The sequence below is a fragment of the Nicotiana tomentosiformis genome, chromosome 10, assembly GCF_000390325.3.
Source record: "Nicotiana tomentosiformis chromosome 10, ASM39032v3, whole genome shotgun sequence".
NCBI lineage: Eukaryota > Viridiplantae > Streptophyta > Magnoliopsida > Solanales > Solanaceae > Nicotiana > Nicotiana tomentosiformis.
This window is the reverse complement of record NC_090821.1, coordinates 13,771,373-13,843,461: the sequence shown is the minus strand read 5'-3', so window position 1 is coordinate 13,843,461 and position 72,089 is coordinate 13,771,373. Positions and strand designations below refer to the sequence as shown.

Genomic DNA, 72,089 nt, shown 5'->3' with positions numbered 1-72,089 from the left:
TCTACCTGAATTCCCTCTGCTGATACAACGTGCCCCAAGAAAGCGATTGAATCCAACCAAAACTCGCACTTTGAAAATTTAGCATACAACTGGCTGGCTCTTAGAGTCTGAAGTACAATCCTGAGATGTTGCTCATGCTCCTCTCGACTGCGGGAGTAGATCAAGATATCATCAATAAACACGATTACAAAGGAGCCCAAATAAGGCTTGAACACTCGGTTCATCAAATCCATGAATGTTGTTGGGGCATTTGTCAACCCAAAGGACATCACCAGAAACTCATAATGCCCGTAAGGAGTCAGAAAAGTTGTCTTAGGGACATCGGATGCCCTAATCCTCAACTGATGGTAGCCAGATCTCAAATCAATCTTCGAAAATACCTTGGCACCCTGAAGCTGATCAAATAAATCATCAATCCTCGACAATGGATACTTGTTCTTGATAGTGACTTTGTTCAACTACCAATAATCTATGCACATCCTCATCGATCCATCCTTCTTCTTCACGAACAACACAGGTGCACCCCAGGGCGAGACACTAGGTCTAATGAAGCCTTTGTCAAGCAAATCTTGCAACTGTTCTTTCAATTCTTTCAACTCTGGCGGGGCCATACGGTATGGTGGAATAGAGATGGGCTGAGTGCCCGGAGCCAAATCAATACAGAAATCAATATCCCTGTCGGGTGGCATCCCCGGCAGGTCTGCAGAAAAGGCCTCTAGAAACTCACGAACGACGGGTACTGAATCCATAGAAGGAACCTCCGCACTAGAATCGCGGACATAAGCCAAATAAGCTAGACACCCCTTCTCGACCACACGCCGAGCCCTCATATAAGAGATAACACTAATTGTAGAATGTCCAGGAGTCCCTCTCCACTCTAATCGAGGCAACCCCGACAAGGCTAAGGTCACCATCTTGGCTTGACAATCCAATATAGCGTGATAAGGTGACAGCCAATCCATACCCAAGATAACATCAAAAATGACAATATCGAGAAGTAGAAGATCTACACTTGTCTCAAGACTTCCAATGGTGACTACACATAAACGATAAACACGATCTACAATAATAGCATCTCCTACGGGTGTGGACACATACACAGAAGCACTCAAAGAATCACGAGGAACAACCAAATATGAAGCAAAATAGGATGACACGTAGGAATAAGTAGAACCCGAATCAAATAAAACTGAAGCATCTCTACTGCAAACTAAAACAGTACCTGTGATAACAGCTTCAGATGACTCAGCCTCAGACCTGGCTGGAAAAGCATAACATCGAGACTGGGTCCCACCACTATAAACTACATCTCTAGGACAGGCCCTAGCTAGCTGGCCTCCACCTCTAATGGCCTGACCTCCACCTCTAACAGTCTGGCCTTTACCTCTGGCTACCTGACCCCTGCCTCTGGCTGGCTGAGCAGGCGGTGCAGCAATTGGTGCCGGAATCATGGCATGAGAACCCTAATGATGTGAGTTGCCTGATGCCCGAGAGCAAAATCTAGCAATGTGCCTCGGATCACTACAAATATAACATGACCTCGGTTGTTGTGACTGCTGACCCTAAAACTAACCCTCTCGACCTGAGTAACCACCCTGAAAACTCTGGAGCAGAGGTGCACTAATAGAAGCTGGTGGTGCACTGTAGGCTAGCTGGTCGGAATAAGGCATATGAGGGTCACGACCACCTGAGGCACTGTGGGATGCCTGGAGTGCTGAATGAAACGGCCTGGAAGGATGGCCTCTACCAAAAGTACCCCTGCCTCCAGATGAGGCACCGCTGAACCGCCCGGAATAACGTGGTCTCTTGTCAGACCCCTGATGTCCCTGAGCAAGAACCATTTCAACTCGCCTAGCGACATTTGCAGCCGCCTGAAAAGAAATCTCACTCTCAGTCTCCTTAGCCATCTACAATCTGATAGGCCGAGCAAGTCTGTCAATAAACCTCCTCGCCCTCTCTCTCTCGATAGGAAGCAGAATAAGAGCATGACGGGACAAATCCACAAAACGGGTTTCATACTGAGTAATAGTCATACTGCGCTGCTGGAGACGCTCGAACTGACGACTGTGCTCCTCTCTCAGTGTGATAGGGAGAAACTTCTCTAGAAAGAGCTGAGAGAACTAGTCCCAAGTAAGAGCAGGCGACCCCGCTGGTCTGGTCAACAAATAATCTCTCCACCATTTCTTGGCAGAACCAGTCATCTGAAATGTAGCAAAATCGATCCCATTGGTCTCCACTATACCCTTGTTCCGTAGCACCTCATGACAGCTGTCAAGATACTCCTGGGGATCCTCTAAAGGAGCACCACTAAAGTGAACTTAAAAAACCTTGGTAAACTTGTCCAACCTCCACAAAGCCTTAGAAGACATAACTCACCCATCACCGGTCTGTGCCACAATAACCGGCTGAACTACTCTAACTAGATGAGCGGCTGGAGTCTGATACTAAGGAGTCATCTGCTTCGGAGTGTGAGTAACAAGAGTCTGGGCTCCTCCTCCAGCCTGAGAGACGGTTGGTTCCATGGCAAATGCGCCAGTCTGGGCCACACTCTCCATAAGGCCCACCAAACGGACCAAAGCGTCCTGAAGCACTGGGGTGGCGATGAACCCCTCCGCAACCTGCGCTAGTCCGACAGGCACAGCCTAGGCTGGAACCTCCTCATCAAACTCTACCTGAGGCTCCACCACTGGTGCCGCTGCTCGGGATTTGGGCTGAGCCATGCCCCTGCCTCGACCTCTGCCCTTCGTAGGAGCTGCCACTGGAAGCTCTGGCTGCTTCTCGGCTAAAGACGCGGTACATGTTCTCACCATCTGCGAGAGAATAAGAGTAGAAGAGTTCAATTAGCATTGTGAGAACAAAATCGCACGACAGAGAAGAATATAAGTGAAATTTGTTCCTAAACTTCATAGCCTCTGGAAGTTAAGCACAGACATCTCCGTACCGATCCTCCAGATCCTCCAGACCTAGGCAACCTAGTGCTCTAATACCAATATGTCACAACCCGAAATTTCCACCGCCGGGACCGTGATGGCGCCTAACATTCCACTTGCTAAGCAAGCTGACGTTAGAGAGTTATTAAGCCAATTCTTATTCAATTCAGTAAATAACAACAAATAAGCTAAATACAATACAGCGAGTGCGGAATAATATAAAAACTTCATTAATTACTACCACCCGGATTTGGAGTCACAACTCACGAGCTACTATGATTTACTACAAACAGAGTCTAAAAAGGAAATATACACTGTTCTAGAGTAAAGAAATAGTAAATGATAAAACTAGGAAGAGACTTTAGGGTTTATGGATGCCAGCAGATCTACCTTGGGTCTCCTGACAGCAAATCCAAGCTGCTAAGCCTCACGATCAGCTAGGACTGGTACCAAAATCTGCACAAGAAGTGTAGAGTGCAGTATCAGTACAACCGACCCCATGTAATGGTAAGTGTCGAGCCTAACCTTGACGAAGTAGTGACGAGACTATGACAAGACACCCCCATAAATAAACCTATGCAGATAACTGTATATGTACAAGACAATAACAGTAACAGCTAAACATGTACTATTGGGCGGGGAGATATGCTGAGGGAAATACGAGATAGAGAACTGCAGCAGAATGGTAACTTGAACAGTCAATGCACTATGAATCAATAAGAACCAGTAAACACAGTAAAGAAAAAATGCACGACATTACCCTTCGTGCTTTTACTCTCAATCTCACCATCAGATCAATAGAAATGGCACGGCATCACCCTTCGTACATTAACTCTCATAACATGGCACGACATCACCCTTCGTGCATTAACACTCACAATGTGGCACGACATCATCCTTCGTGCATTAACACTCATAATAAGGCACGGCATCACCCTTCTGCATTAACACTCACAATATGGAACGGCATCACCCTTCGTGCATTAACACTCGCAATATGGCACGGCATCACCCTTCGTGCATTAACACTCTCCCTTACCATAAAGAAATGAACAAATAACAACAGGGAGATAGAATAACAAGTTCAAGCCTTACTTCAATATTTGGTTCCACAATATCAACCTCAACTTCGGAATCAATACTCAATTATGACCAGAAGGCCCATAAACATAATAAGAACGATCAATTTAACAATACTAGTCTAAACATGGATAACATGAACAAAGGAAGCTATAATTTCAAGAAACCAAGCCCTGCACGCATGCTTTAACCCGACTACAATGCATAAGTCACCTCACATATACGTTGTTCCCCAATATTTAAACATGTAGCAAATAGACAAACAAGTCCTATTCCCTCAAGTCAAGGTTAGACATAACACTTACCTCGCTCCAAAGGCCACTCAATGCTCAATTATTGCTTTTTCTCTTGAATTCACCTCCAAACCACTCGTATCTATCCATAAACGACTCAATAATATCAAATATTGCTAAAGAAATCAATTACAATGCATAAATTTAGATTACCCAAACTTTTCCCCAAAAAGTCAAAAATTGACCCCCGGGCCCTCTTGGTCAAAACCCGAGGTTCGGACTAAAATCCATTCACCCATTCACTTCCGAGCCTGATTATATAATTTATTTCGAAATCCAACCTCAATTCGAGGTCTAAATTCCAATCATACAAAAATTCCTAATTCTACCCAATCCCCCAATTTCCACCATGAAAATCCTAGATTTTAGGTTGAAAACTCATGAAATGTAATGGGTAATTGAAAGAAAGTAGGTTAGAATCACTTATCAACAAAGTGGGGAAGAAAAGCTTTTAGGAAAATTGCCTCTAGGTCTTCTAGTTTTGAAATTTTAGAAAGAATGGCAAAATCCCGTAATTGGGATTGATTTAAGGTCTGGGCGTCAGGCCTTCTTCGCGTTCGCGAAGGGCCTGCCGCGTTCGCAATATGCACCAGCCCAAAAGACTTTCGCGTTCGCGAGTTCCTCTTCGCGTTTGCGAAGGCTGTCCCCCCCTGGCCTCTGCATTCGCGAGCCAGTGCTCGCGTTCACGTAGAAGAACGAGTGCCCCCTCCCCCGGGTCCCTCAAGCTTCGCGCTCGCGAGAAGCTGGTCGCGTTCGCGAAGGGTAAGGCCACCATTGCTTCGCGTTCGCGATGAAGAAAATCTTCCCCAGTCCAGTTCACTCTTCGCGTTCGCGAGAGTACCTTCACGAACGCGAAGAAGAACACACCAGATATCAACTGAGGAAAAACATCAGATTTTTCTAAGTTCAAATCACTCCGTAGCCTATCCGAAACTTACCCGAGCCCTCTGGGCTCCAAACCAAACATACACACAAATCCTACAACATCATACGAACTAGCTCGCGCGATCAAAACACCAAAATAACGCTTTGAACTATAAATCGGACACCAAATCAAATGAAATTTTCAAGAAAATTTTAAAACCTCTATTTTCACAACCGAACGTCCGAATCACGTCACATCAACTCTGTTTCTCACCAAATTCGACAAATAAGTCATAAATATTATAGTGGACCTGTACCGGTCTCCGAAATCAAAATACAGACCCGGTATCAACAAAACCAAACATCAGTCAATTCTTAAAATCATTAAACTTTCAAACTTTTTAATTTTTCATCAAAATTCCATATCTCGAGCTAGGGACCTCGGAATTCGATTCCGGACATACGCTCAGGTCCCAAATTACGATACGGACCTACTCGGACCGTCAAAACACAGATTCGGGTCCTTTTACTCAAAACATTGATCAAAGTCAACTCAAATGATTTTCAAAAAAACTTTTCATATTTTTCATAGTTTTTAACATAAAAGCTTTCCGAAAACACGCCCGGACTGCGCACGCAACTTGAGGAGGATAAAAATGAGATTTTTAAGGCTTCAAATCACAGAATTAGGTTTTAAAACATAAGATGACCTATCGGGACACATTTATGCACCAAAAAAATCCTTTACCGCAAATCGAATTAATTCAAAATAGATCGAATAGAACTGAATTAATTTAAAATAGAAAGAACCCACCAAATGTATACTCTAATTCAACCTCCTTGACTACTAATATGCGTTAAATACAATGGCTTCCGTAACTATCAAATCTTGGATCTGTTTATGAATGAGATATACTAAGAAGGAAAATAAATTTAGCATATTTATATATATCCGCAAGAAATTATGTGTTATACAATGAGACATACGCAGAAGAAAAATTAATTTTGATATACAAAAAAGGAGGGGAAAAAAAAAAGACACACACAAAAAGAAGAAGAAAATAAAAGTATGATATACATTTTGGTATAGATATTATTTTGATATGTTATATACTATGATATACAAACAATATGTATTATACACTTGGATATATACAAAGGAAAATAACATTTTGATATATATTTTAATATACACAAAGAAGGAAAATGAAGCTTTGATATATATTTTCATATTCATATTGTTGTTATGATATACATTTATTGGCTATCGGTACCAATATCTATAACTAGGGTTTGTAATTATGTAACGTTGTCACACCTTGCCAAAATTTCTATTTTTGGCTTTTCAAATTTTGAATTTCTCTTTTGTTTCTTTTTTTTCCAAAAAATCTTACGGTGTGCCTTAATTGTATATTGTCATTTAACTTGTACCTATTTTTTTTTTAACTAGCCTTAGATATACTCTAAGAATGTTCATACGTGCGTTATTACACATTAGCCACTCCACTCTTAGTGGCCCAAAATCTTTAATCTTTAAATCTTTATTTAAGTATCTGATTATAACTTATGTAATATGAGTTATAACTAAGAAATTCATGACATAAGATGTAATTATATTATTGTTATTAATGGATAGATAAATCGATTTTTCTTCACGTCATTCCTTTGATCTTACACAACTTTGATTACGTTCTTGTATAACTTTTTATATTTAATCTATTTGACGTGTTAATTTTATTTTTAAAACTAAAAAAATTCATGGAACGTACACCTTATGTCTTGGGGTTCCCATTCTGTTGCATGATACGTAAAACATGTAGTTGGACAGCTTTGCCTTTTAAAAGACTAATTCGCATCCCGTTTGGACAATATTTGCTTGAAGTTCAATAAACGGGTATATGAAAGTTAAGTTTTATCACTAAAAATTATTATTTCACCTTTGGAGCTCTGGTGTGACAAAGGTATCTGCAAGCTCATCAAATGAACTAATTGACTTTTGGGTAAAAGAAAGTACTAGGGTAACGCTCCTTTTGTGAGCGTTTTTTCGAACTTTTTGACGAGTACTAATTCATTTCCCACTTTGTTAAGTCATTTCTTTTGACCCTGGTAGTGTAAGCTATGACACTACAAAACAATTGCTAAATTGTGGCCATTTATTAACGGGGTCATAAGAAACCCCGAGTATACATTTATTTTGTGGTGTTTGTGTCAACCCCACAAAATAATTCTTTTTGTGGCGGTTTAAGTGTGGGGTGTAAAAGGTCCCATTATAGATTCAATTTGTGACGTTTGTTTCACCCTCCCCAAAATTATTCTTGTTGTGACGGTTTTTTGTGATGGTTTTTCGTAACCTCCACAATAGTGTTAAATAAAGTTACGATGCGGTACAAGCAATAGTATAACGCTTTAAGTTTTAGACATTTAAAAATTATAGTTTTATATTTTTTTTATCAAAATACATATTTTAGCTCACTAGACGTAAATAATTAAGAAAATTTATTAGTACTACAATTTAAAATATTACTCCTTCATGAGTAAATACAAAATTACTTTTAATAGCAAAATAATAGAAGTTGATAATTTTGAGAGATATAGAACTAAGACATGAAGACGAATAGTAAGTGAAGATACAAATTTTGCCGATTTATTTTTTGAAAAAATATTAATTGATATTCATCTTCACGATGTTCTCACTTAGTACATATATAATTCCATGGCTCATTATTTGAGTTATTCTCAATCTCATACTCCTATAAATGAGTAGAAGTTTAATCCTTACTTAGTTAAAGAATCCTAAGCATCAATAGCGCTATTTTGGAAATTCGACACGTGATTTGTGTAGGAACTATTGGGCGAGTCCCAAACATTGAGCATTGAGTGTTAAACGTGTTTTGGACGCACAATCGGATGCTTGGAGCGTAAGCCTCCAAAAACAGAATGTGATGACCCGATAGGTAATTTTGAGATTTAGCCTCTATTCCCATGTTTCGAGACCTCGGTTAGACCGTTTAGCGTTTCTCAAAATACGTGCACAGTCCATGTCCTAATCTGGAATGTCTTTATGAGAAAAATTGAAGAAAATATGAATTTTTGCCTTTAAAATGACTTGAGTTGACTACGGTCAATATTTTATGTAAACGAACCTGGATCAGCAATTGACGGTCCCGGTAGGTTCATATCGTGATTTGGGACTTGAGCGTATGCCCGAAATTTAATTTGAAAGTCCCTAACTTGTTTTGACTCATTTTGCCAAAAACTAGCATATTTGAAGTTGAAAAATTACTAAGTTTGACCATAAGTTGACTTTTTAGCTAACGGATTCGTATTTTGATGTTAAAATTTGAAATAGTTCTGTATTGCTATTTGAAACTTATCTGCAAAATTTGATTCAATTCGGAATTGATTTAACATGATTCGGACGCTTAAACGTGATTCTAGTGTTCTTGAGTTTCACTTTGAAAGTTCATTCGTTTTTTATAGAGTTAGATGTTATTTTGGTGATTTAATTGCGCGAGCAAGTTCGTATAATATTATTACACTTATGTGCATGTTTGGTTTGGAGCCCGAGGGGCTCGGGTGAGTTTCGGATAGGCTATTGATTGATATTGGACTTTGGAGATAGTTGATGCCTTATTTGTTGCTGGTGTGGTCTGCAGATCTCGCATTTGTGAGGTCTGGCTCGCAATTGCGAGCCTCGTTGCGAACAAGTGTTCGCATTTGCGAGCATGGGCTTTTTTGGGGAGTTCGCATTTGCGAACGAGTAGTTGATGATTTTGCGAAGACAGAGTCGCATTTGCGACTCAGTGTGTTCCTGGTAACCTTCACATTTGCGAAGGATTGGTCCACATTTGCGAAGGTTGTGTTTTCGCATTTGCGAACCAAATGTCGCATTTGCGGCCTCTGTGAGTCTGAGATAATGTTCGCTTTTGTGACCCCTTTCTCGCTTTTGCGATGTTCGCAATTGCGAATAAAACATCGCAATTGCGACATCTGCAGCTGAATAAAAGAGGGAAAAAACAAGGCTTAGCTTATTTCTCACAATCTCTCAACCCTGAACACCCTAGAGGCGATTTTTCAAAAGACTTTTCTTTCTAAATTCATTGGTAAGTGACTTTAATCCATTTCTTTTCAATTACCCATTACATTTCATGAGATTTCAACATCAAATTTAGGATTTCCATGTTAGAAATTATGAATTTGGGTAGAATTGAGAATTTTTGTAAAATTAAGATTTAGACCTCGAATTGAGATCGAATTTCGAAACAAATCATTTAACCGGGCTCAAGGGTGAAAGGATAATCGGGTTTTGGTCCGAATCTCGATTTTGACCAAGCGGGCTCTGGGGTTGACTTTTGTCGACTTTTTCAAAAATGATCTAAATTGAACCTCTTTCTTTTATGGGTAGTTTCTAATACTTATTTTGAATTATTTGGTCAATAATTTGCTAGATTTGGTTGGTTTGGAGTCTTGTTCAAAAGGAAAAGCCGTGATTGATTGATTGCTTGAGTTGCGGAGTGAGGTAAGTCTTGAGTCTAACCTTGATTTGAGGAAATTAGGAATCCTTGAACTACATATTGTGTGAATTATGTTTGAAACGGCGTATATGCAAGGTGATGAGTGTATATGCATCATTACATTACTTGTTTCCTTGTCTTTGTTGCTTCACAGTATACCTTGTTTCATGCCTTAATTGCTACATGCTTATTTGACTTCTATGTCATATTTGCTACTTGCCATTTAGTATTCCTTATATTAAATTGTCCATTCCTTCCATAATTCCATGCTTGTTTGCTACTTGTCTCTACTTTCTTTTCTTGCATATCTAAACCGTCTTATGCCTTGCTTGTCTTATAGTTTCGTATCATTTGTTGCCTTCAATGATGTAGTTTTATTTGTATGAGTTGTTCATTGGTAGATACCGTTGAGTTGGTACAGTTGAGACATCCAAGTTATTCAAGATTCTTTGATTATCATGTCATTCTCCATTACTTTGTACAATTACTCTCTTGATGTAGAGCTTTTTGTAAATTTTGGTTGCTGAAACGCTATTGTTGAATGAAATTATTTGGGGGAGTGGGTTGCACACCGCAACGGAGATTTGAAATGTAATGAATTGAAATGGCAGGATAAGGACGGATTATGATATTGACAGATGATGATATAGTAGGATCGGGTTGCGCGCCACAACGGATTGTATAACGTTATATTTGGTTGTGACTGTTGGATTTGCCTCGGTATTTGAGATAAGTTTATATGACTTGATATTCTAGGCTCTCTGGTAGTTAGACTTTGAGTTCACTATTATGAATTAACTGCTTTATTTCCATTCTTGTTTACTTTGCTGTTATTTTTATTATTGTGTACAGGTTATTATAAGTGACTCGCCTTAGCCTCGTCACTACTTCGTTGAGGTTAGACTCGGAACTTACAGAGTACATGGGGTTGGTTGTACTCATACTATACTTTGCACTACTTATGCAGATACATGAGTTGGTCTAGCGGTGCTCAGTAGACTTGCTTGGGTCCATCTATCAGTGGATACTTGAGGTATAGCTGCACGACGTCCGCAACCCTGAAGTCCCTTTCTACTTCATTTTAGCTGTTTATTTTGATTCAGACAGTTATGTTTATTTCAGACCATTATCTGTAGTATTCTAGACGCTCATGTATTCGTGACACCAATTCCGGGATTTATATTTGGATATCGTCACTTATTAGCTTATTGTCTTATTTCAAACTATCAAGTTTAATTATTATCATTTAGTTTGAAAATTGTTTAAAATGGTTAATAGACATAGCTAATGTTGGATTGCCTAGCAAGTGAAATGCTAGGCGCCAAAATGGCCCCGAGGGTGGGAATTCCGGATCGTGACACTGAACTCCACATATAAGCCTATGTAATGATCCGACCGGTCATTTTAAGAAATAACGTCCCGTTCGGTGGCTTAAGGTCTCGAGTAGCTTCGTGTTATGTATTATGACTTGCGTATGTGGTCGAGTTCAGTTTTTGGATGATTCGGGATTGATTTGGAAAGATGATTCGTGTCTTAGAAGCTTAAGCGGTAAGAGTTGGCCAAATTTTGATTTTTATGTAGACGACTCTAGAATGGTGTTTTAATGATTCCAATAGTTTAGTATGATGATTTTGGATGCCCGAATTTGGATCTGGAGGTCCGTAGGTTGATTTGATGCATTTTAGCGAAAATTGGAAAGTTGAAGGTTTGGAAGGTTGATAGGCTTGACCGAGAGTTGAATCTTTGAATATCAGGCTTGGATTGCGATTCCGAGAGTTGGAATAGCTCTGTTATGTCATTTGGGACTTACATGCAATATTTGAGGTTATTCCGGGTTGATTTGATATGATTCAGCATGAGTTGTAGAAGTTAAAAGTTCATAAGTTCATTAAGTTCGATTTGTGGTGCGATTCATAATTTTGATGTGATTTGATGCCTCGAGCAGGTCCGCGTTATGTTACGAAATTTGTTGGTATGTTCAGACGGGGTCCCGAGGGGCTCGGGTGAGTTTCAGGGTGGTTTCGGACAATTTTTATGTCATTTTTAATTGCTAATTTTTGGCCACAAGGGTATGCATCGCGATCGCGAGCTTTGGGTCGTGTTTGCGAAGAGCAAATTTGCTGTTTGGGCACTATGAAACGCGATCGCGAAAGCATTTTCGCGATCGTGTAGAGGAAATTCTGCTGTCACTGACCGACTTTGGAAGCTTATATCTTAGAATCTATAAAGAAATTTAGAGATTATCCAAAAATAAAAGTTGTATCTCTTTAAGTCTAGTTTTTAGAAAATCAAACTGTTTGACATTTGGAATTTTGTACAAAATCTTATGGCTATTACACAACAGACTGTCTGATAAGATTTTGGGAAGGGTAATGGGAATTCATTCATCGTGATCGTGAGGAAATGGCCGCTATCTCCAAGGGTAAAATTTGTGTTGGAAATTTTTTGAATCGTGATCGCGAGGTTGGTGAACGTGATCGTGAAAGGTACCTCTCGAGCAGTGTTTAAAGTACTCTATTTCGAAGGTCTTGGTCATTTTATCATATTTTGAGCTATGGAGCTCGAATTTGGGCGATTTTGGGGATTTTTCACACTTTGGATTGGGGTAAGCATTCTTTATCCGGATTTAATTATATTTAGTGATTCTATGTTTGTTTTAACATTAAATTAGTAATTTGAATGGGAGAAAATGAGAATTTTTGTATAAACTTTCAAAAAGGTAAAATGAGGATTTTTGAAGGCTGATTTGATGTCAGAATTGGATAATTTTGATATGGTTGGACTCGTATCGGAATGGGTTTTTGGATTTTATAAATTTTGTCGAGTTCGAAGGTGCAAGCCCGGGGTTGACTTTTTAGTTTTCATTGAAGATCAAAGCTTTATTATCCAAAATTGTTTTCAATTATTTGTATTTATGATATTAAATTATTTTGGCTAGAGTTGAGCCGTACGGAGGTTGTTTCATACGAGAAGATCATTTTAGAGTATCAATTTAGCTTCTTCGAGGTGAGTATCTTGCCTAACTTTGTGTGGGAGAACCATTTGTTCCTTGTTGAGTTACTTTCCCGTTCATTTTGTTGTTATTGAGATTCTATACACATTGTGTTAAGCCATGGGCTATTTGTTGTGAAAATATTGATATTGTTGGATATTTGGAAAGGTTATGGCCTATGGGAACTTGTGATACGATTTGATATGTCGTGTTGTTGTGATATTAGCACATGTGCATTGTTGTGTGGTTTGGTTGTTATTATGCTGAGTATAAGGATGGAATTTCACCGTTGTTGTTATGCAGGGCATAAGGATGACATCTCATTGTTATTAAATGTACAGAATGATACGGGTGGCTATTGTATTATTGTTTGGGCGGAGCGATAAGGGTGGTTATCAGAGAGATAAGGGTGGCAATGCCAGGGATGATGTGTGATGGCTTGGGGACATTGTGTTGGTGATTTTCGTGTTATGGTGTAATTTTCCGTGTGTATGTTATACACCTTACGTGATTTGTTGTGTTGATTTGATGAGCTACTTGATGTCTTTGATATTACTTATTGACTTGGGCTACAGTAGTACACTCGCACAAGCATACATCGTAGCATGCCACTTATACTAGCTCAGGAGTATGAAACTTGACATTTATTAATCATGCTCATGTGTTTTTGTATTATCAGCTTCATGTTGATATTGAGTATGTGACCACGCCGAGTGGATTGTGATTATGAGCCTGTGACCATGCCGGGCAAATTATGATTGTGAACTTGTGACCACGCCGGGCGGATTATGAGCATGTGACCACGCCGGGCGGATTGTGAATGTGAGCCCATGATCATGCTGGTCAGATTGAGATATTGGCACGTGAGTTGTCCGTGCAGTTGTGATTTGAAATGTGGGCACAAGGTGCCGTGAGCATAAGATAGTGGGTTGATACCCGTGACTTGTGATTATGAGATGAGGTATCACAGAGTAATTTCGTTGTGAAATTTGTGTTAGAAAGGCTTGATTAATCGGTTGTCCTTTTGTGTTTCTTATTTGGTTTTAACGGTACTTCACGGTGTTCTTAATGCTTTACTATTTATATCACTTGTTGATTCTTGTTGCCATATATTGATTTCTACTTTCATTATTAGCTTTATACTTCTATACTGCACAGGTTGTTTTGTCTAGTGAGTTTCTCTGCTTGTACCTCATCACTACTCCACCGAGGTTAGTCCTGATACTTAAAACCTCTTGATATTTACCGGGTACCGACCGTAGTATACTCATACTACACTTCTGCACGTTTTTGTGCAGATCCAGGTATTGGAGATAACAGACTAGGGCAGAGTTAGCATATTGGTCACGAGGATTCAAGGTAGAGCTGCTTAGTCATCGTAGTCCCTTGGAGTTCTTTCCTTTCATTGTACTATCAGCTTGTTATTTGAACAATATTGTATTTGGATTTTTGAGATATTTCCATGTACTTAGCTAGAGTTCGTGACTATGTATTACCAAATCTTGGGAGGTTGTTATGATTATTGGCGTGTAGGCGTATTATGCTTTTGTTGCGGTATTCATATTAGACTCTGTTTCAAATTATCATTGTTAAAAATTTGCCTAATCGTTGTTAGTAATCGACTTACCTAGTCTTAGAGACTAGGTGCCATCGCGATGCATGTGGTGACTTTTTGGGTTGTGACAAGTTGGTATCAGAGCTCTAGGTTCATAGGTTTTACGAGTCACAAGCAAGTTTAGTAGAGTCTTGCGGATCGATACAGAGACGCTTGTACTTATCTTCGAGAGGCTACAAAACTATTAGGAAAATTTCACTTCTTTCATTCATGTCGTGTGGATTTGATAATTTCGAAGTTTGATCCTTTGAATCTATATTCTCTTACATATGGTGAGGACACGTGCTATCGGGTCAGCTGAGCAGACACCCACGCCCCCTACTAGAGCCGCTAGAGGCCGGGGCCGAGGTAGAAGTCGTAGAAGAGAACGCGTCACAGCTAGAGCTCCTGTCAGAGCAGCAATTGAGGAGCTGCCAATAGCTCCGGTTAGGGGACAGGCACCAGAGGCGCCTGTTGTTATCTCTGGACGTCAGGAGACTTTAGCACAGTTCCTGAGCATGTTTGGTACATTGGCTCAGGTGAGATTGATCTCCGTTGCACCAACTACTTTTCATATTGGGGGAGGAGCTCAGACTCCCACCGCCCATACTCCAAAGTAGCAGGCTCACATTGGTCAGGTTCCGTTTGTGGTGCCGGTACAGCCAGTTATTCCTGTTCACCCTGAGGTCAGGCCAGGGGATTCAATTGAGGAGCAGAAGTGGATTGAGAAGTTCAAGAAGTATAGTCCACCTACTTTTAGTGGAACAGCTACCGAGGATACATAGGGATATTTAGAGAAGTGTTACTGTATTCTCCGCACCATAGGTATTGTGGAGGTGAGCGAAGTTGCTTCTACTACATTTTAGCTATCGGGAGCAGTGTATCAGTGGTGGCAGGTTTATGAGGAAGGTAGACCGGCTGATGCAGCACCACCCACTTGGGCTCAGTTTTAAGAGATGTTTTTTAGGGAGTTTGTTCCCCAGACCCTCCGAGATGTGTGGCGTATAGAGTTTGAGCGGCTACGTCAGGACATCATGACGATGTCAGAGTATGCCATCAGGTTCAATGAGTTATCCCGTCATGCACCTACTTTGGTCCCTACAGTCATAGAGCTAGTCCGCAGATTCATTGAGGGGTTCAGTTATGATCTTAGATTTAGCATGGCTCGGGAGTTGTAGACTGATACTCCATTTCAGTAGGTGGTGGGGATTGCCAGGATGTTAAAGCATATTCGAGGTGAAGAGAGGGAGGATAAGGAGACCAAGAGGTCTCGAGCTTTTGGAGGGTTCAGTGGATTCTACTCTTCATCTATGAACCATCATAGCAGAGGCTCGGGCAGTCAGCCAGTCCAGTACGCACTTCAGACTACTTGTGGTGCTCAAGTTAGTTCTTTTAGTGCACCACCGGCACGGGGTTCCTACGATAGTTATTCCAGTTATTCGACAAAGACTCAGTACGAGCAGACACACCCGCAGAGGAGTTTTTATGAGTGTAGTGATACTAGGCACATAATGAGAGATTGTCCCAGACTCGGGAGGGGCGGATTTCATCAGAGCACTCAGGCTACGGGATCTATTCCAGTTGCTACTCCATTTGCACAGCCAGTTAGGGGAGGAGGACTAGCGGGTAGAGGGCGCCCTAGAGAGGGAGGCCCAGCCTGTTGATATGCTTTCTATGGTAGGAATGAGGTCGATGCACCAGATGGTGTCGTTACAGGTATGTTTTCAATTTGTTATAGAGAAGCATCATTCTTGTTTTGATTTGGTTCTACGTATCAGGGTGAGTCCTCGTATCTTGCTTCACATATGGGTGAGGTTTGTGATTTTGTACTCTACTTATGTGTTTACCCCTATTGGGAGATTCTATAGTGGTAGCCGGCGTCTATCGTTTTGTTTTGTGCACTATTGAGAGCTATGAGACTAGAAGTGACTTTCTGTTACTCATTACAGTAGGTTTTTATGTGATTTCTGGATGGTTTGGTTATGATTTGTGATTTAGATGCTCTACCGGTATGGGGAGTTCATTACATGTTGTGATTTTGTTTAGTGAAATTGAATTAGTGGAAGGGTTCGGTTGGTATGATGTGTATTTTACTTGTGATTCAGAACTGAGGATAGGATCCTCGTATTTTCATGTGGTTTGATATGTTTGAACCGGACTATGTGTCGCGATGGGGTTATATTAGGATGAGATCCTTGTTGTTAGTTCATATGTTTTGATTCTCCCTTGTAGAATTGATTCGTAGTATGGTACTGCCGGTGTTCTGATATTTACACTGCTAGTTAAAGGCATCAACATTTCTCCAATCTGATTGTTTCACGCATGTTGCTAGGCTATGAAATTCTTCATTGTTTCTTCTAATCCGAGCTACTCTCCACCCCTACTAGAGCATCTTAGGGGGAAAATATCCCCGTGTAGGCATGGTGTATTCCCGTGGCTCGGATTATACAGAGTTCCTCCCCTTGGTAGTGTTTGATTCACTTGCTGAGGAAGATCGATTGGCTGGTTGTTGATCCCAGACATGATATTTTTATAAAATTAATTAACAAGTGAGAACCAAAGGAGTTGTAAAAAGATCAACGGCGCTTTGAAATGAGGAACGCACAATGTATACGGTAAAAACCAGTTAGTCCTTCATACGAACTGGTGTAAATGATAATATATTGGATCGGAGAAGCATCTTCATAGTATCAAGTTAAGGTCCGAAGTCAGGTCCCCAAGCTACAAGCCCGAGTGATCGATCAATGTCGAGCTCGATGTCATTATCAAGCTCGAATCCAAGTCAAACTATGATGCAAAGTGAAGTTATCGAGCTTATGAGGCAGAGACCGACCAACACTGACCCCGAATCAATACAAGGATCCGAGTCAGAATTGAGCTCGAGTCAAGACCGAGAGCTCGAGTCAATATTGAGCTCATAGACAAGAGTCGTTGCAATCCCACTAGAGGAGAGAATCCTGGCAGGAATTATGGAAAAGTTGATTTATCATGGGTCTCCCACTATATATTTTTAATTATATCTAAAAGTAAGATCCCTCTACTATAAAGGAGATGGTTATTATTTCTGTAAGGACCAAGCTTTTGCTTACATTGTAACTAAAATACCATACACTCCTATATTGAAGGGTTATTCTTTTGGGCTTCATAGATTGATTCATCTTGCTTAGTCCTTAAATCATCTTCTTTCCAACCTTGTGTATTTTTCATTCTTTACAATCCGTATTTGATACTTTCAATTTATCCTTACGATTTGTATTAAGTTATACCACATATCCTTAGAACTACGTATAAATTCAACTCTATCTGTTTTTCAGGTAAACAATTTGGCCCCCACCGTGGGGCTAAGGATAACAGTGGTTATTTGATACGAATCTATAAAAACACGCCATTTTGCGCTTGTTTCCGGAAGTGTCTTTGATTTCGGATTAGAAACGACTAAACTATCAATTAAATGGCCTTACCTATCGATAACGAAGCTGGTCTTCAAGATGAGAACAACAACTTGACACCCAGTACTGAAAGTCCGCTTGTCAACATCGTTAGAGCTCGAATCGAAGTGCCGATGGACATTAATTCGCATGTGGCCATTGAGGCGAACCTACATTCTGAACCTGAAAATAGCATACATGGTGGCACTCGATCTGCAGCTCGAAATACCTATAACGTCGAGGAAAATAGCTTCAGCTTGCGTATGATTTTTAAAATGTTGCAAGCTCAACAGGCAGCGATAGCTCAGTTACAGAGTCAAACCCAGATACAGAGAAGGCCGGAGCCCAGTCAACCCCGAGAAATCGCCCATACAACGGAACCAACTATAGTGAAATCAAATGAGCAGGAGTCGGGGACTAATCCCGAAATTGCTAAGATGTTTGAAGAACTGACCAAACGAATAGAATCGGGAGAAAGGAGAATCGAAGCAAACGACAAAAAGGTGGAAACATAAAACTCCAGGTTTGATTAAATCCCGGGAGCACCACAAATATTGAAGGGCTTAGATTCCAAAACATTCATATAAAATCCTTTCCCCCTAAATATAACGGAACTACCGACCCCAATGAACATATCACCTCATACACATGTGCCATCAAAGGGAACGATCTAGAGGATGATGAGACCGAATCCGTATTATTGAAGAAATTCGGTGAAACCCTGTCAAAGGGAGAAATGATATAGTATCATAATTTGCCATCTAATTCTATCGATTCTTTTGCTATGCTTGCAGATTCCTTCGTAAAAGCACACGCCGGGGCCATAAAAGTCGAGACCAGGGAGTCGGACCTGTTCAAGGTAAGACAAAAGGATAACGCAATGCTAAGGGAGTTCGTATCTCGTTTTCAAAGGGAACGAATGGATCTTCCACCAGTCACATACGATTGGGCTGTTCAGGCTTTCACTCAAGGTTTGAACGAATGAAGTTTGACGGCTTCACGGTGTAGAAGCATAACCTGATCGATTACCCAGCTATCACTTGGGTCGACGTACACAATCGGTACCAATCAAAAATTAGAGTCGAAGATAATCAGTTGGGGTCTGAACCCGCTGCTCAAAGGAATATCAATTGAGAACAAGGTCTGATCAAGGACCGATACCGACCGTATAATGGAAACCACAGAATCAATGAATCGAGACGTAACTCGGGACAAAGCAACAAAAGAAGTGATCGAGGTCAAGGGTCTCGGGGGCTGATGAACATAAGTGGGTTTGACAGGCCTACCGGGTCTAAGGAAGCACCACGGTTATCGGAGTATAACTTCAGCATCGATGCATCTGCCATCATGTCGGCTATCGGACGTATCAAAAACACTAAATGGCCTCGACCCATGTAGACCGATCCTGCCCAGTGGAATCCCAATCAAATGTGTGAATATCATGGCACCCATGGCCACAGAACGGAAGATTGCAAGCAACTAAGAGAGGAGGGAGCCCGGTTATTCAATAAAGGGTACCTTCGAGAATTTTTAAGCGACAGGGCAAAGAACCATTTCAAAAATAGGGATTTCAGAAAACAAAGAAAACAAGAAGAACCACAACACGTCATCCACATGATCATCGGCGACGTCGATACCCTTCAAAGGCCGGTGCTTAAACGCAGTAAGACATCGATTATGAGAGAAAGGAGACCATGAACTCAGGATTACGCACCCATAGGAACTTTGTCCTTCAATGATGAAGATGCAGAAGGAGTCATACAACCTCATAATGATGCACTGGTAATATCCGTACTTATGAATAAAACTAAAGTTAAGCGTGTGTTAATTGATCCAGGTAGCTCGGCCAACATCATTAGATCGAAGGTTGTAGAATAGCTCGGTCTACAGGACCAGGTCGTACCCACAACCATGGTTCTAAACGGATTCAATATGGCATGTGAAATCACCAAAGGCGAGATAATTCTGCCGATAAATATGGCCGGGACCATCCAGGAAAGTTTCACATAATCGAAGGTGACATGAGGTACAATGCCCTTTTTGGAAGGCCATGGATCCACAACATGAGAGTTGTACCTTTGACCCTACACCAGGTTCTTAAATTCCCAACATCGAGGGGGCTCAAAACAGTGTACGGAGAACAACCCGCCGCAAGAGAAATGTTTGCCGTCGAGGAAGCAAATCTGATATCCTCACCTTCGTCAATAAAGGAATCGGACTCAAAAGGTGAACGAGATACCAAATAGCAATCACAGACATAAGCTTTAACCCAACCAGAAAATCAATAGATCAATGAAGATGATGATCAAAGGATTCCTCGATCCTCCGTGCTTTCCGATGATTTCGACGCTACCCAATCAACGATTGAAGAATTGGAGCAAGTCATACTAATCAAGCATTTTCTCGAATGAAAGGTATACCTGGGAACGGGATTAACCCCCGAACTCAGGAAAAGGCTTATTCAATTTCTTATCGATAACGTAGATTGTTTTGCTTGGTCCCATTTAGATATAACAGGGATCCCACTGGATATAACGACACATCGGCTAAGGCTGGACCCTAGGTTCAAACCGGTGAAGCAAAAAAGAAGACCCCAGTTCGAGGTAAAGCACGCATTCATAAAGGACGAGGTAACTAAACTTCTCAAAATAGGGTCTATTCGGGAGGTGAAATATCCCGAATGGTTAACCAATGTAGTTGTAGTCCCTAAAAAAGGGAACAAACATAGAATGTGTGTATATTATAAGGATTTAAACAAGGCATGCCCCAAAGATTCTTTTTCGCTGCCCAACATCGATCGCATGATCGATGCCACGGCCGGCCACGAGGTCCTTACATTTCTCGATGCTTATTCCGGGTATAATCAAATCCAAATGAACCCGGAAGACCAGGAAAAGACTTCATTTATCACCAAGTATGGAACATATTGTTATAATGTGATGCCCTTCGGGCTAAAAAGTACAGGAGCTACTTACTAACGCCTAGTAAATAAAATATTTGAGGAAAAAATAGGTAAATCAATGGAGGTTTATATTGATGACATGCTAGTTAAGTCCCTGCGCGTAGAGAACCATTTGGCTCATTTGCAGGAAACATTCGAGTTTTTAAGGAAATACAACATGAAGCTTAATCCCGAGAAATGTACTTTCGGGGTCGGTTGGGGAAAGTTCCTCGGCTTCATGGTATCAAATCGGGGGATCGAGATTAACCCCGATAAAATCAAGGCCATCGAAGACATCGCCATCGTGGACAGTGTAAAAGTCGTGCAGAGGCTAACGGGACGGATTGCTGCCTTAGGCCGATTTATTTCAAGGTCGTCAGATCGAAGTCACAGATTTTTCTCTCTACTAAAAAAGAAGAACGATTTCGCTTGGTACCCGGAATGCCAACAGGCATTAGAGGAATTAAAGCGTCAAGCCCACCACTGCTTTATACTCCAAAAACATACGAAACACTTTGCTTGTACTTGGCAGTATCAGAAATCGCGGTAAGTGGTATCCTAGTTCGAGAAGATCAAGGTACGCAATTTCAAGTTTATTATGTAAGTCGAACCTTAGGAGAAGCAGAAACTAGATATCCACACTTAGAAAAATTGGTGCACTGATAAGCACCTCTAGAAAGTTAAGACCGTACTTTCAATGTCACCCCATATGTATATTAACCACTTACCCACTTTGTAATATTTTAAACAATCCCGAACTATCAGGCCGATTGGCCAAATGGGCCGTCGAACTCAATGGGTATGATATCGAATATCAACCAGTACAGTCATCAAGTCTCAAATTTTAGCGGACTTCGTGGACGATTTCACGCCGACCCTTGTACCCGAAGTTGAAAAAGAACTCTTATTGAAATCAGGTACATCATCGGGGGTATGGACCCTTTTCACGGAAGGGGCTTCGAACGTGAAGGGTTCCGGGCTAGGCATCGTTTTAAAGCCGCCAACGGGTAACACTATTAGGAAATCTATCAAAACTACTAGGTTGACTAACAACGAGGCCGAGTATGAGGCCATGATTCCAGGTCTCGAGCTAGCTAAAAGCTTGGGAGCAGAAGTCATTGAAGCCAAGTGTGACTCTTTGCTGGTGGTAAATCAAGTAAACAAAACCTTCAAAGTTCGAGAACATATAATGCAAAGGTATTTGGACAAACTGCAGGTAACTTTGCACCGTTTCAAAGAATGAACCTTACAGCATGTACCCCGAGAACAAAACAGTGAGGCCGATGCACTTACAAATTTGGGATCATCGGTCGGGGAAGATGAGATCAGCTCGGGGGCTGTTGTTAAACTCTCGAGACCTGTAATCGAGGAAGTTCAAGCTGAGATAAACTCTACAAGCTTAACCTGGGATTGGAGGAATAATTTTATTGAATACTTGGAGAACGGAAATCTCCCATCAAACACTAAAAATTCGAGGGCCCTACGAACCAAAGTTGCTCGGTTCATATTGACTGCAGATGGATATACCGAAGGACATTCGATGGACCATTGGCAGTATGCTTAGGACCAGGGGACACCGATTACGTCCTACGTGAGATTCACGAGGGTACTTGTGGAAATCCTTCCGGTACCGATTCATTAGTCCAAAAAATAATCAGAGCAGGATATTATTGGATCGATATGGACAAAGATGCAAAGGAGTTTGTTAAAACATATGACAAATGTCAAAGGTTTACACCGATGATCCATCAGCCCGGAGAGCAACTTCACTCAGTCCTATCCCCATGGCCATTCATAAAATGGGGAATGGATATCGTCGGCCCTCTTCCATCGACCCTAGGTAAAGCAAAGTTTATTTTATTTATGACTGACTATTTTTCTAAATGGGTTGAAGCTCAGGCATTTGAAAACATTAGAGAGAAAGAGGTTATCGACTTCATCTGGGATCATATCGTATGTCGATTTGGGATACCCTCCGAAATAGTGTGTGACAATGGGAAACAATTTATCGGCAGCAAAGTGACGAAATTTCTCGAAGAAAAAATAAGATTAAAAGGATATTATCAACACCGTATCATCCTAGTGGGAACAGACAGGACGAATCGACGAACAAAACTAGCATTCAAAATCTAAAGAAAAGGTTGAACGATGCTAAAAGAGAAATACTACCCAAAGTTCTTTGGGCGTATCGAACAACATCAAAGTCCAGTAAGGGGGCAACCCCATTCTCCTTAGTATATGGCTCCGAAGCCTTGATTCCAGTCGAAGAATCCAGTGCCAGTTTTCGATACACAACAGAAGAGTCAAATCACGAGGCTTTGAATACTAGCCTTGAATTATTGGATGAAAAACGAGAAACCACTCTCATCCGATTGGCCGCCCAAAAGCAGCGGATCTAAAGATACTATAAACGAAGAACCAAGCTTCGCCATTTTAAACTCGGGGACTTAGTGCTAAGGAAAGTCACCCTCAGTACCCAAAATCCAAACGAAGGAAAACTGGGTCCAAACTGGGAAGGACCATATCAGGTTCTCGAAAATGCCAGAAAAGGATCCTACAAGCTCAGTATTATAAACGGCAAACAACTATCAAGAAATTGGAATGTATCGCACCTAAAACGATATTACTGCTAAGGTACGACCCTCCCATATTCGTTTATATTTCGAAACTAACCCTTGCAAGAGTCCGATCAGGAGCAAGGATGGATCCTTCAATACGAAGCCCTAGGTCTGAAAGCACGCGTTGCACTCTTTTTTCCTTAGACCGATTTTATACCAAACGGGTTTTTCGGCAAGGTTTTTAATGAGGCAATCATTGATCGTGCTTACTTAGAAACAATTCGACAGTATCCGAGGCCTCTTTATAATCGACCTTGAATACTGGGGGGCATTATCCCTCAAATATATCAAGTTCGATGCAAGAAAGTTACTTCATAACAACAGGGTTCCGATAGGAAAAATTGTAAGAGCCAAATGGTCAAAATAACATGCTCATGTAGTTGTCCCGAGCCCTGAACGCAAAACATGAACACATGTATAATGACTTACAAAGAAAGTGTTTTTACCTATATCTTATATCCAAGAAAAAATCCTCTATTTCGAGATTTATTATGCAAACAGGATTAAGGTAAATCTTCGAGTTCGAGCAAGCACTCACTCGATTAAGCCTACGGGCTACATTACCTCGAGTTCGAATCACTCATTCGACTACTAAGTCTACGGGCTACTCTTGTTTCGAGTTCGAGCAAACTCTCACTCAACCATTAAGCCTATGGGCTACATTATTTCGAGTTCGAGCAAGCACTCACTCGATTAAGCCTACGGGCTACATTACCTCGAGTTCGAATAATTCACTCGACTACTAAGCCCACGGGCTACATTACTTCGAGTTAGAATCACTCACTCGACTAATAAGCATACGAACTACATCATCTCGAGTTTGAGAAATCACTCACTCGACAATTAAGCCTATGGGCTATATTACTTCGAGTTTAAATCACTCACTCGACTACTAAGCCTACATGCTACAATACTTCGAGTTCGAAATCACTCACTCGACTACAGAGGCAAGACGGGAAAAGAAAAGATATTTGTATATATTTATAAGATTGTTTACATGATTGTTTGCAACATCCGAAATAGAAACTAAGGGACTAAGTTTCTCGGTTATCCCCAGGGCGGTCTCTTCTCCATCGGGCTCATCCCCGCTCTCGGACCCGCTCTTGCTCCCATCATCGTCATCATCGGAAGCCAAGGCTTCAGCATCGGCTTCGAGCTCTTTATCCCTTTTTATCTCTTCAGTGAGGTCGAAACCTCGAGCATGGATCTCCTCGAGGGTCTCCCTCCGAGGTCGGCACTTAGCAAGTTCAGCAACCCAATGTGCTCGAGTATTGGCGGTCTCGGCTGCCTCTCTTTCTTATACCTGAGCAGCTTCAGCATCCGCCCGATAGACGGCCACTAATGCATCCGCATAGGACTTTGCTTTTTTGGCATCAGATTTGGCTTTGGCAAGTTCGGAGGCCAACCAAGCCTCGAGTTCCTTAATTCTTCTCGCTTGAACCGAGCTCTTCTCATTCATGCCTTGAAGTTGGCTTATAGTCGATGACCATTGGGCCCGAACAATCTCCTTTTTTGTAGCAAGATGGTCCATGTCATCTTTTCATCCCATGGTCTCCGCCCTTATTATATCAACTTTTTCACGAAGCTACCCGATCATCTCGAGTTTCTACTGCAGCTGTGAGATCGAAATATTAGCCCCCGATCCTGAATCAAGCCCATGAGTTCTTAATATTATCATTACCTGCTCGGTCAGGTCGGTCTGGTCTTGATTAGCCTTGGCCAACTCAGCTCGAATGCCTTTGATTTCTTCTTTTCTTTGACCGAAAAGGAGTCTGAGGGCGTTCCTCTCCTCCGTAGCTCGTCGGAGGTCGGCCTCGAATCAATATAGCTTAGCTCGAGACCGAGAACATGCTTCTCGATGAACCGCCACGGCCTGCAAAGAAAGAGGAAAAGAAGTTAGAAAAGAATAGCAAAACATAAAAAATAATATCAATGAAGAGAGTTAAAGCTTACCCGATTCAGAGCTTGCTGCACTTCGCAGAAAAAGCCTGACACATCACTAGGGCCAGCAGCGTCCTCGACCCCAGTAAACAAATCACTGAAGAGGTCCTCCCCTTCATGAGACCGGCTCATCTCGAGGGCCCCTAAAGCCTGGGCTTCCCGAATCGCCCCTTCAGAAAAGGTAGGGAGAGTGGGCGAGTCTCCGATTACTATTGCCCCAAGCGACTCTCTTGGGGCGCTCTTCTCAGTTCGGAGGGCTTCAGGACCGGCCCCTTCCGATTTACCCACCGTTTGTTGACTTCGGTAGGAAACATCCTCGATCTCTAATGACTCGGGAACTTTTCCCGAGCCTTCCTCTGATATCTCCTCGGTCTGAGGCGGAGCCTTATAAATCACTATCGATTCAGCCGCCTTTGGGGCATCAGTGCTTTTCTTCATTCGGGCCGCCAGCGCAGACCCGTCGTTTTCTTCTTCTTCATCGTCTTCATCCCTTAGACGTAGAACTGATTCTACGGTCAAAGAAATGGTACTATTCTTCGGCTTACGAGCCGTCTTCGTCTTCGGTTTTGGATCTTCGGGAGCGGAAGCCCTTTTTCCTCTTATTATCCTTCACCGGCTTAGAAACAGAGGCCGAAGCCTCTTCCTCGACGGACGAGGGCCTCAAAACCACATCTTTGCCCACACCTATATACGGGAAAATTTATTGAAGTATATGGAAAGCATCTCATTCGAACTACCAAAAAATACGAGAAAGGGGCTTACCGTGATTTTTGGCCTCCCATCGGCCCTTTGACAAATCACACCATAAGCGCTCGGTGTATGTGGAAGTCAAAGCCAGATCTCGTATCCATTTCTTGAGATCGAAAACTGCGTCGGGCATCCAGGGAACTGCTGTATCACAAAAAGGGGATATCGGTGAGAAAAGAAATGAAAGGGCAAAATAGTAGGAGATAACAGCAGAATTACACTTATGCTTCATGTTCCACTCCTCGGGAAAAGGCATTTTTTCAGTTGAAATCAGGTCCGAAGTCCTTACTCGAACGAACCTGCCCATCCAGCCTCAATCTTTGTCCTCGTCTATGCTCGAGAACAGAACCTTGGTAGCCCGACACTGAAGTTTTATTAACCCTCCTCGAAAAAGGCGAGGACAGTACAATCGGATGAGATGGTCGAGGGTGAAAGGCATCCCCTCGATTTTGTTCACGAAGTATCGGATCAAAATAATAATCTGCCAAAAAGAAGGATGGATCTAGCCTAGGGTTATTTGGTATTGACGGCAGAAGTCAATGATAAAAGGGTCGAGGGGACCTAACATGAAAGGGTAAGTATACACTTTTAAAAACCCTTTCACGTAAGTGGTGATATCTTCTTTAGAAGACGGGATTACTATTTCTTTGTTCTCCCAATTGCAATCGTTCTTTAGCTGTTCGAGGTGCCTCTCGGTTATCGAACACATATACCTCGATACAGGCTCACATCGGCCGGGAATCGACGAGCCTTTGTCGACCTTAAAATCAGACGTAAGAACACACACCCCAAGAACACATTCCTCAGGCCGTGGCTCCACCGGTGTTTTGTCGGCGGCAGGCTATGAAGAAGAAGCTTTTTATTTCTGTGGAATGGTTTTTGATATTTTCGCCATTTATTTTGGATTTAAAGATCGAGAATAGAAGGAGGTAACAAAGATTTGGTATTTTTGAAGAAAGGTTTTTGCAGAGAAGAATCACAGATTTGCGAGTCAATTCAGAAAATGTGAGAAAGAAGTTAGAAAATTTAGAGTTTGAAGATATAAAAGTGATTAAAAGTGAAAAGGGGGTTATTTATAGGTATAGCAATGGCGGTTCAATTTCGATAATGGCTGACCACCGTCTGACACACATTAAATGCCTTAAAAAACTAAACCGATGTGACAGCTATCACGTGCGTCATGATCGAGTCTAATGTGAACGTTAGCTTATATCTGGTCGAGCCGTTGTGAAATCATGTCGCTTCTCGCTATATCCTTCCCGATAAACGAGGGGACTATCTGTATACGGTAAAAACCAGTTAGTCCTTCGTACGAACTGGTTTAAATGGTAATACATTGGATCGGAGAAGCGTCTTCATAGTATCAGTTTGAGGTCCTAAGTCAGGTCACCAAGCTTCGAACCCGAGAGATCGATCAATGTCGAGCTCGAATCCAAGTCGAACTATGATGCAAAGTGAAGTTATCGAGCTTATGAGGCAGAGACCGACCAACAATGACCCCGAATCAATACAAAGATCCGAGTCAGAATTGAGCTCGAGTCAAGATCGAGAGCTCGAGTCAAAACCGAGAGCTCGAGTCAATATCGAGCTCATAGGAGCCGTTGCAATCCCACTAGAGAAGAGAATCCTGACAGGAATTATGGAAAAGCTGATTTATCATGGGTCTCCCACTATGTATTTTAATTATATCTAAAAGTAAGATCCCTCTACTATAAAGGGGATGGTTATTATTTCTGTAAGGACCAAGCTTTTGCTTACATTGTAACTAAAATACCATACACTCCTATATTGAAGGGTTATTTTTTTGGGCTTCATAGATTGATTCATTTTGCTTAGTCCTTAAATCATCTTCTTTCCAACCTTGTGTATTTTTCATTCTTTACAATCCGTATTTGATATTTTCAATTTATTCTTACGATTTGTGTTTAGTTATACCACATATCCTTAGAACTACGTATAAATTCAACTCTATCCGTTTTTTCGGGTAAACACACAATTATTAGGGCCTCACGATCAGCGCCCGACTAAACTAAAATTTAAATTTGTATAATAGGGCCACAAGTAATTGCAACAATTCAATTGAACTGATCTTTGTTAGAGAAAAATGAATGAATGAGATTTTAGTAATTGTAGATGAAAATAATGTAATAGCAATAAAGAAAGAGTAAAAGTAATTCTAGTCAATGATCCTCTTAAGAGAGTTCGTAGTTGATCGTGATAACCCACATATACGGATAACAATAATTATAGTATAGTAACAGTGTGAATCTTTCAATCAGAGTGGGTACAAATGTAGGAAAAGATGTATTTGTATTCTAATCCAAATATAACTGCTTTTTAAATTTCTCGCTTAACCGTAACACACATTATGTGCAGTAGGCTCAAATCTAACTTAGTTATATTTACATGGGGCGTAAATAGGCACAATTATGAGAGGATCCCATATATCTCGGAGTCCGGTATCATCATGCGAGTATTTATCCGGACCCTTGTGGTTTCCCGGAATAGCGACTCCGGAACTCTCTTATCCGGTATAAGTTGTGCAATTTCGAAAATGATATCTGTAACCCAAGGGATCAGGCTTGACATGGTATTTGACTAGGAAACACTTGGCACACATCATCCATCACGCTAGCCACGTATCATGATCGTATTTTACCAATATAATTACACCTTAGCCGCTCCACCCTTAGCGGCCCAAACTTTTATCTTTAAATTTTTATTTACGTATCTCGCTATAACTTATGTAATATGAGTTATAATTAAGAATCTTATGACATAAAATGTAAACATATTATTGTTATTAGTGGATAGATAAATCCATTTTTTCACATTATTTCCTTTGATGTTAGACAACTTTGATTATGTTATTGTATAATTTTCCATATTTAATCTGATGGGGTCCATCTCATTCAAAAGCCAAAATAATAGGCATGTGCCTAAGAAAAATATTTGGCTAAGAATTTCTTTGGTTTGGTAGCCAACTTTGTTGAATTTCTTTGGTTTAGTAGCCAACTTTGTTGAATTTCTTTGATTTGGTAGCCAACTTTGTTGAATTGTCAACATTGAAAAAAAAGAAGGAAAAGTGTGTGCAAATTGTCAAATATGGTAGGTTTTAGAGAGTGAGGCTTCGGCTATAAAAGGAGAGCTTCAGCTCTCATTTCTACACACCAACAAAGAGAGAAAGAAAGAGTGAGGTTTCACAGACAAGGTATAAGAAAATACTGTGTGAGAAAAATAGAGAGTGAGCGATCTTGTAGTGAAGTGGGAATATCAAAAGAGGGTTATTTCTTTTGAGTGTTGTAGTGGTATTTGAAATATTTTACTCGTACCAACAAAGTGTAAAATTCCTTGCTATAGTGATATCAGTTGCTCGTCTCGGGGCCGTGGTTATTCCCTTATTCAAAAGAGTTTTTCACGTAAAAATCTTGGTATCGTTGTCACTCTTTTATTCTTGTTAATTATCGTATCTCGGTGCTATGTTATTATTCCGCTTTTATTACTGTGAATATTATTTCTGTAGGGGGTTTATTCCCAACAAGTGGTATCAGAGCACAAGTTATGCTCGCTCACAGAAGTATTATTCACTATCGGTAGTACTATACTCGGTGAAAACTAAATATCCGTAGTAAAGTACGAGGTAACAAAATTCATCGGAGATAACGGTTTCTCAACATGGCAAAGAAGGATGAGGGATCTGATCATCAAATAAGGATTACACAACGTACTAGATGTTGATTCCAAGACGCCCGATACCATGAAAGATAAGGATTGGGCTAACTTGGATGAAAGGGCTGCTAGTGCAATCAGGTTGTACTTATCAGATGATGTGGTAAATAACATCATTGATGAAGACACCGCACGTGGTATTTGGACAAATTTGGAAAGCATATACATGTACAAAATACTAACAAATAAATTGTACCTGAAGAAACAACTATACGCCCTACAGATAAGTGAAGGAACGATTTTTTTTGTCACATTTAAATGTATTTAACGGAATAATAACACAGCTCATCAATCTCGTAGTGAAAACCGATGAAGAAGATAAAGTCATCTTGTTGTTGAAATCGTTGCCATCTTCGTACGATAATCTCGCAACAACTATCGTGTACGGTAAGACTACCATTGAGTTGAAAGATGTCAAATCAGCTCTTCTACTCAATGAGAAGATGAGAAAGAAGCCTGAAAATCATGAACATGCTCTCATCACAGATAGTAGAGGCAGGAGTTATCAAAGGAGTTCGTGCAGCTATGGTAGATCCGGAGCTCGTGGGAAGTTTAAGAGCCGATCCAAAATCAAGAGCCAGAAATTGCTACAATTGTGATCAACCGGATCACTTCAAAAGAGATTGTCCAAATCCAAGAAAGGGCAACTATTAAAGCAGTGGCCATAAGAATGACGACAACACAGCCGCCATGGTGTAAAACAATAATAATGATGTCCTCTTTATAAATGAGGATGAGGAATGCAAGCACTTGTCATGTCCAGAGTCGGAATGGGTGGTTGATACAACAACATCTTACCATGCCATGCTGGTAAAAGATATTTTTATAGATATGTAGCAGGTGATTTTGACACTGTGAGAATGGGTAACACAAGTTACACAAAGATTGCAGGGATCGGTGATATTTGTATCACGATAAATGTCGGATGCATATTGGTTCTAAAGGACGTGCGATATGTACCTGATTTGCGGATGAACTTGATCTCGGAAATTGCTTTAAACCGAGATGGATATGAGAACTATTTTGCAAATCAAAAATGGAGACTCACCAAGGGATATATTAACTCTTTCAATCCCTATTTCATTTATAGGGTTAACTCGTGACTTCTCAGATCTCCAAATACATGAATTAATCTCTGGTTCGTTCCGCCATCCCGATCGATTACGTATTAATCAATATTCGATTGATTGGTCTGAGGTTATCGACAAAAAAGATTTGTCTAAGCCACTTTATTTCTTTCAATGAGCATTCTCAATATTATGCCTTGAAGAGGACTCGAACCTCCACACTATTTAGCACGAGATTTTGAGTCTCGCGTGTCTACCATTAGTGATTGCAAAGAGAGTTGCTCGTGGCACATTGTACAAGACAAATGCAGAAATATGCCAAGGTGAATTGAACGCGGCACAAGATGAGATTTCTGCAGATTTGTGGCATAAAAGGATGGGTCATATGAGCGAGAAGAGATTGCAGATTCTTGTCAGGAAATCACTCATTTCTTATGCCAAAGGTACAACAGTAAAACCTTGTGACTATTGTTTATTTGGTAAGCAGCATAGAGTCTCATTTCAGACATTGTCTGAAAGAAAATTGAATATACTTGCTTTTGTATATTCTAATGTTTGTGGTTCAATGGAAATTGAATCGATGGGCGGTAACAAATATTTTGTTACTTTTATTGATGATGCTTCATGAGAATTATGGGTTTATATTTTGAAAATCAAAGATCATGTGTTTCAAGTTTTCCAGAAGTTTCATGCTATGGTGGAAAGGGAGACAAGCCAAAAGCTAAAGTGTCTCCGAAGTGACAATGGAGGTGAGTACATTTTAAGGGAATTTGAAGAGTACTGTTTGAGTCATGGGATCAGACATGAAAAGACAGTTCCTGGAACCCCACAACACAATGGCGTAGCCGAAAGGATGAACCACACCATTGTGGAGAAGGTGAAAAACATGCTCAGAATGGCAAAACTGCCTAAGTCATTCTGGGGTGAAACAGTTCAGACAGCCTGTTACCTGATCAATAGGAGTCCATCAGTTTTATTGGCGTTTGACTTCCCAGAGAAAGTTTGGACCAATAAGGAGGTGTCCTACTCGCATCTGAAGATGTTCGGTTGCAGAGCTTTTGTACATGTACCAAATGAGCAGAGAACAAAGCTGGATGATAAATATGTTCCCTGCATATTCATCGGTTATGGAGATGAAGAGTTCGGATACATATTGTGGGATCCTGTAAAGAAGAAGGTCATCGGAAGCAGAGATGTAGTCTTTTGAGAAAGTGAAGTTAGAACTGCTGATGATATGCCAGAGAAGGCCAAGAATGGTATAATTCCTAACCTTGTTACTATTCCTTCTACTTCTAACAATCCCACAAGTGCAAAAAGCAGGACCGACAAGGTTGCCAAGCAGGGGGAGCTACCTGGTGAGGTTATTGAGTAGGGGAGCAACTTGATGATGATGTCGAGCAAGTGGAGCACCCCACTCAGGGAGAAGAATAACCTCAACCTCTAAGGAGATCAGAAAGGCCAAGGGTAGAGTCATGCAGGTACCCTGCCACCGAGTATGTCCTCATCAATGATGAGGGGGAGCCAGGAAGTCTTTAAAATGTGTTCTCCGACACAGAAAAGAACCAGTGGATGAAAGCCATGCAAGAAGAGATGGAATCTCTACAGAAAAATGGCACGTACAAGTTGGTTGAACTTCCAAAGGGTAAAAGACCACTCAAATTTAAATGGGTCTTTAAACACAAAAAAGATGGAAATGGCAAGCTGGTCAGATACAAAGCTCGATTGGTGGTTAAAGGCTTCGAAGAGAAAAAAGGTATTGATTTTGACGAAATTTTCTCACCTGTTATCAAAATGACTTCTATTCGAACAATTTTGAGCTTAGCAGCTAGCTTAGATCTTGAAGTGGAGCAGTTGAATGTGAAAATTGCATTTCTTCCTGGAGATTTGGAAGAGGAGATTTATATAGAGCAGCCAGAAGGATTTGAAGTAGCTGGAAAGAAACACATGGTGTGCAAATTGAATAAGAGTCTTTATGGATTGAAGAAAGTACCAAGCCAGTGGTACATGAAGTTTGACTCATTCATGAAAAGTCAAACATACATAAAGACCTATTTTGATCCATATGTATACTTCAAAAGAGTTTCTGAGAATAACTTTATTATATTGTTATTGTATGTGGATGACATGTTAATTGTAGGAAAAGATAAGAGGTTGATCGCAAAGTTGAAGGGAGATTTGTCCAAGTCATTTGATATGAAGGACTTGAGCCCAGCACAACAAATTCTAGGTATGAAGATAGTCTGAGAGCGAACAAGCAGAAAGTTATGGATGTCTCATGAGAAGTACATTAAACGAGTACTGGAACGCTTCAACGTGAAGAATGCTAAGCATATCAGCACACCTCTTGCTAGTCATCTAAAGTTGAGCAAGAAGATGTGTCCTACAACAGTGGGAACATGGCTAGAGTTCCTTATTTTTCAGCAGTCGGAAGCTTGATGTATGCAATGGTATGCACCAGACCTGATATTGCTCATGCAGTTGGTGTTGTTAGCAGATTCCTTAAAAACCCTAGAATGGAACATTGGAAAGTAGTCAAGTGGATACTCAGGTACCTAAGAGGCACTGTAGGAGATTTCTTGTGTTTTGGAGGATCTGATCCAATCTTGAAGGAATACACTGATGTTGATATGGCCGGTGATACTGCTAATAGAAAATCCACTACTGGATATCTATTTACTTTTTCAGGGGGAGCTATATCATAGCAGTCTAAATTGCAGAAGTGTGTTGCACTTTCAACAACTGAAGCAGAGTACATTGCCGCTACATAAGCTGGCAAGGAGATGGTATGGCTCAAGCGGTTTCTTCAAGAGATGGAATTGCATCAAAAGAAGTATGCCGTCTTTTGTGATAGTCAAAGTGCAATAGACTTGAGCAAGAACTCCATGTACCATGCAAGAACAAAACATATAGATGTGAGATATCATTGGATTCGTGAGCAGGTGGAGAACGAATCTTTACAGGTCAAAAAGATTCACACGAGTAAAAATTCTGCTGATATGTTGACCAAAGTAGTACCAAGAGACAAGTTCGAGCTATGCAAAGAACTTGTTGGCATGCACTCACACTAGAAGATAGTGCTACCTCCTCTAGATGAATGCGACCGGATGAGGAGATTGATGTGGTCCATCTCATTCAAAAGTCAAAGTAATAGGCATGTGCCTAAGAAAAATATTTGGCTGAGAATTTCTTTGGTTTGATAGCCAACTTTGTTGAATTTCTTTTGTTTGGTAGCCAACTTTGTTGAATTGTCAAACATTGAAGAAAAAGATGAAAAAGTGTGTGCAAATTGTCAAATATAGTAGGCTTTAGAGAGTGAGGCTTCGGCTATAAAAGGAGAGCTTCAACTCTCATTTCTACACACCAACAAAGAGAGAAAGAAAAAGTGAGGTTTCACAGACAAGGTATAAAAAAATAGTCTGTGAGAAAAATAGAGAGTGAGCGATATTGTAGTGAGGTGGGAATATCAAAAAATGGTTATTTCTTTTGAGTGTTGTAGTGGTCGTTGGAGTATTTTACTCGGACCTACAAAGTGTAAAATTCCTTGCTATAGTGATATCAATTGCTCGCCTCGGGGCTGTGGTTTTTCCCTTATTCAAAAGGGTTTTCCACGTAAAAATCTTGATGTCGTTGTCACTCTTTTATTCTTATTAATTACCGTATCTCGGTGATACATTATTATTCTGCTTTTATTACCGTGAGTATTATTTCTATAGGGGGTTTATTCCCAACATAATCTATGTTACACCCCTGGGGCTCACATTCTGTCGCATGATACGTAAAACATGTGGTTCGACAACTTTGCCTTTCAAAGACTAATTCGCATCCCATTTGGATAATATTTGCTTGAAGTTGATTAAACGGACATATGAAATTTAAGTTTTAGTATTTCACTTGAAGTGCTTGTCAACTTCAGCTTTTCTATTTCAAGTTGAAATTGATAATTATAAAATAATATTTGGTTTGAAGTTTAATCTCAATGCCTACTTCTGTCTTTTCCACATGATGTTCTACGAAATGAGATTCCCAGCATTTTCTCAAAGTTTAGTCACTGTTTTAAACTTGTAAATGTAATTCATTCTCATTATAAGAAAACAGGAATTGTCTCCATGCATTGCTCATAATATATTAAGTTACTCTTTGGAACTCTTTCCTAATGACTACTGAGTAGTGATCTGGGTAGGATATATTATACAAAGCATTTTCCTATGAAGTTAACAGAAGCAATTCCTTAAAACTGGTATACAATCTCTCTCTGCTGAGCAGTAACTAAACTTTAAAGTTGTTAGTTGAAGACCTGGTTTGGTGGCACTGGAATTTCATCAGAATGTTCTGAGATGCAGAGATTGCCATGATCGTCCTGTTCCCAGTACACCTCAACCATAAGCCCTCTAGGGTTCTCCGTCGACGTAGTCCCTGGGATCTCTACATACTTCGATCCTATGGGTACCTTCATTGGATTGTACGAACAAACATGACTTTGTGTTTGAAAATTTTGAATGCTTACATGTTTAGCCAGTTAACGATATAATGAAGCACTTACCTGGAGAGTGGTTCCGGATGCTAAAGTCAGTGTCTTGATGCTTCCTTCAGATTTGGCTTCCTCTAGCTCTGCCTTCTTTGCAATGTTCATAAACACTTCTTCTAGCGTTGTAAGACCTATCTGGATATTTGGTATGCCAAATTCCGTTTTTCTGTTTTCTAGCTTGGAGAAAAATTTCTGATCGCCAATAATATCAGGATAAACTTTGACTACTCGTATAAATGTTAGCAGAATATGAGCAATGAATTTGTAATAGTTACTTACTCCTAGTTGATTCTCCTTCTCGTGTGGAATAACAAAAGTCAACAAGGATTTATCTTCCTCTTTTGGTTTGACATCTAAGTGCTGTAAAACATATAACTTAAGTCAAGAGCATGAGTTTTAAACAAAATGTGGAAAACAGCGCTCCTACTAAAAGACCTGTCTGAAGAATTCTTTGACAGCCTCAAGTTTCCTGTCTATCACATTAGCTGCATCATTCGCATCATCAGCAACTTTATTCAAACTAACTTTAGTAATAAAACCAGCTCCAAATCGAGACTTCAACGTGGTTGATGTCCCAAGGCAGCGAAGTCTGCCCTTTGCCATAATTCCAATTCGATCCGACAAAATATCAGCTTCCTCCATAGAATGTGTTGTCAGAATGATTGAACGCCCTTGCTTTGCAGCCTCAATTACACTCCAGATATGCCTCCGAGTTACAGGATCCATACCAGTTGTCTACAAGTTGAAGAAATTTACTTCGGGATAAAGAAAATACACGCATATTATTAAAGTAGTAAAGATTCACATACCGGTTCATCCAAAAAGAGAAGCTTCGGATTTCCAGTCAATGCTATTGCTAAACTAAGGCGACGTTTCATTCCACCACTATAGCCACTGGCTCTCACTTTGGCTACATCATCAAGTTTTACATCAGCTAATAAGCTTTTAGCTTCCTGTCATTCAAGTAAATGAAGAAGATCTTAGAGTCAGATATAATCTGGAATGGCTGCACGATCAAACAAATTCCAGCATGAATGCAATTTTGTGTTAAGCTACTTGATATAAATATATGACTGCAGAATATAATACAGAACTGATGAATATGTAGATATTACATTTACAGATACCGGATGGCAAATTCTTTCTCCCAAATGAGAAGTACTGAAGCTAGAGGATGTAGGATATCTATTTTATTTCAATGATAGATAGTACGTTGACACATGATATTTATTTTTCGTAACTTACAGATGTAAAGGGGAGGAATCCTCCCTTCTTAATTCTATTTTTTTTTTACTGTACACCAGTTTCCACTTAAGCAATTCTTTTATAAGGACCTCACGACGTATAGAATTCTAACTTTGCTTTTGAGAAGATAAGGTATTGTGTCCCATTCCTTCAAGTATTTAACTATTTATCTTTTGGTTACTTATATATTGTAGTGGTCTAGGCCAAACCCCTCTTCACCACCACCACCACCACAAGGTGGATTTTATTAAAATAAAGAAAATGCTTCATAGGCTCACCAATCTTTTTGAAGTTGCGGATAATCCTTTGATGCTGGCAAAGAGTTCAAGGTGCTCTTGTCCAGACAATGCGTCCCAAAGAGTGTCAAACTGCAATAGGGTAAGCAAAATTTACTTTATGCTTTCTAAAAGTAAGGACCACAGAACTTGAATTGACTCGTAATGGATACGGAATTACGACTACCTGTGAGCAGACTCCAATTAGCTTTCTTATGTTTGAAATGCCAACTGCACTTCGGATAGAGTTTCCATATATTAATGCTGTTATAAAGAAAAATGTATCAGTTATACAATTCTTTTTTCTTCACACTCAAACCATAAAAATCATTGTAAAGTTGAATTATTAAAGATATTACCATCTCCACGAGTCACTGGAGTCATGCCAGTTAAGCAACTAATTGCAGTCGTTTTGCCTGCTCCATTAGGTCCCAGGAGACAGAACAGTTGGTCCTTCTCAAGATTTAACCAAAGACCCTGAATTAAAAAATGCAGCTTTCATCACTAAACATATTCCATTATATGTTATGGTCAAATGCTGGAAGAAAGGAAAAGAGTTTCCTGTGTTTGCTGGCTTGATATTGAAACTGTCACGTTATGTAGCAGCGGATCAGGCTCAGCCAAAATCAATAATGCTAAGTGATTAAATAGTAATATGGAAATGAGAGTGATCTCATTATGAAGAAAGGCAGCAAAAATCAATGATGGTTTCCATTAACTCAACGTTTAAGCCTAAATGTGAAGACATATTGCTGCAATAAAACAATTCAGATTTGCCCCATTCAAGTTAAGCCAAAAAACCTACTTTGCAGTGAATGAGTCAAGGAAATTTTACCTGGACAGCTCTGTAAGCTTTCTTAATCTTGCATGTACAGTAAAAACAGCATAGACAACAAGAGTGGCAACTTAAGCTCATTGTTCCAGAATATGTCTTGGAAAGGTCTCGTAGCTGAACAGCAACATTGGGATCAATAATGCCTCCCTTGACTTGTTGTTTCACCCTGTTTTCCTCGTCAAGAACACCCTCATCATCTTGGGAGAAACTGTCATTTGATAGTGCAGAACCAGAACCTAAAATGGGGGCATTTTCTGAAACAACAACAGAGAAAGAGCTTGTGTTTTTAAATGAAATCAATAGGAAACTAATAAGGAAATGAGACTTATTTTGAAATTCCAGTACCTTCCGGCTTCTCTTCGCTTCGCCCTGTCCAATATCCAGGTTTTATAAAATAGAAAAGGGGTTTTCTTACACCTGCTGAGTTGGGTATGATATTGTCTAGGTAGATAGCTAAAACAAGCCACAAGAAGCATGTCGATACAAGCCATCGATAATAGTGGAGCTGGCAAGAAAAGAAAGTTCAGGAAATGGTTAATCAGCCTTATTTTGGAATAAAGATGGTACATACTATGCTTAAGCATGCATACATTATTGCATGATTCAAAAGGCTGAAAATCAAAAGAGAATTCAAAAGGCTACCATACCATTGAGTAGCACGATTCACCCAAATCACATCCTGATAACCTGCTCCAGCTGATCCCATCACTGTCTGATCCATTTTGTAACACATTTATGCCTCCAGCAAAAGGATTAGGTGGAAAAAAGGACCAAAGTATTCTTCTATATCTTGTTTTAAGGTCTGTATCACCATAGAGGGCCGGTGAAAATGTCTGTATTATAATAAAAAGAAACCAATTACTACAAGTGACTTGGGATTTATTATGTTTTAGAATTCTGAAAATTGACTTGCCAGAGTCCCGACACCAATTACAAATATAGCAAAACCAGCAGATGTGGTCGAAGAGGACTTGCGGATGAAGTTTGACAGTAGGAAGGCAAAACCAACCTAGCACAACAAGATGCAACAAGTTATCAGTCCTCAGATATTGCAAATGTGGCTTAAGTTAAACATAGCTTTCTATTTAAAGGAAGGAACTCACCATGTTGAATTGGAAAAGAAAGAATATAAGTAGTACAATCGTAAAGCTGTTTCTCAAGAAAAGGTGAAGCTGAAACATCATGCCAAACAGAACTATAAGGAGTGAGGAAATGAACGCCTTAAGTCCCTCCCATATGAGCCACGAGCACCAATAGGCAGAGTCATAAAGTCCCATTACAGTCATTGCCTGAAATTCAAATGAGAAAAATCGGAGAAAAAGTTGAATAATCTCTAGTAATTTATATTCCATAAGTTAGTAAACTCTAATAATTAACAAGATTTCATGGAACCAACTTTGTCCCGAGCAGCGACAAACATATCTAATACCCAATAATACTACCTTAATTTCAAAAGATCATCCCTTTGGAACAGTAACTATCTGACATAATACTTGTTACAAATCTTCATATTTTGCAAGCGATTTAAGTGCATTTTATAGCAATCTTGATTTTTCGTTTTACATAATCCTCTATCGAAAGATGAAATAGAATAGAATAGAAGTATTCCTAGAAACTTCATAAGAGCATGATATCCATACACAGTGAAATAACTTTCTGATTAGTATTTACAATATACGGGAAACTGCACAAAATCTTTTCTGTGATAACAATAGACCAATCACCTGTCGAAGTTTGAGCTCCTTCTCAAGAACCATTAAGCTAATCTGAAATACAAAACCAAACATAGAAATTGCATAGAAGAAGATTGGACTGAACATTTCAACCAATGGCATAGCATCCATTGGGGAGTCAGAGTTTAGTAATGTATAGCTCTCATCCGTATCTTCTAGTATAGGATGTGGAAATTCCTTGATACCCACATTCCAGCTGAACTTTGAATCTGTGAAAAGGGGATTGCAATCTTATTGATCAGAAATGTTTATTAATGAGAAGCCATTAAGGTTTTTTTATGCTTGTGAAAATTTGAATTAATGATAATGAAGCTAAATTGTTATCTTATATTACCTCCAAGCAAAGACCTCGCGATTTCACGAGATGCAGCTAACTGAAGGGGAATTAGGAATTTGAAAGTAGGATCTTCAGGTTGCCTTGGAACTGGAATATATGTAGAAGTATTTGTTACTACACCATAGCTTATAACTGTGGCATTTCGTTCCACAAAATGCAAAGCTCCAGGGGTACGCATTGGATCATTGAGAAGCCATTTTGTCAATTCGTCTTTCGTGCTAAATGACTTAACCTGCAAATAAACGAGTTTAAATCATGTGCAACACAGAAGCATCTTGTCCACATTGTATTAAAAATCAAGTAACTTGATGAAAAGTAAAATTCTGTAACTAGACTTTTACCTAACATGTTAAATTTGTAGAAAAAGTTGAATTTTCAGCTGCAACTAGCAGACAGCAAATTTACTATCTAACTTAGTACTTGAAAAGTTGGAAAATGAGCGTCAAAGCATCTATTTTGCAAAATTTGATTCCTTAACTATTACGAAATAAATTCTACATTCAATAACTTACATAAAAGTACTATAAATCAGCATTTATTATTATTAAAAACATTTTCCAAATTGAAAGTGACTCTCCAAATAGTAATAATGTTTCACAAAACAGGAGAAAGGAATCATTTACTAGTGTCCTCTAAAAGAAAAATTTTCCTACAAAAAGCTTAATATTTATGAATAGCAGTGTTTCTACATTGCTAGGAGGACCCAGATTATTAACTGGTCTTTCTAAACATCTATTTGTCCATATAAACTCACATGTCAATTCTTGACCTTGTCTTTTGATATAAAATCATCTGTTTAAAAATTATAGAAATCGTTTTTTTCTTAAATAACAAAAAGTAGTTAATTGACAAATCATGGGTCATATAAGATGAAGGAAAAAGGTTCAATTTTGCCCATATACGCCCTGTGGTGCACTTTTGGTTCACTCATACCTTGCCACTAGCAAAGTTGGAGTTTCGTGGGCAACAAATTGTATTAAACCAAAATGTACAGGAACATGAAAGAAGAAAAATCAATACTACTAGTACTAACCTTGGTAGGAGGTATGGAGCGAGCAGGATTATTAGAAAGAATTCCATTAACAATGAATTCAATTCTTGGATTAGCACTTCCACTCCACACAAAATCATAACATGGACGTTTGATAAAGAACTTGTGCTCACACGGAGGTATTGATGGGTTCATTAGAGGCTTAGGATCAGTGACAGCTCCGATTGCAGATGGATGTTTTGCCTTATAGTCCATGGCCTTTTGGATTCCAAACAAAAGACCCATAAACAAGAGTGATGAGAACAGTTGAAGAAATGTTGCTCTTTTGCTTCTCATTGAGATAAATAAGTTTTTCTTCAGTAAAGCCATTGTTTGTTGCCAAAACAAACGAAATCCCCTCTGCAGCTCCATTTCCGCCATCAAAATTTGATTGAGGTTTTAACACTGGCTTTGTTTAATTTGCATGGTATAATAATAATAATAATGGCAAATGTAGGATTTGTTTCTTTCTCCGGTACTAATATTATTTCTACACACAAGTGTTTTAAATGCTATTGACTAGATTTCCGCCAATTTTCCGTTACGTGATGGGACAATGACTGGCCTACCCTTTACAGATATGTTTGGCCAAAAAACAAATTGGAAAACACAGACAAACCTACGATTTTGTCGTTGTTCACGGACAAGACAAAAAGGTTAAACTGACTGACTGACTGAACGCAGGCACAACGAAACTTTTGACGGACTAGATCTGAGTCTGACTCAGATGCCAAAATCTGAAGTAAGATGTAAAAAGTTGACAGTGATAAGAAAAGTGGAAATATTTAGTTATTGCGTTATTTAAGATGTGATGTTTGAACAATTCACGACGGGACGGGCATGGAACACATGAAGTCGAACACTAGTAGGTAGTCGAACGCTAGTAGGTAGTCGAGCGTTTTTCTTTTGCCTTACTCAATTCGCTAGCATTAGTGTTAGTATGATATCCTTTTATTCATAGATTGTTATTACTGCCTATAGTTTAACTATTTTTTTGGATTCAATCTTATTTTATCTTGTTGTTATTCCCACTTGTTGCAATTATCTTTTTTCATCTGTTCTCTAGTCGATGATCTATTGGAAACAGCCTCTCTATCGTTCCAAGGTAGGGGTAAGGCTACGTACATTTTACCCGGACTCTAATAGGAGTGTGTAAATTGAAATGGTAATTGATAGCGCAGTATTACGTTCTGTTGAAGCGTTTTATATTGTTCCAAGTACAACCTTAAGTGGAAGTCGTGTTTATTTTTTGTGTTAAGATTGCGTCATTTTCACGTATATATAAGATGAGTATGAAGATAAGACTGACTCAATCTTTAACAATTTATGTAAACTGAATATAATTTCGATTTGTTGAATTCTTTTTTTTCATTTGAGAATAGTTAGATAAATCATAAGGATTTGCATAAGCTTTGATGATTTATGCCAGTTATTGAATATTAAAGCAAGTACTTAAAATACCACCACATGACACGATTCATTACTCTAAGTATTGAAAAACTACTAGCGAATACACATTTATTTTCACCGTTTTTTTTGCTAATAAGGGAAAACGAACTTAAATGCATGTTGTTTGTTTAGTATGAAACCTGATCGACCATGTGAAGCAAATAATAATACAAATTTAAACCAAAGTCTTTATTTAGTATATAACATCCATGTGAACGATTTAATAGATGGTACATTATGTATATCTATAAAAATTTAGTGGCACAAATAGCAATGGTCCTACCATTAAACTACATTCAAAATTTGAGATCTTGTTTCGATATTAGGGGAAATAATAAATGAAGGGGAAGTCAAGAAGTTCCTTTTTCCCTCATAAAACAAAGAAGATGCTTCCTCTTTTGAACAAGATTAATGTGAGAGGAAAATAAATTCACAAATTTTCTTTTTACTCCAAATGGGAACAAAAGAAAGAAAATGATAGTCTTTTATAGTCTGTTTGGTCAAGCTTTTAAAATTAATTTATTTTGAGAAGTATTTTTTTTTTCAAAAGTGTTTTTTAAAAGTACTTTTGGTTATAAATAATTTGTGTTTGACTAATTAATTTGAAAAACACTTCTGATGAAGAATTATTGTTTGACCAATCTTTTAAAAAGTGCTTCTAAGTATATTTTTCTGAAATATGTTTTTTGAAAAAGTGATTTTGGGAAGAAAATATTTTTTCTATTTCTCCAAAATTTCTTCTGCGTGTACTCGAAAACACTTTTTTTCTTCTGAAAACTTGGTCAAACACTTCCACATTGAAAAAAAATAATTTTTTAAGAAAAACAAAATTGACCTTGAAGAACTTGACCAACCAGGCTATTAATTCCTTTCTATTTTTGTCATACGTATTTTTTTAATATTTTAATTTTGACCGTTTTACACATTTAATGGAAGGTAGAAAAAACGCGGAATCTGTAACTTTTATCACTACATTTAACTTTTAAGTCGTGTTCTCTTATTCATATAGCACTTATTTGAACTAAAAAAGAAGATAAAATAAAATTGATCAGAAAAGAGTGTTTACACAAATCCAGATATGGGACCCAAAAGTAATAAACTAGTAATTAACGTTGGGATCCAGATTTGTTCCTAGTTTTATGGACATGCGAAATATGAAGGGAGGGGCACTTTAGTCTTTCAATAAAGGGTAGTTTGGGCATAAAGAAACAGCTGTTCCTTCCGCTTGAAAATGGCTTCTCTTGCAAAAATCCAAACATGCAGTTACAACTTTTTAGAGTACACAGAAATCGAAATGAAGTGAAAAAGAGGATATATTTCACAGTTGTTTTATTCAGGAGATTGTAGTTGTACCTCAAATTGGCTACTGTGACAAAGCTTGACGTTCATCAATGGCAAACTTTTGCACTCAAGCCAATGCTTTGTTCCGCAAGAACCTTACTTACCATGTCAGTTCAATTCACCCTTCTCATCTTCTCATAATCCATATTTATATCTGATTTAATTTTTCTTTTAAGTGTAACATGATTGTAGTGTACTAAACCATTGACTTATACAGTCTCTCGTATATATATATATATATTATATAGAAGGACATACAAAAAATGTTGGATCACTTCATAAAATATTAATGTTTTTTCTTGGATGCAGCTCGCTCTTTTAGGATTATTTTTTCCACAATCTTTTTTGACCTGTTTTAAAGAGGTTTTACCAATGATAAAACTAAAAGTTAGTCTTAGAAGTCAAAGACTTATGTCTAATTTTGTGTTATGAAGTTATGTTGAAATCATGAATCTGGCTGTGAATTTCAAAGTGATTTCTTAATTCTTAGATATAACAGTTGTTGTCTTTTTTTGAAAAAATATCATTTGTTCAGAAACGGCATGCAAGATCACACTTGAAGGTCATTTTGTTCCCAGCTATCCTGTTTGTGTTACTTGGTGGTATGCAAACCTACTTCAACAAGCAGGAAAGAGATTATTTTGAGGCCGAAATTCCAAATGGTTATCCTCCCTTGTTGCAAATCCCTTCCCCCAAATTCCGTGCTGTCGCCGCAGATTCTATCCAATTTCCAGGCTTGCCTGATGCGTCATGCCGAGAAACTGATTCATGCCCAGTAACAATACTTATCACAGGGAGCAATACAAGTCTTGCAGAAAGTAAATGTTTTTTTTTCCTCATATATATGCCAAGTTTATAAAAGTAAATGTACATAGCTTGTCATTTGTTTTCATAATTAGGACAGTGACTTGCGCTTTCTTGTAAATGTTATTTGTGAACTTTTGATAGGTGTGGCTGGAAAGATGTTCACAGATACTCCTGATCCAAAATCAACTTCTGATGTAGATACTATTGCAAATGGCATTTTTGTGAGTTCTCTTTTCTCTACCTTGTGTTTTCTTATTTCCTATCCTTCTTTTCTTCCTTTCTTGATTAATTTTATTGTCTCTTTTATACTTATCATGTTTTGGGAGTACTCTATAACACTTGATTTTGGAATTACTACAGGCAAGAAATGATGGCTTGTCTAGTCCTCTCATTCATGTTCGGGCTCGATGCTCCAAAAACTCTTCATCAAAAGTAGCGGAATCCGGTAATGTCTTTATTGCCACTCATTACTCCTAATGTCTGTCCAACATATCTGAACTTATTTCTTTGCAGAAGCCTAACAATTGCTTTAGCCCATTTTCATGTCTTCCAATCTCATTAAGTGAACGCAATTACTCAAATCCAAATATATCTGAATCCATTTAGTTTGACTCTTAGAGTTTCTTTTATGCTGTTACCCTGCTGTCAGGCAAATTATATGTTCATCTACAATGGAGTGCTGTAATGTGAATTACGTTCCTTTCATATTTAGATGTGATATGCGTCGAAGGTTTAAATTTGTGGCGTAATAGCTCTTTGGATATTAACACTGAGCTATTCAAAGGATTCAGAGAAGGAAATACAGATGGAAAAATTAATGCATTTTTGGCAGGTTAGCCCCTATGATGTTTGGCATATAACTTCAGATCTCTAACTCCCTCTAGGGGGTATACTTCCTATTGATTTTTCTCCATTCTCGCAGCTTACGATTTCTTGGATACAAGTGGTGAGCAGTTCAAGGTCATCGTACAATACAATTCTACTAGTGTGCGCACTCAGCGAGATTATAATCCTCTATTGTTAAAAGTATCACGTGCTGAGAATATGGTATGTCCTTTACCCTTCTTTATGGTCACAGTAGAATGTTTGCCAGATAAAACAAAAGCTCTATCTAGCTTAGATGTTCTTAATTTCTTTTAGTTCAGGGGCTAGATTGTGATTAGCAGGTGCAGCTTCCTATCGTTTGTGTTGAGACAACATTTATCAAAGTTAAAAAAGAGTAAATGAAGAACAACAAAATATGTACATAGAAGAGCAGGCATGAATTAGCTAGTCAACTTTATGAAATTGACTGTTTACTTAACAAACTAACCATGCAATACTTAGCTTGGTTACCAAAAGTTGCTGGCGAAGTTGAACTGATCTATGTTTTAATGCTTAGTGTGAAAATTTGTATTTCCTTCATCTTGGTGCAATGTTTTGCACCTCCTGATTTTTTCAAAATGTAGTGACATATATAGAGTATTATAATCACTGAATGCTGGTCATAGTTAAAGAGTATTGACTGTTTCTTCTGTTTTATGTAGGCATCAAATGGCTATATCCGATTTTTACGTGGTCCTGCCATTAAGATGAATCTTGAGTATGTAGCTCAGATGCCAACCCCTGCTGGCTTCCATAGGCTACGTGATGCATTTTCATTTCTAAATATTGTCTTTTTTACATGGGTCATTCTACAAATATTTCCGGTAACTATCTATTTAGTTTGTTAAGAGTTGCATAATTGAATGCTTATGGTGGAAGTTATTTGCAATTATCATTTACAAGTATCTACTCTCTTGATCATTGGCTTTCATTCAAGTTAAGTTATTTTAGTCGTCCACATTATTGTTTACGAACATGAATAATTGCAAAAGATTTAATTCTAAATGTCTTGGTCATGGGCTATCTTTCTCAGCTCTTACTTCTTACTAAGAACCTTCATTCAGTCATTTATAATCTGCAGGTGCAAATACTCTTTCCTCTATATTACACGGTTAATCCACTTCATTTGGGTTGTTGCTAATGTTCTTACAATATCATTCTAGACTGATAAAACAAATACACGAAAAAGAAAATTGTGTCTCTCTATGGTGTATTTTTAATTGTGTGAAGTGCCTCGTCTAAAACTTAAATGGCCAGAGAAGGAATGCTTTATTTTATTTATTATTTAGATCTGCAACACACGTACTCATGTGTAGGCCTAGTGTAGTTTTATTTTTATTGTTATTTTTGTGAGTTAAGCACATGGAGATAATTTGATGATAGGTTGTGTCCAGACTCGATATTGGGACGTCCATCTGTTGAGATATCATATTGATTTTGGTGAACTGCTTCATTTAAAAGCTTAAGGTGCAAGAAAGAGGAAGCGTTTATTACTTATATTAGGTGTTTTCTACACTTTAGAACAGATTTACTTGCCTGACTATGAAGGAAAAACAATGTGAAGATTCTTTTCCCATTTGGACTAAATAAGCATACACTCTAACCATTGTCCCACTCCTGAGCAATAAGTTAAGAGATATAATTTTATGCAACTGAATAGTTAAAGTCGTATTCGTTCCATCTTAATAATAGGATGTTGTTTTGAGTGTAGGTTGTATTATCATCTCTGGTTTACGAGAGGCAACAGAAGTTACGGATCATGATGAAGATGCACGGACTTGGAGATGGCGCTTATTGGATGATTTCTTACATATATTTTCTTGCTGTATCTTCAATCTACATGTCCTGTTACTTTGTATTTGGAGTACTGACAGGTAAATACATACAAAACTAAGCTGCGCTCGTTCTCTCTCATTTAAACTAGCTGGTTCATTATGTTTTCTTGTTTTACAGGGTTAACAATATTCAACCTGAATTCTTATGGTGTCCAGTGCATCTTTTACTTTGTCCTCACAAACTTGCAAATATCTTTCGCCTTCCTTTTAGCTGCCTTATTCTCTAATTTAAAGACAGCATCAGGTCTGTATCAGTAAGAATCACGTTACAAGGTCCTTTTTAATACATGAATAATCAACTCAAATAAGATGAATAACTACCATAATATTGAATGTTGCAGTTGTTGCTTATACAATTGTCTTCGGTACGGGGATCATGGCTTTTCTCCTTTTCCAGCCACTCGTAAATGATGCATCATTTCCTCGTAAGTAGGTTAAAAAGTTAATTTGAATTATCTTTTATGCTAATTTTAATGCATGTTTGCTTTGAGCCGATGGTCTACTGGGAACAAACTCTCTAACTGCACAAGGTAGGGGTAAGTATTGCGTACACACCACCCTCCCAGGAACACATTTTTCTCCTCTATTCCTTTTGGAATCAATGGCAAAGCACGGGAAATTTATTTTTAACCCTCTCAGTGAAAATATAGAGCAAACTGTTTATTTTCTGGTTCTTAATCATTTTCTCCATCCGCATGAACAATTTTACAAGCTATTAGCAAGGAGGCAACTAGAGTTGAAACCACTGATTTGTCAGTTTATCTTTTCTCAAAGAATAAGCTTTAGTGCAACATGCTAAATAATTGATAGACTTGATTAGTTCAAGGTGACAGAGATACAAATATTGAAGGTCAAAAGTTTGTACTATGAAGTTTTGCTTCTCTGCGAGACTGGTTCTTTTTTCTATTACACCACTTGTAACACATTGCAGCTGTCCATTGATATCTTTCATTCTCTTAGATAGATTATGGTTGTAGGAAGAAAAAACATAGACACTTGTGCAATATTTGTTACTTGGTGTTTGCTGGTTCTCTCCCTGTTCTCATTGCATTTAAGTGGATTTAGAAATCCTCAAGTTTTGATTATCCAAGCAGTTGTTTTATGAAGAAATATTTATATCAATTTGTAATACGTGGAGATTCTAGTTTTTCCATTTATGTGTGAGGATCTTTCTATGCCCATGTACTTTTCGATTTTAATGATGTAACAAGTGTTTCTCTGGTTTAGGTGGTTGGCTTATTGTTCTGGAATTGTACCCTGGTTTTTCTCTGTATCGAGGGTTATATGAGCTGTCCAAATTTGCCCAAGGGGCATATAAAATAGGGACTTATGGAATGTATTGGGAGTACCTCAGTAGCAGCGGTAATGGCGTTAGAGAGGTTCTAATTATTATGTCAGTGGAGTGGGTAGTATTTCTGATTGCCGCCTACTACTTGGATCAAGTAATATCATCTGGAACGGGGAACCGCAGGAGTCCTTTATTCTTCTTGCCGAGTTCTCAAAAGAAGCATTTAGCATCATTTCAGAAACCATCTTTTCAGAGCCAGGAATCTAGTGTTCAAATGGAAGACAATGATGTTCTCCGAGAGGTAACTCATATTTCCTTTTCTCTCTCAGCATTTTCATGAAGAGGAGTCTTCAAAGTGATACGTCGCTTCGTGGACCATAGATTCAGACATAATAGTACAAAATCTTGTTCAGAACCCTAACATTTCTTTGATCATATCTACACTTGCCATGTTCAAGTAACGGTCACTTGAATATACTTGTTACTTCCCTGTTGTGTAGATCATTTCATTGTTGTTTCCTGGCTTGCTTTACAGAGGGAGAAAGTCGAGCGGTTGCTGAATCAGCCACATCCCAACTATTCTGCCATATGCTATAACCTCAAAAAGATGTATCCAGGGAAGGATGGGAACCCCGATAAAGTTGCTGTCAAAGGATTATCTCTTGCATTACCACGCGGAGAGTGCTTTGGAATGCTTGGTCCAAATGGTGCCGGAAAAACTACTTTCATTAGTATGGTTAGTAAAAATTTGATCAAATGATAATAAATATTTTACCATATCTGCCATGGTTCCTTGTGCTCGGTCGAAATATTTTATAGATTGCCATGTAATTGCATTTTCACTAGCATTTTCTAGACGATGAAACTTATCAATCTTTGTTCTTGAATGATAGATGACTGGGCTCTTGGAGCCAAGCTCTGGAGCTGCATATATTGAAGGTTTAGATTTGAGGACTCAAATGAATGAAATATATGGCAGTATGGGTGTGTGTCCACAACATGAGTAAGTACATATACTTTCATTTTAGGCAAATGAAAGAACTTATGTTCCTTTACTGCCTGATTTATCCCCTTTGCATCTTTAAGTATTGACCTGTCTCGTTTTCCATGTTTCTCATCAATCATAAAGCTTGCTTTGGGAGACCCTAACAGGAAGGGAACACTTGTTATTTTATGGAAGATTAAAAAATCTCAAGGGTTCTGCGTTGAGCCAAGTACGTGAATATAACCCCTAAGTTTCTTATTAATGTATGCTATATAGAAGTAAAACTTGAGACATTGTTTGCACAGTACGTCAATATTTTGATTAATTAACTTGTGCAACTTTGAATTTGAAAAAGGATGAAACTGTACTCCTTATTTCTTTTAAGACTACAATTTGCTGCCAGTATGTTTCTTACAAGGTTAGCAGCAAAATCATTAAGGTGCAAAATCACTTAAATTTCTATTCCTTGACAGAAAACTGTTTAGAGCATACTGACTGATGGTTTGGTTCTGTTGTGTTGGAAAAGGCAGTGGAGGAATCTCTCAAAAGTTTCAATCTTTTCCAAGGTGGAGTTGGTGACAAAGCAGCAGGAAAATATAGTGGAGGTATGAAGAGAAGACTCAGTGTGGCCATCTCATTGATCGGGGACCCTAAAGTATGTCAAATTCTCCGTCCGCTTATTATTTTTCCAATTGTACGTCCCAACATTATGCATTCCTATTAAACAAAAGTTGATATATGGAGGTTGTGTTTAAAATTTTAAGGTTGTTTATATGGATGAGCCCAGCACAGGACTTGATCCTGCTTCAAGGAAAATGCTGTGGGATGTTGTGAAGCATGTAAAACAAGATCGAACAATCATTCTTACCAGTACTCGTCCACTTCACTAGCTCTTTGTTTTACCTGCAATCACCATGTTATCTCATATGTGGAAATAAATAGCCCTGATGTCATATCATTCTATTTCTCTCAGCACACTCCATGGACGAAGCGGAATATCTTTGTGATAGGATAGGTATCTTTGTTGATGGAAACTTCCAGTGCTTGGGAACTATAGATGAGGTAATGCCTATTTTCTTATCAACATTGAAATTCTTGCAACATGATTGGATTTTTTGTTGATTTGTTCATGCGAATGACAGCTAAAGGGTGGATACGGAGGATCGTACATGTTCACCATAACAACCTCACCAGAACATGAAAGAGATGTGGAGGTTTTAGTGAAACATTTATCTCCACATGCTAAGAAGACTTACCATTTGTATGGAACCCAAAAATTTGAGCTGCCAAAAGACGAGGCTAAAATTTCGGATGTATTTCTAACAGTTAAACTTGCAAAGCACAAGTTTACAGTCCAATCTTGGGGTTTGGCTCACACATCTTTGGAGGATGTCTTCATTAAGATGGCAACTGAGGCACAATGATTTTCTACTTATGTTGCTTTCTTCAAGAAAATTGTCGAGTGTTACAATGTAGTAATTTTGAAGTATTCCTTTCAAGTCATCAATATAGAAAAACCTCAGTTTAATGTGGACAATATATTAAGATTAACGGGCTTATTTTGTTTAGAAATCAAAGGTATTGTGTTTTCTGATACCAATTAGTAGTTTTTTCCTCTATTTTTTTTTCGAGTTTAGGCAACATATTATTTGATTTTGTAAAATATAACCAAATCCAATAAATGGGGCTTTTCTTTAGAAAAATGGCAATGCTGCTCCCCCTTCATCCATTTTGTTTAAATCTGCCCCAATATTTATTCGTAATCCTTTTTTATAAACCAAATTTTCCCAAACTAATCCGAATACTTGGTTTTGGAAAAATTAAAAAACCAAAACTAGTAATTAAGTATCTCAAAATTAGCCTAAATCAATATTGAAACCTTTGGATTGAAAAACAGCATAAAGAAATGAAATAAGATACATTTTATTAATGTTTCTGCGATCCTACTTTGTTATCATTACAAAGCCTCATTGGATCGTTCAACTTGCACATTGTCCATTAGACTGAAGTGCATCCGAATACCCTGAGGTTTGAATAGCCTCAAAAGATAACATGTAGAGGAAATCACTCACTTGCATTTTGCCTTGTGAGCAGACACAAATATGAGTTAGTATTCGAACATGACACCACATGAATATTGTACATTATTTAGCATTCTTTTCTCATATGAATCTAGGGACCTAATAATAATTACAAGAGGCAAAGTTGATCAAGACAAAGATATGAACAACTTATTTTATATTAAGCTGTACAATCAATCCAAAAAGAAAAATCACAAACCATTAAAACAAAAACTTATGAAACTCGTTTTATCTTTAGTTTGATTTGGTTTATATATTAATCTAGTAGGCTTGAAAGCTAACTCAAACGTAAACATCCCAACAAGAAAACTATCCAAATAGGAAAGCAAGCAGGAACGCAATGGCGTATTAACACTTAGGCCTTGATTGAAATCTGTAGCATACGAGTCTTCTTGTTCAATGAGTATTCTATGTTGTTGATGTTTTCTTGAAATCGATCTTGTCAACTTTAACTTCTCCATCAATGAGTTCATAAACATAGACCACAACACGCAGACGCAGTCCATCAATGTCCATGAGAATAAAGCTGGGGTTGACGTCATAAGTGATGCTGCTGTAGGCACCAGTGGCAGATCCTGGATTTATAACCACCCCCGCTTCGTGTGAACTGATGGGTGTGGCCAGTCACAAGTATGTCGACATCCAATTGCCTCTGGAGCATGGCTAGAGAGTCCAAGTCCCCCCATGGAACAAATTCACGTCAGGAATAATATTCAGTAAGTTCATTCATTCTCTTACAATACATAACATGCTTAGAAAAAGTTCAAACACTTCATCAAATGGGAAGATTCAATGGCAGCACCTGTATATACATGCCAGAAAAGATGATAAACATCATATGATTGAGTAAAGAGTAGTTAGGTGTTAGGATTTATCCCAGACAATAGTTAAGAAGTAGCTACAGCAAATGACACAAAGGAGTTACCTCATTAGCCAAGGAATAATCAGCTTATCATCAGGTCAGAACAGGAAGCAGAGGAAAGAAGAAAGTTTAGTGTTGGGACCTGGTGCCCATGGCATAATACAAGCTTGAATTGACCAATGGTCAGAGTTTTGGTTTCTGGGTAACGTGTCTCCTCATCATATTCCCCTCGACTAATATGCAAGTCAGGACAAAGAGTCTTCAAGTAATCATGAATTTCCTGCAGAAAAATAATTCAATGAGACAGTCAATACGTTTTCATGAACAATACATTCATATTGAATGATATATTTTTGGGAGTACAAAACAGTACATAGTTAAGGCAGTGCATTGCACAAGAATTGCCAGAAATGGTAAAGATCCAAACAGAAAACGCTTCTGCTCAACCGTGTCAGATATGTGACCAACATGTGATAGAAAAGGCAATCGAATCATTTATGCCAGGCCTGGAGCATAATTCTCCACAATAGATTAACTGTCAGGAAAGTAAGAATGTCCTGAAACAGTGTCATGTTTTGCACTTTCACAAAAGTTTGCTCCTATACAATTGGGGCACAAAAAGTAAACTTATTACTGAATAGAGTTTTGACACACACACACACACATACGAGAGAGAGAGAGGGAAGGAGAGAGCGAGATGAAGAGATATTTTGGTTTATTACAAGGAAAGTAGAAGAGGAGGGTAGGCTGTCTAGGAGCAATGACAAAATTTTTTCTGTGTGACCTATATGTCACGGGTTCGAGTCGTGGAAGCAACCACTAATGCTTGCATAAGGTTAGGTTATCTACATCGCACCCTTGGGTGCGGCCCTTCCCAAGACCCTGCGTGAATATGCGATGCTTTGTGCACCGGGCTGCCCTAAAGCAGAAGAGGAGGCAGGTATACTAAATCCATGGAGGTACTCAGGGCTAAGAGTTCACCGCCAATGAGCTCCACTCCGCCAACTTTGCCATATCAGGTATCCAACTAACCTAACAAGGTTCTGACATGTAATGTTAAAAAGCGAACCACCTTGCTGAGATTCTTAAAATGAACGTCACATAATCTATTCAAAGGAAAATGTCCATGATTATCATCCAAAGCAAAACCCTTAAACTGTAAATAACCCACTGATACTAATTTGTTTCTAAGCTTTTGTTAGTACTTTTGTGAAGTATGGATTTTGATATAAAAAAGTGACTGTGCACCTCTCTTTGGCGTTTATTTCTCATTTTTTCAAAGTCTCTTTTGGAATTCTTTTCAATTTTTTCCTTATACAAACTCCATAAATATTTAATTATTTTGATACTGTTCTCTTTTCATCCTTTAGATATTCCATATTAATCAAAGAAAGGTAGAAACTCTTTACCTCCCCCACGTTAGATTACTCCTCCCAGTTAAATGCTTAAAATGATTATGTAGCGTTTAGCTTCTTTTTTTTTTTTTCTTTCATTAATCATATAAAATATTTTTAGAAATATTAACTTTCATTGTACATAATAATTTCCTCACACTGATCTCTCATTTTCTTTAATTTGCAGGTGGTGATACACATTGAGTACCGTAAATAACATGGACAAATGCAAGTAAATTTATCAGTGAGATGCAGTACAAGAGAATTAACAACTCGCTCGAACTAAACAGCAAATATTTTTGTGGAGGATAAGTATATAAAAGGTATTGTCTCACTTCTCCTAATTAGTTCTCTGAGTGTTTTTTTTTTAATGGCGAAATATATAAATGGCCCATTTATGTTATCCACAACGATAGACATATACAGTCACCTCAACTGACCCCATTATCAATTACACACTTCTTCTCAACTAGTGAACCCCTCACGATCACATGGCAAAGTGTATGTATTATATTCACATTTTAGCGCGTGAAACCCTTAAAATTAAGTTTTTTCTTTTTTTCTTTTCTAAAATTAAGCTACCTTTATGTAGTCCCCACTTAACTTCATTTTCACACTTTTACTGCTCCAGAATTTTAGGAAAACAAGAACAATATTCATAGCAACCCCAATAGCAAGCCAGCATAAGAAATTGACACCTCAAATTTTGTGCTTTCGTCTTCTTTAACCTCAAATTGTCGCTACCATCTCCACCACTACTACTTCCACCACCATAAGAACTCTGTATACCTCGACCACCATACAAAAAACCTTCCATACACAAATCCCTTCAATCTGTCTCCACCAGCTTCACTAACTGTCGATACTCCGGCATCATCTTCTTCTTCCGGTGCTTCTCCTCCATCCATCGCCGCCACCCTCGGCGGTTCTCCTACCACCTATCCTAAGTTCCTAACTCTGCATCCTTGAACAGAGTAGCCGTTGTCGGATCTGTTGTTGTAGCTGTCTTTGCTGCTGCTTTGATGCTTTAAATCTCTTATGTGTATGTAGTTGTTCGTCTCTAATGTGTATGTAGTTATTCTGTTAACGAGCATTCATATATCCACCAAGAAAATTTGAAAATCACTTATGGGCATTGACGAGATCAGAGCTTTTGCTGGTGTAATGTCTTGTACTTGGATTGTAGGAGCTGTCTGTCAATTCAAATTTTGGTCAGTCCGATGAGACTCCATCTTTGCCGGCCTGGAACTCGCCGGAAGTTGGGGTTAATTTTTTGAGGTAGCTAGGTGGGGAAGGATGTCAAACGGTGGTTTTTGTTTTAATTATTACAAATTATACGTTCGTTTTTTGAGCTCTAATAAAGTTTTAATTTTTGTTTTTTGAGCTCTAATTAAGTATTGATTGATCGATGGCCGTGAAAACTTATATAGAAGACTAAGCTCCCTCCAAAGATCAGTGCTTTCTGCTGGACTGCTCTACATGGCGCTTGCCTAACTCAAGACAACCTCATCAGAAGGAATTTCCAATTAGCCAACAGATGTCACATGTGTCTCTGCGACTCTGAATCGATCAATCACCTGTTTCTACATTGTTCAGTTGCAACTAACGTATGGTCTATGTTCCTCTCTCTTTTTGGACTGCATTGGACTCTGCCATGCAGTGTCGGGAAGCCTTTGTGTGTTGGAGCTACTGGGAAGTTGACAAATCCATCAAGAAAATCTGGTCTATCGGTTCCTGCTTCTATTTTGTGGTGCTTATGGATTGAGAGGAATCAAAGATGCTTTGATGGTATTTCAATTGCCAGATGTCAAATTAAGGCTAGATATTTAGTTTTCCTTTTTAGTTGGGTTAACCATACCCCTGTTTATAATCCTGACCTCTTTTTGGAATTTATCAGCTCTATAATCCTCTAATTGTTTGTCTACATTATGAGCTGATACTTTTTCTATTTTGTAATTCTGCATCCTCTGGATGCTTTTATTATTAATATACCGCTTACTTCATCAAAAAAAAAAAAATTATATCGTTCGTTAATTGGTTCATTTGATATGTCATTGGCAAGTGTAACTCACTCATTTGGTTTGCTGAACTTGAATATTTACTTGATACATTTAATAGCAACTTAAAATATTTAATTAGTAGAGGGGTCAGTTGAGGTGTCTGTATGATCGTTAAGGACAACTTAAAGGGGCCGTTTATATATTTCGCCTTTTTTTTTTATCATTTATTACGATGATAATTCAACTTTTGCATGTATATACTCTTCAACATTATCTTTTCCTCCGGAAGAAGGTTAATGGAGCAATGCAAATACCAAGGGGAATGCATATTAAGTTGAAATTTTAAAAAAGATAGATAAGGGCCTAAAATGCCCCTAAACTATGGATTTGGTATAATATTTCCCTTCGTTTACCTATCGCGCAAAAAATGCCCCTAACTATAAGGGAACCGTTAGAAATAAGGGCAAGCTAGAGCCAAAAGGTTAACGCAGGGGGTAATTTTAGCGCGATATGTAGACGGAGGGCAATATTATACCAAATCTAATATTTCAGGGGCATTTTAGGCCCTTCTTTGTTAAAAAACTTCTCAACAATTAACCACCAAGAACTCATTGTCAAAACAAATTTTTCTAAGCACTAGACCAGCCAAGCAAATGAACTTACCTACAGCCCATTAATAATATCAATAGTTGGTAATAATTTTTGATGTGAAAGGTAAAGGGTTTTATTAAAATTCAGTACAAGGAGCTACAAGAGGTAAATAAGAATGTACCTATCTCCTTCTAAGTATTTTAGGATTCTAGCAAGTCTAATATAAGATATATGCCATTTATAGTATTTTTTTCTGTCCCACAAATATAGATTACTATGAGATCTATACTTAAGATAAATTTTCTTTTTTCCCATCAAAATATTTATGATTCTTTCTATCCAAATTGTCCATAATGCATAATGGAATTGTTCTCCAGTATCTCTTCCACTACTTAGATATTTTCTATCCTTAGCGATGAAGAGCTTGCTTCATGATGCATGACATGAACCACTGGACACCAAAGATATTGAGGAATGTTGTCCATATTGCCATGTCCATATGCAAAGTACACAGAGATGATTGACTGATTCTTTAGCTTCTTCACACATAAAACATTTACTGCAGAGACTGAATCCCCTTTCCATAAGTAGTCACATGCCAAACATGCTTTGTGTGATGCTACTTTAGGAGGTGCATTGGCTTTCCAAATTATTCTCCCACAGGCAATGGTTTTTTTCTTTAACTGATTGAGACGACATCATTTTGTAGCAAGATTTATCAGTAAATTTCCCATCCTTGCTGCCAGTCAAAATATGGAATTGTAACATCATCTTAAAGCGTCAAATCTTCCAACTTTTGCAAAAGGGATTTTATGTTTTCAATTTCCAATCGTACAGGTTTCTTCTAAGTTGTAAATTCCACCCTTGAACAGCATAACAATCTACAGTGGGGCATTCTCTGTTGACAATAAGGCTGTAAATGGATGGAAAATGATCTTTCAAAGTCATATTCTCCAACCACTTTTTTTTAATAAAGTAAGATAATATCATTGAAAGGGCACCAAGAAGATGCCAAATTACAAGAACAGAAATTACATTAGCTCCCGTACAAAAGGTAAAAAATATTGTAAGCTCCAGTACAAGAGTACCTATGCTAGAACCAAGGAGCTAACAAAATTCAAAAAAGTGTCAAACGCTATTAATAGAGGAAAGAAAGTTCCAACGGAACAAATTAACTAAACATCTAGCTTTTAGGGAATGTGTTGGAGTTGATATTCCATCAAAACATCTACCATTTCTTTCCCTCCAAACAATCCAAAACATGACTGCTGGGATCATTTTTCATATTTTTTTGATGGCATTGTCAACTCTCCAAAAAATCCAGCTAATATAGGCTTCCTTGATGGTGTGAGGCATGATCCAAGTTATACCAAAAATGGATAGGAAGAAGTTCCAAATATCAGCAGTGACTGGGCAATGAAAAAACAGATGGTTAACACTTTCTGATCTCTGTTGGCACATATAACATCTGTTGACTAGAGTAATGCTCCTTCTGCTAAGATTGTCCTGTGTTAAAACAGCATCATTGAGGACAGTCCATGTGAGGCATGCTACTTTGAGTGGCATTCTGGTCCTCCAGACATGTTTCCAGGGCCAATCCTCTAGTATTCCATTCTGTGAGCAGATAAGGTTGTAGCCCTCTTTGACTGTGTACTTCCCTTCTTTTGAATTCCCCCAGATTTTCTATCCTTAGCGATGAAGAGCTTGCTTCATGATGCATGACATGAACCACTGGACACCAAAGATATTGAGGAATGTTGTCCATATTGCCATGTCCATATGCAAAGTACACAGAGATGATTGACTGATTCTTTAGCTTCTTCACACATAAAACATTTACTGCAGAGACTGAATCCCCTTTCCATAAGTAGTCACGTGCCAAACATGCTTTGTGTGATGCTACTTTAGGAGGTGCATTGGCTTTCCAAATTATTCTCCCACAGGCAATGGTTTTTTTCTTTAACTGATTGAGACGACATCATTTTGTAGCAAGATTTATCAGTAAATTTCCCATCCTTGCTGCCAGTCAAAATATGGAATTGTAACATCATCTTAAAGCGTCAAATCTTCCAGCTTTTGCAAAAGGGATTTTATGTTTTCAATTTCCAATCGTACAGGTTTCTTCTAAGTTGTAAATTCCACCCTTGAACAGCATAACAATCTACAGTGGGGCATTCTCTGTTGACAACAAGGCTGTAAATGGATGGAAAATGATCTTTCAAAGTCATATTCTCCAACCACTTTTTTTTAATGAAGTAAGATAATATCATTGAAAGGGCACCAAGAAGATGCCAAATTACAAGAACAGAAATTACATTAGCTCCCGTACAAAAGGTAAAAAATATTGTAAGCTCCAGTACAAGAGTACCTATGCTAGAACCAAGGAGCTAACAAAATTCAAAAAAGTGTCAAACGCTATTAATAGAGGAAAGAAAGTTCCAACGGAACAAATTAACTAAACATCTAGCTTTTAGGGAATGTGTTGGAGTTGATATTCCATCAAAACATCTACCATTTCTTTCCCTCCAAACAATCCAAAACATGACTGCTGGGATCATTTTCCATATTCTTTTGATGGCTTTGTCAACTCTCCAAAAAATCCAGCTAATATAGGCTTCCTTGATGGTGTGAGGCATGATCCAAGTTATACCAAAAATGGATAGGAAGAAGTTCCAAATATCAGCAGTGACTGGGCAATGAAAAAACAGATGGTTAACACTTTCTGATCTCTGTTGACACATATAACATCTGTTGACTAGAGTAATGCTCCTTCTGCTAAGATTGTCCTGTGTTAAAACAGCATCATTGAGGACAGTCCATGTGAGGCATGCTACTTTGAGTGGCATTCTGGTCCTCCAGACATGTTTCCAGGGCCAATCCTCTAGTATTCCATTCTGTGAGCAGATAAGGTTGTAGCCCTCTTTGACTGTGTACTTCCCTTCTTTTGAATTCCCCCAGATTTTCTATCCTTAGCGATGAAGAGCTTGCTTCATGATGCATGACATGAACCACTGGACACCAAAGATATTGAGGAATGTTGTCCATATTGCCATGTCCATATGCAAAGTACACAGAGATGATTGACTGATTCTTTAGCTTCTTCACACATAAAACATTTACTGCAGAGACTGAATCCCCTTTCCATAAGTAGTCACGTGCCAAACATGCTTTGTGTGATGCTACTTTAGGAGGTGCATTGGCTTTCCAAATTATTCTCCCACAGGCAATGGTTTTTTTCTTTAACTGATTGAGACGACATCATTTTGTAGCAAGATTTATCAGTAAATTTCCCATCCTTGCTGCCAGTCAAAATATGGAATTGTAACATCATCTTAAAGCGTCAAATCTTCCAGCTTTTGCAAAAGGGATTTTATGTTTTCAATTTCCAATCGTACAGGTTTCTTCTAAGTTGTAAATTCCACCCTTGAACAGCATAACAATCTACAGTGGGGCATTCTCTGTTGACAACAAGGCTGTAAATGGATGGAAAATGATCTTTCAAAGTCATATTCTCCAACCACTTTTTTTTAATGAAGTAAGATAATATCATTGAAAGGGCACCAAGAAGATGCCAAATTACAAGAACAGAAATTACATTAGCTCCCGTACAAAAGGTAAAAAATATTGTAAGCTCCAGTACAAGAGTACCTATGCTAGAACCAAGGAGCTAACAAAATTCAAAAAAGTGTCAAACGCTATTAATAGAGGAAAGAAAGTTCCAACGGAACAAATTAACTAAACATCTAGCTTTTAGGGAATGTGTTGGAGTTGATATTCCATCAAAACATCTACCATTTCTTTCCCTCCAAACAATCCAAAACATGACTGCTGGGATCATTTTCCATATTCTTTTGATGGCTTTGTCAACTCTCCAAAAAATCCAGCTAATATAGGCTTCCTTGATGGTGTGAGGCATGATCCAAGTTATACCAAAAATGGATAGGAAGAAGTTCCAAATATCAGCAGTGACTGGGCAATGAAAAAACAGATGGTTAACACTTTCTGATCTCTGTTGACACATATAACATCTGTTGACTAGAGTAATGCTCCTTCTGCTAAGATTGTCCTGTGTTAAAACAGCATCATTGAGGACAGTCCATGTGAGGCATGCTACTTTGAGTGGCATTCTGGTCCTCCAGACATGTTTCCAGGGCCAATCCTCTAGTATTCCATTCTGTGAGCAGATAAGGTTGTAGCCCTCTTTGACTGTGTACTTCCCTTCTTTTGAATTCCCCCAGATTTTCTATCCTTAGCGATGAGGAGCTTGCTTCATGATGCATGACATGAACCACTGGACACCAAAGATATTGTGGAATGTTGTCCATATTGCCATGTCCATATGCAAAGTACACAGAGATGATTGACTGATTCTTTAGCTTCTTCACACATAAAACATTTACTGCAGAGACTGAATCCCCTTTCCATAAGTAGTCACGTGCCAAACATGCTTTGTGTGATGCTACTTTAGGAGGTGCATTGGCTTTCCAAATTATTCTCCCACAGGCAATGGTTTTTTTCTTTAACTGATTGAGACGACATCATTTTGTAGCAAGATTTATCAGTAAATTTCCCATCCTTGCTGCCAGTCAAAATATGGAATTGTAACATCATCTTAAAGCGTCAAATCTTCCAGCTTTTGCAAAAGGGATTTTATGTTTTCAATTTCCAATCGTACAGGTTTCTTCTAAGTTGTAAATTCCACCCTTGAACAGCATAACAATCTACAGTGGGGCATTCTCTGTTGACAACAAGGCTGTAAATGGATGGAAAATGATCTTTCAAAGTCATATTCTCCAACCACTTTTTTTTAATGAAGTAAGATAATATCATTGAAAGGGCACTAAGAAGATGCCAAATTACAAGAACAGAAATTACATTAGCTCCCGTACAAAAGGTAAAAAATATTGTAAGCTCCAGTACAAGAGTACCTATGCTAGAACCAAGGAGCTAACAAAATTCAAAAAAGTGTCAAACGCTATTAATAGAGGAAAGAAAGTTCCAACGGAACAAATTAACTAAACATCTAGCTTTTAGGGAATGTGTTGGAGTTGATATTCCATCAAAACATCTACCATTTCTTTCCCTCCAAACAATCCAAAACATGACTGCTGGGATCATTTTCCATATTCTTTTGATGGCTTTGTCAACTCTCCAAAAAATCCAGCTAATATAGGCTTCCTTGATGGTGTGAGGCATGATCCAAGTTATACCAAAAATGGATAGGAAGAAGTTCCAAATATCAGCAGTGACTGGGCAATGAAAAAACAGATGGTTAACACTTTCTGATCTCTGTTGGCACATATAACATCTGTTGACTAGAGTAATGCTCCTTCTGCTAAGATTGTCCTGTGTTAAAACAGCATCATTGAGGACAGTCCATGTGAGGCATGCTACTTTGAGTGGCATTCTGGTCCTCCAGACATATTTCCAGGGCCAATCCTCTAGTATTCCATTCTGTGAGCAGATAAGGTTGTAGCCCTCTTTGACTGTGTACTTCCCTTCTTTTGAATTCCCCCAGATGATTCTGTCTGGTTGTTGATCTTCAATGATGAAATCTCCCAGTGTGGCTAGGAGAGTAAGTAAGTCATTGATTTCCCAATCATGAAGATTTCTTCTAAACACTGGATTCCAAATGTTGTTCTCTTGTTTTGAGCAATATTTGAGTCCTGATTGCAGGCTATTAGGTATAGGCCTGGGTATGAATCCTTTAGTGATGTATTACCAAGCCATATATCTTTCCAGAATTTCACATAACACCATTACCAACTTTGAATGATGCATTCTGAAAGAAATCATTTTGAAAGCTGCTGATGTGTTTCCATAAACCCACTCCATAAGGTGCTGAACTTTTCTTGGGGCTCCTCGCTGAATTCCATATTTGGCGTCAATGATCTCCTTCCAATAACCTGCTTCAGTTTGTCCATACCTCCATAGCCATTTCATTAGCATATATATGTTGTGAAACCTAAAATTCCTGATACCCAATCCCCCATAAGACTTTGGTTGAGTTACTTTTGGCCACCTAACAAGTGAAAATTTGTGAGTCTCACTGTTTCCTTCTCATAAAAACCTTCTTCTTAGCATGTCTAGTTGTTTCAGGACTGAGCTTGGCATAGAAAACAGAGACATGTAATAAGTTGGTATGCTGTCAAGAACACTACTGATCAGTGTGAGTCTGCCCCCCATCGAGAGATATTGCATTTGGCAGGTTGCTAATCTCTTTTCAACTTTTTGAATGACTCCATTCCAAATTCTAGTGGATTTGAATTTTGCTCCTAAGGGGAGTCCTAGATAAGTTGTGGGGAAGGAGCTAGTTTTGTAGCTAAGTATTTCAGTTAATTCCTCCAAATTTTGAACCTCATTCACCGGATAAATAATGCTTTTAAGCATATTGATGTGTAGCCCAGACAATGCTTCAAAAATGAGTAAGATGAGGTTGAGATTGATTACTTGTGACCTTTCTGCACCAAAGATTAATTTTTATGTTTTATAGGAAATGGAAGAAGTCATAGTTGGTAATAATATGATGGGACATTTGTCAACTATTTTATTCTTGGTAGCATAAGAGGCATTTGCCATCTAGCATGACTTCTTCCGTTTCATTTGAAAGACGAAATCCGAATCAATATCCTTAGACGTGAACTGCATACCCTTCATCCTCTCGGTATAATTACTTGATAGTTCAAAGACATTAATAACACTGGTAACTTTTCTAATCCAAGTTCTTCCAAGTTCACAACACATCCATCTCTTGCTAGAATAACCTATCTATCATTCCATTATGCTTCAAGTTTTCACTATCTTTTACAATGTCCCCATACCTGATAGAAGTCAATACTTTTGATAAAACATTCTTGTTTCAAATGTAAGACAAGGACATTTGATCTGCATGCTCCAATGAAAATGGGAAAGCCAAACTTATTATCAGTTGTGGGAGGAGAACCACTTGTCAAGAAAACAAATGTATCCTAAAAACAACAAGAATGTTGCACATTGCACATACAGAAACATTGCTGAAAATCTATTTTTTATTTGGTGGTGTCTGGGTCAGCTTGCGCCATTGCGCGTAGCGTGACTAGTTCCACCAGGTACGTACTACCTCCCAGCAGCACATAAATTACATAAAAACTATTGTCAAGCAGCTTATGCTTATGCCCTAAAGATCTATTAAATGCATTTGATTATCCCAAATACATAAGTGATTCAAACATCAAACTGCTCTTAAGGAGATTTTTGTCTTATACTACATATTTTATGTAATTTCTGAATATGCAAATTTTGTTTCATAAAAAAATAAGAACTCAATATCTGAATTCAGAAAAAGGAAAATTAGATAACTTGACCTAGTCTTCCTAAACCTGCCATTCTTTTGGACAAAGGGAGCAACTGATAATGGACATGGTAAAAAAGAACATGGGAATTTAGCATTTCTTTTCTTAAACAACTATTAATGGAAATTCATAAATAAATCAAATGAAAACTCACTTTAATGCAAAGATTACCAGATGACATGTAGGATCTTGCCAGGAACAAGCATAGACTTAAACTTAGGAGGAAGATCAGCTGCCCTATGTGGGATGTGCAGATCACCCAATGCTAATACCAGCACCATTCTCTTGCCTTAACTCTTTTTCAACGAGCAAAAAATCAATCCCTTTGTTATCAAAGAAAACCACTGAGATGGAACCTCACAACTTGTCCCAAGACGTGCCCATTGAAATTCGGTCTCTCTTATTTTGGTTTCGTTTTGGAAAAATAATTATAAGGAGTAAATTCACTTTAGCCCTTTATAAGAGATTCCTTTCAAGGGCATTTGCACAAATGGCCATTTTTGAGAGGAAAATTACACATAAATACAACTCACATATATTGCAACTAAGTGGCCTATATTTAACTTTGCAAAGTTGTAGCCCAAAAATAATAGGCTAAGAATCAACATCCAACTCCAAATAGGTTCTCAAAATTACTATTCAATTTTTTTTTAAATACTCAAGCGTTTAATCTAATTTTTGAATCAATAATTATGACTCAAAAATTAGTTCAACAAATCAAATCCTCTGGGTGGTGAAAATTAGATTTTTAAGATAATCCACGATTGTTGAACGCTTAAAAAAGTGGATTTAAATTCCGAATATTGTTTTATGAGAAATTTGGAGTGGATGTTATTTAGACTTGTTATAAATAATATAAAGAGGTTGTATACAAATTTTGAAGTTTTAATGAAGATTTGAACTAGTCCCTATTGTTGAACAAGCTTAAATAAGTGAGTTTAAATTTCGAATCTGATTCTATGAGAAATTTAGAGTGGTGTTATTTAGACTTGTTAGAAATATTATAAGGAGGTTGTATATAACATTTGAAGTCATTTAATAGAGATTTGGACTGGTTTTGAACAAGAATTGCAACTGAAAATCGTGGAAGAAGTTCGTCTACAAGCGCTTGTATAAAGGTGTATAATAGTGTATAAGATGTGTTTATACACTCATATACATTATTATACATTATTATATAAAACTGACTTCGTTTTCTTCCTTGCGTCTTTTATGAAATTTAATTCAAATCTTGCTCAAATCTACCTCCAAACCACTTCAAAATTTAAGTTTTGAACTCCTTTTGATGTTTTCAATCAATTGGAACAATACCCAATCAAAACAACTAACAAACTCAAAAAATCCTATTTTCGAAAGTGAAGCTTTGAATGGTCTTCAATGGTGGACTTCTATTCTTTAATTTTCTTACATTGCAACCACCTTTTGTCTGAAGAGAGGGATTAGAAATAAAATAAAATAATAAATTAATAAAAAATATGAGGATTCTCATCTGCAAAAGCTCTCATCTTTTGTCTCTAGAAATTTCAATTTCTATCTACTTTTTGTTGTTTAGGTGAAAGAAAGTAGAGAGAAGAAGAAAGACAGTGATGGCGTGAGAAAGGAGAGAAGAAATGAAAATAAAAGTGGAAACTAAATATAACCCTTAAAATAATTAATGTGGGCTAAAGGTTGAAAAATTTCTTTCATATTATGTGCAACGTGGGTAAACATGGTAAGGATTTCAAACTTGGGCCATTTTTGGTTAGGCCGTTGGGCCAAGTGACAAGGACCGTAATTCTTTTTTTTTTTTTGTGACGTTTAAAACTTTATCACATCCTTAAACGAAAAAGCTATTGTTGTCACGACCCAAATCCACGTGACCGGCACCCGGCACACTATTCCATCCGAGCGTACCAACCCATATGATACACCCAAACCATATGTATAAAAATCAATGTAACTGCAGAAGCTCTTTGAAAAACATATATATTTTCAAGTTAAACGATGGAATAATTTTCCAATTCAAAATCATACATGAAGTTTTTCACAATAATAACAATGATACTAAGTAAAATAAATATATTTTCATGTATGTCATGTACAAACTTATTACTATAACCTTTCACTATTATCTATGGAGCCTTTATACCAAATAATAAAACTAAACACTTGGGCTAATGCCCAACTAACATAAATTAAGAAAATAACATGATAGCTACCACGAAATAGGAGTGGTGCCTCACCATATATCTCAGAAAGAGAGTCATCCTGGTCATCTACGCATGCCACGTATCATACCTTATCCTGAAACATGTAGAGTAAGTGGGGCCTAAATGGGAGCCCTTAAGGGCTGAGTACACCACAACGGTATTCAATAAGTGTCATACAAACTCAAGTTCCTAGGATAAAATTTTATAAAAACTATGCAACCAATATTGGACATAAAGTGATAAACAGTAATATAAATCATGCTCTTTATCATTGTAAATAAAAGACAAGTGAAATGTAAGCCATGCTATAAAGTTTTATAACGTCTCTATCAACCCAAGATTTTAATAGAAATCATATAAAACCATTTCAATCAGTCATTGAAATTATTTTTTGGCTCCTTAGGTCTAAACATAGGAAAGTTCTCTTTTACCTTTCACTGGGAGTACTATACCGACACCGACATAATGAACAACTACTAGGTGATCATCCTAGCAACAATTATTTGACCCTACTTGTCTAGGCGGCTTTCTGTAGTGTCGTACAAGTCGACTTAACCTCATTATTTTAAGTAATGATCATCTGCCCTCTCAATAGGGGACTTTATCCCACAAACTTCGGCTTTGCCTTGGAATGTATCCCTACACCGGCACGTGTAGTTTCATGATAATGAACTCAACATTCGAACCAATTTCAGTAGTTTTCACTAGTAACTCCCAAAATATTTGACATATCAAAAATAGATTCATAGCATAATTGCCTCAAAGGATCTATTTTTAACAAATCATGATTTTCATAGCCAATCCAAACCATTTGAACAAAATCAAAAGAATAAATTTTTTTATGTTAAAGCCTTTAGCAATTAACATCAATCTAAAGATACAACAAGTGCTTCCTAAGTTGAATTTTCAAAGCATAACTTTTTCATGAAAACATATATTTAGCACTCAAGCATTTTATACTCTTATCAACAAATAAGTTTTAATAAAACTTATAAGAATTTCCTTAAGTGTCATTTTGCCAACAAGTTTTGAAAATAAGATTTTTATAAAATTACATGTCACTTCATAAGAAACAATTTAGAAACACATGGTGGCATCTTTTCCGCTTGTCCCCATAAGTACGGATGCACATTTACAGTTAATACAATGTATCAACTTAAGACATGCTTTTAAAGAGAATCCCTGAAGAAGAGTAAGTTTTATTCAACCTACCTCAACCTTCAAGCTCCAAAAATACTACAATGCTCTAATTAATTAAAATGCTCAAATATCTCTCACAATTCAATATCTACCATTAGATATCCCAACTACATCAAAACAAATACGAAAACATTTATAAATATCCATTTAGGCTTCATAATTCGGCAACAAGCCTTCAACCATCCCAAATTATCCAATAGGTTCACTCATTAGCCTATTCAATTCCATTATTATCATTTAATACTCATTTGGAGTCAGTAATGATACTACGTTAATAACCCAACATCATCAAGTGACTATTTATTGTCTTCTAAAAAATAAACCTAGGTTCAAGCGGTTTCAAGAACTAGTGTTGTATCTTATCTAAATGGTGATTCTCGATTCAATTTGTTCATCAATTAAGTTATCAAGTCTAGTGGAAGTATTAGAAACTCAAGACATATCCATTCATATCAATTCATCACTATTCACCTTCTTCTTTGACGAAAATATCGTTTTCAAGACCCACCCTTAGGGTTCATATAATATCCCATTACAACTTCAAATAAAACTCATAAACATGCTACCCATACTCCAATATGTCATATATATGAATCTTAAGTGAAGGGATTACCTCTTGGTGGAAGAATCTCACTTTTTCTTTTTTTGATATTTTTGAAGATTCAACCCATTGTCTATGAATTTAATCCATAATAGTGTTAGTGTTATCACTAAATGATATAATATAATCATCCTTGTACCAAAATAACTTACCTTGAAGTGTATCTATGGTGGAAGAGCTCCTCCTTCTCTCTATAAATCAATTCCAAGTTGAAGAACTAACATTTTCTCTCTCTAAATCCCTTGTTTCAGCCCCTTTAAAATAGCCTCTAAAGCTTCGTAGCCTACGCATAAAACCTACGCAAGAGGCCTTTCCCTTGGCCAAAATCTGAAATTGGCTACGCAGGTTGCGTAGCCTGTTGCGTAGCTGCACTACCATCTTCTGGTAAAAAGCCCATAACTCATTGTAGAAATATCCAAATAATTAACGGTTTAAAGCATTAAAAACTAGACACATAGACCTTTCATTTGATAGGCAATACACCATATAACACTTCATATCTTGAGATTTATGATCATTTGAAATTAAGTCTTGTGCGAACTCACTTGAAACTTTAGCCCATAGTATAATTTCCAACTTGACTTAGGCTTAGGGCTCTTCTTAGATCATAAAATGTTTCTAATATACCTCATAAACATATTATCATGTTCAAGTGATATCATTTATATCATTAGCCCTTTCTCACACGCAAATTAATATAATTAGCACATGTCTATCTTCTTTAAAGCATTTAAACACTTCGAAATTTTTCGTGGTGTTACATTCTCCCCACTTAAGAACATTCATCCTCGAATATTTTACAAATCAGTATGAGGCATAGTATTATCCTCCTTTCACCTTAACCATCATCTTTAATCATTCTTGACTTCATATGGATTTTAGATATTCTTCCAAAATTTCAACTTCCTTAAGGCCCCAAAATTTGGCTAACTCTCTAAATTCTTAAAATTTTCGGCAGAGTATCCCTTGCAAATGAGACTATCCAAAACATTCAACCTATCCAGAACAAGCCCCCCTCCCCCACAGGCACAAATTTCAACATAATTCAATAACCAAATATCTTTACCTAATATGATTTCTAGGCCCCACACGGTCGCACATATATGTCAATATACAACAACAACAAACTATCCAGGACCCGCACGACCACACATACGACCTCAACGTATAACAATAAAATATCTAAGTCCCACATGGCCACACATATATCAAAATTACATCGAATAATTCTTTACAATATTAAACAGTTGCATATATATACCTCGCTCATTCCAACACCGGTTACTCTATATTGCAACACATATTACTATCATGCATATCTGTATTCTCTTTCTATTATGTATACACCAAGTTGCACGTGAAAGAGTATTTCTTGCATACATTAATTTTTTTTTATCTTCCATTCAAAGACTTTCTCATTTTTATAAAATTACTTCTAAACATAGTTTGTCCTCATAGGACTCTTAATTTTCTAGTTACCAAATCCTTCTATAATGTTCTTTTATTCTGTCCGAAAACTAACAAGATATTTATCTTACTTAGGTCCATCCATCACGTGGGTGATTCATACCTCCACTTACAATTGTAACTTTTGAGTTTCCTTTAGATCTCAAATTGATTAATACGGTTGCTAATAAGTCCTCTATATGAGAAATGTTCAATCCACTTCCTTCCCTTTCATGGCATAAGTTTCCATTCATTCTTGAACATCACTGTACATATTTCTATTTTCTTAACTTTAACCAACTAATTGATATCACCAAGTTCTCTATGATACTTCCTTACCGAAAATTTAAGTTGCATTTGCCATTGTGCCTACCATAGGAATACTACTATGGATTGTAGGCTTTCAACTCCCAAGTGACAATGCTATTAGGATAATACTTGCACCATTTAGTTTCTTTTTCTTTTCTGACCCTGTGCTTCTTACTGGAGCACATTATTTTGGTTTGCAAGAGTATTTCATATTTGAAAATATGCATAATATAACCTTTTCTTGCCCCATTTCATGACAAGTATGCACAAACTTTATCCTCATTTATAACCTTTATTTTTTCTACTAAGTCCAACATATGACCAAAATACTTCCTTATTTTGACACATGCTCCAAGTTATAAGAATCTATTCAAGTAGCCCATTAAAGATTTGACTATTAGATAGTACCTTTTAATAACCCCAATGTTGAACATCGTAATTATTGCTCGTGATAAGCATGTGATCCCTATACCAGCACTGTATGACAATTTTACTCATTTCATCAGGAATCTTATGGAAGATTTTTCCTTAATCTTTCTTTTATGAATAAAATTTTTCCATTTTATTTTTCCAACCATCATCTTTAAGGTGATTTCTACTTGCTCTGACGCTCCCCCACCTAGGCGTAAAATCCAAATCTAAAGCCCAAGCATGATACTCGAAGATTTTATTAAATTCGTACTCCATTCAATCTGATTATACATATGCCCATATACTACAATAAGTTATTTGTTCCCCATGTAACGACCCGGCCGGTCATTTTAAATATTATAATCCTATTTTCCTATTTACTGTTCAATTTATGCCTTGCTATTGATTTATGACTTATCGAGTTAGATGGTTCGGGTCCGAAAAGAATTCAGAGTGAAATGAGACACTTAGTCTCATAATTGAAAATAATTAAGTTAGAAAAGTGGACCGGATATGGACCTATGTGTAAACGGCCTCTGATTCGAATTCTGATAATTCCAATAGCTCTATATGGTGATTTTGGACTTAAAAGCGTGTCCGGAAGAATTTTTGGAGGTCCATAGAGGAATTAGATTTGAAATACCAAAAGTTGAATTTTTGGGAAGTTTGACCGAGGGGTTGACTTTTTTATATCGGGGTCGAAATCCGATTCTGAAAATTTTAATAGGTATGCTATGTCATTTATGATGTGTGTGCAAAATTTGAGGTCAATCGTACGTGATTTGATAGGTTTCAGCGTTATTTGTAGAAATTAGAAATTTCAAAGTTCAATAGGCTTGAATTGGGGCGTAATTCATAATTTTAGCATTGTTTGAGGTGATTTGAGGATTATACTAAGTTTGTATGATGCTTTAGGACTTGTTGGTATATTTGGTTGAGGTCCCGAGGGCCTCGGGTGAGTTTCGGATGGTTAACGGATCAAAAATAATTGAACTACAACAGTTGCTGCAATTTCCTTGTGTTGGAAATTTCTTCTGCCAGATTCGAGCCCGGAAATCTCTCAGAATCGAGCCCAGTACCTGCCAGAATCGAACCCAGATCGAGCCCAGGGTCGAGGTCCATGATCGATGCCATAATCGAGCCCAGGGTCGAGGGCCACGGTCGAGGGCACGTGAGTTGGCCGTGCATATCCAGATAGTTATATTATGGCACGTGAGTTGTCCGTGCAGTACGTGAGTTGTCCGTGCAGATTATAGCGCTTGGGCTATAGGAGACCTTCCGGAGTCTGTACACCCCTAGTGAGCGTGGGTATCCATTGAGAGTGAGTGATAAGGGCTGGGAGCCCAGTGAGTGATGAGGGCTGGGAGCCCAGTGAGAGATTGTTGTCCTCAGAGGTTGTACTTGATTTTCATTTGTTGTTGCACTTAGTTTCGATCTGTCATTGCTGTGAAATCTCTGGAAGATTTTTATCTACGGATTACATGAACAGGAACTATATAAAACTTGATTTGACATTAAACTGCCAGATTTGATAGCATATCTATTCTTTGTTGGAATTACTGGAAATGAACCATAACTGTGTAGCTCGTTTCTATCTTTAGTTCCTTATTTATTATTGTTACTTGCTGAGTTGGTTGTACTCATACTACACCCCACACTTCGTGTGCAGATCCAGGTGTTCCCAGACATAGCGGGTGTTGATCCTTTCGCGTAGTTGATTTTCAGGAGATTTTGAGGTAGTTACCGTATTCCGGAGATCTTGTCTCTCCTTCTCTATCTCCTTGTTTACTGTATTTGGTCTCAGACTATTATAGATCATATTTTTCAGACTTGTATTCATATTAGATGCTCATGTACTCAGTGACACCGGGTTTTGGGAGTATTTATATTTGTAAATGTGAGATTTTCTTCCGCTGAAATTAATCATTATATTTTCGTATTTAAAAGATATGTGATTTATTGAGATTGTCGGTTTGCCTAGTATTATGATAGGCACCATCACGATGGGCTAGGTTTTGGGTCGTGACAAGTTGGTATGAGAGCCTACATTACGTAGGTCTCACGAGTCATGAGCAGGTTTAGTAGAGTCTTGATCGGTACGGAGATGTCTCTACTTATCTTCGAGAGGCTGTGGAACCCTTAGGAAAATTTCACTTTATTGTATTCTGTCGTGCGAATATGTTGATTCTGGAAACTAAATTTTTGCTATTCTATTCTCTCACAGATGGTGAGGACACGTACTACCGGATCGGACGGTCAGCCACCAGTGCCATCAGTTAGGGCCGCGAGAGGCCGGGGCCGAGGTAGAGATCGAGGTGTAGCTCGTACCATAGTTGGAACAGCACTTGTAGTACCACCAGTTATTCCAGCCCATGAGCAAATTCCAG

The 72,089-nt window shown here is 38.1% G+C and overlaps 2 protein-coding genes and 1 long non-coding RNA gene across 4 annotated transcripts; 1 reads left to right on the top strand and 2 right to left on the bottom strand.

The window, feature by feature from the left end:
* Positions 1–34,911: 34,911 nt before the first annotated feature.
* LOC104117834 (ABC transporter A family member 11-like) lies at positions 34,912–41,199 on the bottom strand. The gene is made up of 16 exons (XM_033661694.2): positions 40,722–41,199; positions 39,686–39,920; positions 39,343–39,560; positions 38,722–38,907; positions 38,532–38,627; positions 38,266–38,451; positions 37,964–38,123; positions 37,619–37,872; positions 37,143–37,260; positions 36,971–37,047; positions 36,787–36,876; positions 36,073–36,216; positions 35,699–35,998; positions 35,543–35,623; positions 35,279–35,455; positions 34,912–35,185 (listed from the first exon to the last, which is right to left on the bottom strand). The coding sequence occupies exons 1-16, from the start codon at positions 41,097–41,099 to the stop codon at positions 35,021–35,023; spliced, it is 2,865 nt and encodes a 954-aa protein (XP_033517585.1). The 5' UTR covers positions 41,100–41,199; the 3' UTR covers positions 34,912–35,020.
* A 2,230-nt stretch (positions 41,200–43,429) lies between these two features.
* On the top strand, positions 43,430–50,850 carry LOC104117835 (ABC transporter A family member 7-like). 2 transcript variants are annotated; one of them, XM_009628955.4, is made up of 18 exons: positions 43,431–43,615; positions 44,044–44,326; positions 44,457–44,536; positions 44,676–44,760; positions 45,028–45,147; positions 45,238–45,362; positions 45,842–46,003; positions 46,891–47,053; positions 47,133–47,258; positions 47,356–47,439; positions 48,242–48,603; positions 48,838–49,038; positions 49,196–49,305; positions 49,432–49,516; positions 49,814–49,942; positions 50,052–50,157; positions 50,261–50,349; positions 50,430–50,850. In XM_009628955.4, the coding sequence occupies exons 1-18, from the start codon at positions 43,559–43,561 to the stop codon at positions 50,709–50,711; spliced, it is 2,649 nt and encodes an 882-aa protein (XP_009627250.1). In that variant the 5' UTR covers positions 43,431–43,558; the 3' UTR covers positions 50,712–50,850. The 2 variants fall into 2 exon arrangements, with proteins under 2 accessions (XP_033517586.1, XP_009627250.1); XM_033661695.2 differs by lacking the exons at positions 50,261–50,349; positions 50,430–50,850 and having other exon boundaries at positions 43,430–43,615; positions 49,818–49,942; positions 50,052–50,156.
* Positions 50,851–51,510: 660 nt separating this feature from the next.
* Positions 51,511–63,970, bottom strand: LOC104117837 (uncharacterized). Its single transcript, XR_011411660.1, has 3 exons — positions 63,701–63,970; positions 52,294–52,510; positions 51,511–52,170 (listed from the first exon to the last, which is right to left on the bottom strand). It is a non-coding gene; the product is annotated as an uncharacterized lncRNA (long non-coding RNA).
* Between the last annotated feature and the right edge of the window lie 8,119 nt (positions 63,971–72,089).

Coding starts and splice junctions, on each gene's coding strand:
- LOC104117834 (XM_033661694.2), bottom strand. CDS start 41,099: ATGGCGGAAATGGAGCTGCAGAGGGGATTTCGTTTGTTTTGGCAACAA. Junction 38,908..39,342: donor AGGAGCTCAAACTTCGACAG/GTGATTGGTCTA, acceptor TTTGAATTTCAG/GCAATGACTGTAATGGGACT. Junction 35,624..35,698: donor TCAAAGAATTCTTCAGACAG/GTCTTTTAGTAG, acceptor TATGTTTTACAG/CACTTAGATGTCAAACCAAA.
- LOC104117835 (XM_009628955.4), top strand. CDS start 43,559: ATGGCAAACTTTTGCACTCAAGCCAATGCTTTGTTCCGCAAGAACCTT. Junction 49,943..50,051: donor CATTGATCGGGGACCCTAAA/GTATGTCAAATT, acceptor TAAAATTTTAAG/GTTGTTTATATGGATGAGCC. Junction 50,158..50,260: donor TCGAACAATCATTCTTACCA/GTACTCGTCCAC, acceptor TATTTCTCTCAG/CACACTCCATGGACGAAGCG.